This window comes from Gigantopelta aegis, chromosome 13, assembly GCF_016097555.1.
Source record: "Gigantopelta aegis isolate Gae_Host chromosome 13, Gae_host_genome, whole genome shotgun sequence".
NCBI classification, from domain to species: Eukaryota; Metazoa; Mollusca; class Gastropoda; order Neomphalida; family Peltospiridae; genus Gigantopelta; species Gigantopelta aegis.
In genome coordinates, this window is record NC_054711.1 from 33,635,026 (window position 1) to 33,707,114 (window position 72,089).

General features: G+C 39.3%; 2 protein-coding genes across 3 annotated transcripts in view; one reads left to right on the plus strand and one right to left on the minus strand.

Annotated features, from left to right (window-relative positions):
* Positions 1-14,396: 14,396 nt before the first annotated feature.
* On the minus strand, positions 14,397-47,856 carry LOC121387694. Of its 2 annotated transcripts, XM_041518885.1 has the most exons (3): positions 46,155-47,856; positions 33,318-33,366; positions 14,397-14,684 (listed from the first exon to the last, which is right to left on the minus strand). In XM_041518885.1, exons 1-2 carry the CDS (start codon positions 47,026-47,028, stop codon positions 33,362-33,364), a joined length of 879 nt encoding a protein of 292 aa, XP_041374819.1. In that variant the 5' UTR covers positions 47,029-47,856; the 3' UTR covers positions 14,397-14,684; positions 33,318-33,361. The 2 variants fall into 2 exon arrangements, with proteins under 2 accessions (XP_041374819.1, XP_041374818.1); XM_041518884.1 differs by lacking the exon at positions 33,318-33,366.
* A 4,229-nt stretch (positions 47,857-52,085) lies between these two features.
* Positions 52,086-72,089, plus strand: part of LOC121387274 (chitin synthase chs-2-like) — a 45,850-nt gene continuing 25,846 nt past the window's right edge. The window contains exons 1-4 of the mRNA XM_041518299.1: positions 52,086-52,236; positions 65,082-65,280; positions 66,883-67,025; positions 70,267-70,433. Coding sequence (XP_041374233.1) covers positions 52,194-52,236; positions 65,082-65,280; positions 66,883-67,025; positions 70,267-70,433 — 552 coding nt within the window. The 5' untranslated portion in view covers positions 52,086-52,193. The remainder of the gene's footprint in view (positions 52,237-65,081; positions 65,281-66,882; positions 67,026-70,266; positions 70,434-72,089) is intronic.

A 72,089-nucleotide genomic window follows, 5' to 3' on the forward strand; every position in this document is an offset into this window, starting at 1 on the left:
CATCTTTCTGTCATGTTGGTAACTTGGTGAGTAAACCTTTTTGCAATATAGCATTTTCATACATTGGGAAACATATACACCTTTATAATAACATGCGGGCGGTACGTAATCCACTGGTAAAGCGCTTGCGTGATGCCCGGTCGGTGTGAGATCGATCCCCGTCGGTGGGCCGATTAGACTATTTCTCGTTTCAGCTAGTGCACCACGACTGGTATATTAAAGGCCGTGGTATGTGCGATACTACCTGTGGGATTGTGCATATAAAAGATCGCTTGCTAATAATGGAAAGATGTTGCAGGTTTCCTCTTTAAGACTATATGTCGGATGATTTGTAATTCAGCGTGCTCTAGTGGTGTCGTTAACAAAAACATTTAACTTTGCATGAAAAGAAGGTATTTCTTCGACCATTTTTATACGCCCATCTATCATATTATGGTATGGCGTTGTTCGTCCGTCCGTCTGTTAACTGTTTCTTGTCCGGACCATATCTTGCATACAGATGCATACAATACCATCAAACCTCACATGTAGGAACAACTTGGGATGGAGGTGTGCCGCATAGGTCACTGTAACCTACTTTTCACGGTCTACTGCACATAATTGTAAATCCTTGTCCGGACCATATCTTGCATACAGATTCATACAGGACCATCAAACCTTACCTCACCGGTAGAAAGTCAACAACAATGTAGCTCATTATTGACATCACAGTGCAATTAGGTCTCATTGTTTCAGTACGGCTGGACTAGTTTGTTTTGTTTAATGACACCACTAGAGCGCATTGATTACTTAATGATCGACTATTGGAGTCAAACATTCGGTAATTCTAATATTTATTTATCGGAGGAAATCCGCTACATTTTTCCTAATGCAGCAAGGGATCTTTTATATACATTTCCCCACAGACAGGAAAGCACACACCACGGCCTTTGACCAGTTGTGGTGCACGGGGTGGAACGAGAAAAAACCCAGTCAGATGAATGGATTAACCGTGGTAGTTCCTCATAAAGACGACTAAACAAAGCATTGATCATAAAGCAAATGTGTCTTAAGCCTTGTAAACCATGATCACAATTTAGTCATCCCAAATGAAACCAAAATTGGTGACATTATTGAAAGTAATGCTAATACTGGCGGACTGAAAGGAAAATGATCGACATGCTTGTTGTTAGTAACATTCATGATGCTAGCGATTGCGACTGTAACGAATTATTTGATAGACCAGCCTCCACCCTAAAGGTATTACATTTTATATTTTCATTTCATTTATATTTATTTACGTGCTTATATCCACGTCGCATTCCAGTTTTTTCATTGGCCGCTGGTAATGCAAAACAATAATAATAATAATAATAATAAATAATGATAAAAATTTACAAAAACTGTGTCCGATAATACGATCGACCCTAATTTTGACTGTCGACTCCAAAAATTATTATGGCTATTTTTTTTTCTGATGCACTGTGATTAAAAATAATAATTGAAAAAACCAAACAAACAGGGGAAGAAAAAAGATCAACCTAGCCTGATTTTGTTTACATGTTACCGGAAGCACACTGTTTTGTTTACATGTTACCGGAAGCACACTGTTTTGTTTATATGTTACCAGAAGCACACTGTTTTGTTTACATGTTACCGGAAGCACACTGTTTTGTTTATATGTTACCAGAAGCACACTGTTTTGTTTACATGTTACCGGAAGAACACTGTTTTGTTTACATGTTGCCGGAAGAACACTGTTTTGTTTACATGTTGCCGGAAGCACACTGTTTTGTTTACATGTTGCCGGAAGAACACTGTTTTGTTTACATGTTGCCGGAAGCACACTGTTTTGTTTACATGTTACCGGAAGAACACTGTTTTGTTTACATGTTGCCGGAAGCACACTGTTTTGTTTACATGTTACCGGAAGAACACTGTTTTGTTTTGCCTAATAGCAAATGTGATTCAGTTAAACAAAGACGTTTAATATTGTCGTTTACAGAAATGTTTTGCAACATCAATTTAGTTCCACCTCGTAATCCTGTCAAAATATGGAACATTGCCGTTCTTCGCCTTGTCTGTGCTAATTAGTTTATTTTACTCGTTTTGAAAACAAAAAAAACCCGTTGCCTTTACATAGGCTGCCCCAACTAGAAAAACGGCTATGGCTGTTTTATATGCATTTTCCTGTAGACATGACAGTGCATATCGCGGATTTTAATAAACAAGACGTGGGGCAGAGGCACTCGTTGAGCCTGGGAGGATAGGAGGATGGGTGTAGGGTGGAGGGGCTTATTTTGCGACCCATCACACGTCAGGCGAGAGCTATCCCCCTCCGCCCCCCCCCCCCCCCCCCTAAAAACAAGAGTAAAAAACCCTCAACCTTCCCCCGTGAAGCCATTCTTCCAACACTGGGATTCCATTAACATACCTTCACGTACCTATATGAAACCGTCGCCCTCCAAAGAGATCATAGGACACGCTATGAATAGAACTGACATTATATGTATAGCTATGCTACTAAAGGCTTGCAAAACACTTCCTTGTTAAGTTTCAAAACATTTTCTTATAAGTTTGCATTACATATTCTTCGTGTAATATAAAGTTTGCGAGACCAGATAATTAGCCGTGACTTGGTGGTATGCTACAGTTGCTAACAGGTACTGTTGTAATCATTAAAGGGACATTCCTGAGTTTGCTGCAATTTTTAAGATGTTATGGACTAACAGAAACTTTTTAACGATTGTAATTACATATCAAACATATTTTTCTGCATAAAATATCAGTGACTTTTTTTTCGTACGTACGAAATTATTTGAAGACAAAATCCACTTTGGGCTTCTTACAAATGTTAAGATGACCAGAAACACATTGAATATACAGACACTGATATTCTAAACAAGAAAATATATTTAATATGTAAATGTAATCGTAGAAATATTTTATTAGTCGGAAACATCTTACAATGCAGCAAACTCAGGAATGTCCCTTTAACATGTAATTATATAAGTATATGGAAGCTTTTATATTTGTAATTCTACCTTTGTGTTTCCGATTTCGCATATCTAATCATGTCTTACCAATTGAAAAGGTCAGGTGGTCTAATGTTCCAAAAGAAGATAGAACATGTACATTATGTAATATTACTAAAGCCATACTATGTTATTAGACCAAATGTAATTAAATTAAGAGAACTGTTCAACTGTAAACATGTCAGCATCCTTAAAAAACACCTTTGTGAACTTATTAATATTATAAATAACCACTTTACCTCCTGAAAACCCATTTTATATAGCTTAATCCTACTTATTTGTTGTTATAAACACTTGTCACTTAACGTATGCGTATATATGTATATATAATTTATATAATGTACTCCTCTGATGCCACCGGATGATGGCTTTGAATAAAATAAAGTTCTGTTCTGTTCTGTGTTAATCTGCCTTTCTACCTTCATTCTTTAATCTGTACGTTTCAAATACGTTTAATCAAATAGCTAGGGGGCAGTAACCAAAAAGAGAAGAATCGGGAACACAGTCATAAAACGTGGAGCAAAGAACCTCTAATATAGAGGGTTTTGTGTATTTTATGGTACATTCAAGACATTTTGCACAAGGATTCTGTATACCACAACGGTTATTTTAAGATCGGGATCCATCTTGAAGGACACCTTGGCGACCATTTTGAATATTGCCATATAGGAAACCCATTTTGCTCTATTGTAGGTGTCATATAGCCTTATATCAGATGAATTAATGCAGTTTAAGTTAGTAAACGTATTTTAATATGTTTTACAAATGTATACCTGAACTTTCAACGTCAACAAACTTCAAGATGACCGACAAACCTCAAAATGCCACCATATTTCATATTTTGTCATACATACTACGTATTGTAACCGTTTTGTTTTGCTAACAAATGGATTAGTTCTGTTTAAGGTTGGAAACCTATGTTAATTTGATACGAGTTATATTCAATGTAAACATCATCATTAATAACTTCAAAGACAGTAAAAACAATTCAAACTGGCTGTCAATATCCAGATTTATGTACAGCATGTGACACAATAATAAAATAATTCTTCTTCTTCTTCATCATATAAAAGATCCTTTACTGCTAATGAAAACAAATGTAGCGGATTTCCTGCCATGATTATGTGTCAGAATTACCAAATGTTTGACATCCAATAACCGGTGAGTAATTAATCAATGGGGTCTAGTGGTGTCGTTAAACTTTAATTCGTCTCTGAAATTTTGTTACATGAATTAAAATTGCATTTGTGTTTACCTTCCAGGCGAACAGTTGCATTAAAAAAAAAAACCCCCAGCAAAGCACAAACTATGGACAAATCCAAGTATATGTACTCTGCAACTGTCACTATTCAAGACGTACCACTTGACAGCTTAGGATTAACAACTTCAACTGGATTTCAACGTTCGAGATAGACGTAAATGTGAGTTGGATTTCAGCCAACAAGACCCAGACGATATTTCTTCTAACGTATTCTGTGAAAGGGGGAATAACTTTGAGCGACAATGGAAGTGTTCGTGGAAAGTGAGATAGGAGGAATCTGTGGCAGTCATTTCACAACTGTCGCGTTGGGTTGGCATGCAAGAGGAAATTACGTGATGGTGTTAGCAAAAAGAAGTGACTGTGATACTCAACAATCAAAGGATACTTACATTCATAGTTACAAACACTGAACTGACAACCCAAGACATAAATGTAAAGTAATTCATAAGCAATTGCCAACATTTTCAGCTCACTGTACCCCATTATTGTGTATTTGACATATATCTGGGAAAAGTATATTTTTAAATTCTGAAGTCAAATACTGTTTATACTGTTATACTGATACATTTCTGTAATATATTCCAGTGTCATTCACAACAAAAAATACAGTTATATGACATAATTAATCAAGTTAATGTTATTAACCACAAAGAAATATATTCCAGCACATCGTAATGCCTTGTACATAACACAAACTGTATTCAGTGAACACGATTCAGTTTAATAGGCACAATAGTTGGCACGGCGTAACGTGTCGCTTTCCATACTGAATATGCAGTAACTATTATTATTGCTGTTTGTACCGTGAATACATTTCTATTGAAAACCGTAGCCATATGGTTATTTTCAAAACGAGCATTGTTAAATGAACGTGTATGTGACGTGTTGTGTACACGATTATCGTGCTAACTGTACAACTGATATGCGTTCCGTGGTTACGCCTTAGACCCCGACGCTAACTGGTTTATCCAGTCCCTATCATTGTTAACCTGTTGTGGAAAAGACATGGGGAAAATTTAAAATAACTGAGTAGTTAAAGCCCAGAAATAGTCTGTGTTTAATTTGCACTGTAGGCCGATTCGTAACATACTGTTAAAGTGTTTGTTTTTCTGAGCTTAAGTTTCGGTGGTTTTGCTAAACAAACACATAAATTATAAATCCGTACTATATGATATTTTCACTGTGTTCTTATATGCGTTGAATGCACTAATCCACACATTACACGAAACTTAAATAACCTCGACGAACAAATGTGAGTAGTTGCAACGTCTCTTTAACTGGCAAATAAGCAGTCAGTTAACTTAGCTCCAACGTTCAGCTGGATACACCTGAGGCATTTCAACACAGCTCAATGCCTCCTCACGTGTACATTTCAATCGTGTTGGTGTATGCTATGTGTTTCTTGATACTGCTACTGTTGTTGTGTTGTAGATCAAAGTTGTTAGACATTTCAGCACACATGCGAAGACTCTGAATACATCCAAGTATGGCATCTACTTTTGGTGAATGAATGAATCGATGTATTTGTTTGATGCATTGGATGAAGTATAGAGAGCGTAAAAGAGTGAGTGGATTGTTTGGTTTGAGTGCATGGGTGTCTGTCTGGGTGCAAGAGTGGGTGCGTGGTTTGGGAGTGAATTTTGACTGTGAATGACTGACAGATTTCTTTTTCAAATCATTATTGTACGATTACACATAGGTTGTCCTTTGTCTTAATTTAAATAGCCTAATGGTTTGCAGTTACTTGTTATTGTTATTAGTAAGTGATAACAACTGTGTATATAACAGCAAAAAGAGGCGGTAATCAGATTCATTCCAGCTCCCAGCCAGTTATCGGAGGCTCACCAAACTCGATGAAAATGGTTAGTTACCTTTAATCCTAATAAAGCTAATGTATGATTGTTTTCTCTAATCAAAGTAATCAGGGACCGTTCCTTGTATTTGGTAACATAACTTTCAACTTATCAAAACAAATAAACATCAATTAGCTTTAGCAGATGATGAATGCAAAATGGTCGAGTCACTTTCAAAATGTGTGCAAATCCAATTCAGGAATGATCTCGGTATTAAAGAAATACAGACTTTTATTGTTAAATCGTCAAACTTTAAATAGAATATATAGTACTGTTATTCATCCTGTTCTCCCCGTCGGTAGGCCCACTGGGCTATTTCTCGTTCCAGCCACTGCATCACGACTGGTATATCAAAGGCCGTGGTATGTACTACCCTGTCTGTTGGATGGTGCATATAAAAGATCCCTTGCTGCTAATCGAAAAGAGTAGTCCATGAAGTGGCGACAACAGGTTTCTTCTCTCAATATCTGTGTGGTCCTTAACCATATGTCTGACGCCATATAACAGTAAATAAAATGTGTTGACTGCGTCGTTATATAAAACATTTCTTTCTTTTTTTCCCATCCTGTTCTAGAATGTGTTTCATGGGTCTAGGATGGTTGTTCGTAGTTAAGCGCAAATAATTTAGAAACGGTACAACTAGAAGCTGCAAAGGTAATCACTGACATGCCTAAATGTGCCTCACGTGTATTGAAACTGGTTTGAGAACACACATAGTGAAAGGAGAAAAGCTAAATAAATAAATAAATAAATGCTGGGTATAATGTTTAATATAACGAAAGGTATGACACCTAATTTCTTAACTAATTGTATTCCACAAAGAATGGAACAGAGAGTTCTTTATATGTTAATAATTCGGAAGGACAAATCCATATATTTTACATGTTTATTAAAATCATCATTTATTTACTCAGCTATAGACCTATGGAATAAGTTACACCCTGAAATTAGAAACTTTGAATATTGTCTGTGTTAGATAAAGGTCCATTTATTATTCCTGTAGAAAGAGACTTATGATATGCATAGCAATCTACAGAAACCATAAAAGCTGTATTCGGTGAAAATTTATATTTTCACTGTCTTTTAGTTACAGTAAAAATATAGAAATCATATTTACCGTGTGAACAAATTCATGATTAATTGATCGTCCTTGTAAAGTATTACGTTTTAATTATTGAGGTCAGTGTCGCTTCTTCGTGTTTAAATTGATGATTACCAATGAAGCTGATCGTATTTGAAGAAACAATGTAATTAAACAGATATTGAATACGAAGCTAAATAATGATGACACAATGTCCGATTCGTTTTGTTTCTCTGGGTTTTTTTTTTTGGAGGATCGTTTTGTCAGGTATATTTGCAGAACAGTATTATTAAATAATTATTAATTTAAAAATAAAATAAAGATAATTTTTATTCACATTTCTTTTAAAAAGTCTATGGTCAAGTATATTTTCTGGAAAAGTTCCAACGGAACAAATATATCATGGCGTTACATGTTTTCGATAGGATAATCGAAAGATATTAAAAAGCGAAAGATATTGTCAACAATTAGGAAAGATGTATGTAATAAATAGACTATTCTATGGTGTTGTTTTCGAATACGAATTTTATGTCAATTCGTGATGTTTGAAAACCACATTTTCACACATCACTAGTATTCGAGAAACACCATGAAATAGCCTCTATATATCACATACAAGAATTCAACATAGATGCTGATTTGTACGGGTCTGGTCGTGTATCTGTGGATACCAGTTGGAAAACAATGTCAATTTTTTCTTTCAATGCAACATATATGAAATGCAGAGACAGGCTTCTTTATAATTACCAGATGCTGCACTTGGCTAGGGTTTTTAGTCACTTAACACAGAAGTAAAGGTAAAGCATAATTTAAATTACCATTTGGATTCACTGTAACTGTTTGATTGCACACCAAGTATTATGTGTGTCTCTTCTTGCATCGCTGTTTCCTTTCTCATATTTATTTGTATATATATATATATATATATATATATATATATATATATATATATATACACACGCACGCACATCGTGTTTCTCTCCTCCAGTTACCTATTGCTGTTTAAATATAAGGCCAAACAGAATAAATTTCTGGTCTCTGGTCAGCGCAAATGTCGATTTTGACCCTCGCGGTTCAACATAATTATTTTAATTCCACGCGGTATGACGTTGATTTTTGGTGTGCCATCGCGCATGGACTAGGATGTGCATTCTGCTTTCAGTGTAAATATGTCCCTTATTTTTGGCCTGACCTAAATATACGGTTATGTAAAGTGTATAGCAGAGGGCCTCGTAACTTAGTAATCTTGTGATCAATTATTTTGTTCTTTGTGCAATAAATATGTTTTCAATCAAATCAAAGGTTGTGGTTTTGTGCTGTCCTGTTTATGGAAGAGACCATGCAAGAGAATCCCATCCATGTTTCGGTACGAGACGTTAGGTGACGTCAGCGGATAGCCTCTCGCCCCCCTCTACCCTTTTTCTCCACCAAGTGTCGTAATAGCCATTTATTTCCACAGCCATACGGACTCCCAGTTTTGTTGGTGGTGGGGTGCAGGCTGATTTTTGGCCAAATTAAAAGAAAATGCCCGACTCTGGATAACAAAATGTGTTCATATTACCATTAGTACCAAACATGTATATAGGGTTGGAAACGAATCACTGCGCATTTAAACATGGATTACAACTAATTTTTAGGATGTAATGATGGAAATAAATGGTAAAAAGGTATCAGGTTAGCACATTTTGTCCAAATATCTCTATCATTTCAACCCGAATTTGAGGTTTTGCCCCATGCCCACCCCCGTCTCATAAGCTTATCCCGGTGAACGTGTGGGTATGTTGTACACATATAATACTATACGAGTTTTCGCTAGGTAACAATATCGGGAAATGAGTGAACTTCCCATGTTGGTATTTCACAGAACAAAAATGAGATATAGCAAAGACAGTTATGGTATTTTATTTACTACCCATCTTCAACGTGAACATGAAATGAGATATAGCAAAGACAGTTATGGTATTTTATTTACTACCCATCTTCAACGTGAACATAAAATGAGATATAGCAAAGACAGTTATGGTATTTTATTTACTACCCATCTTCAACGTTAACATAAAATATATATAGCAAAGACAGTTATGGTATTTTATTTACTACCCACCTTCAACGTGAACATAAAATGAGATATAGCAAAGACAGTTATGGTATTTTATTTACTACCCATCTTCAACGTGAACATAAAATCTGACAATTATTTTCAACATAACTCAACGAGAAATTCCCATGGTATCATGTCCGTCAGTTAGATACATGATATGGAAAATTAACTCGTTTTGTAAAAATTATATAAAAGTTTGTTTTGTTTAAGGACACCACTAGAACACATTGCTTAATTAATCATCGGCTATTGGATATCAAACAGTTAGTAGTTCTGATTCGTAGTCTTCAGACGAAACCAGCTACCAAGGGATCCTTTATGTGCACTTTCTCAGACAGGATAGCACATACCACGGCTTGTTATTACACGAGTTGTGGAGCACTGGCTGGAACGAGAAATAGCCCAAAGGACCCATCCACGGGGACCATAATATAAATAATACATGTTAGTGTTCCTTTGAATACCGAAGGTGCCCTTTTTAAACGTTTCATCACCTCATTCAATAATGGATTTGTCCTCTTTTTAACTCTGTCTAGTTCTTGTTTAAGTGAAAGGAACTGCAGTTACGATTTACCAATATTTCTTTGTTTTGTGAGAGAGAGAGAGAGAGAGAGAGAGAGAGAGAGAGAGAGAGAGAGAGAGAGAGAGAGAGAGAGAGAGAGAGAGAGAGAGAGAGAGAGAGAGCAAATAAGCTCATGTTTATCTGTATAATTGTATTTGCAATTTAATTGCCTTCTTCCACACACACCCCATACACACATATCTTTTTGCTAAAACACATTTGGTGTAAGAACTGTAAATTCGGTTGTAAATTTTATACTGGTTAGAGAAAACAATTAGCTCCCTTGGACTAGCTCAATTTCCGTTGCTGATAAAGTTGACGTTTTTTAAATAAAACGAAATTTAATATAACAAACCAGATAAATAGAATATAGGCGAGGGTGTTACATGATATTTAAGAGATTTAATAATTATTTTTTTAATTTGAATTTTGAATTTGAATTTTATTTTATTTATAAAAATGAGCAACCGTCATTTTTTGCTAAAATCGCAGTTTCATTTTCGGATACCATGTACCGGCTGCAACCTCTATTAAAATAAATAAAATTGTATTAATTTATTGGCAATGGCTAATAATATTTGCACAAGCAATCAATGTCACAGTTTACTACCAATGCGATCCGCAGCTGTTTTACTGCGTATTTGACTATGAACCTTGCACGTTGACACGGAATTGTCTCATTTGGTGCAATGCAACCTAGACTGATAGTAAATCTTTTTTCATAATGTGTTCAACTGGGTACTTTTTTTTGGCTGTCAGGTTCGTATATGTTCTGACACACCTTACTCAAACTGTTACCGTTTGTTTCAGCAGTGCAGCCATAACCCATGGAGTCAAAACCGCCCACGTATCTGGGTGTTTGGTGATACCTCATCTGACAATGCTATATTGTCCTGCTGTCGTCACAACAGAAGTAAATAAAAGGTAACATTAAATTATAATGATTGCTTTGAAAACAGACGTCACAACAAGTTGATATGTGAATTAAATGTAGTACAAGGGTGGATCTATGGTTGGGGTATTGGGATCCGGTCCCTGCTGGAGATGGCAGGTCCATTTCTTCCCAGCCCACTTTCATTAAAGCCCTGAAATTTTCGACTTTTGAGTGTGCTGTTGTTTTTTTGTTTTTGTTTTTTGTTTGTTTGTGAGGTTTTTTGTTGTTGCTTTTTTGTATATTTTTTTTTTTTTGGGGGGGGGGGGGGGTTGGTGTTGTTTGGTTTTTGTGTGTTTTTGTTTTTTGTGTGTGTGGGGTTTTTTTTTTGTGGGGTTTTTTTTTTTTGGGGGGGGGGGGGGTCCCCTCGCGTGAATACTGGGATGTTTAAAATTCCATTGACGTAGTGAATATTAGAAGTTCAGAATCCTCGCCTTTCCCCGTCTTCCGTCCGTGAGTGTGGTCAATGACTAGCACCCATATTTTCTAAGCTATCTTAGCGCTACGATATTGTAAAACCGCCATGGTATATGGCAAGTGTCGTAGTGGTGACATAGTCTACAACGGTTTTATGATACCGTAGCGCTAATATAGCTTCGAAAATCAGTAACCAGTGGCTTGTAACTGGAAGCGCTTGGAAGGGCCTACTAAAGTTACGGTAGTCAGAAAGCTATACTAAAACGTTGGGTGTGTCACACAAACGACTCGTAATTTAACTCTCACCTAGGGCAAGAGTAAATTTCCAGATTTACGACACAATTTAGTTCTACCCCAGACCAGTCTAAGCATGGACGTAACATTAGTTTGTGTGATTAAAAATGATTCTAACTCTAATGTTAACTGGATAATTATATATATATATATATATATATAACACATATGCACTGATCTTAATTGAATACGCGATCGGCAAGTTTAACGACACCTCACAGATGCAGATCGAACTGGGCGGGGTGGGGTGGGGTGGGGGGGGGGTTCACAGGGGTTTCATGTTAAGTTAAGAAAATTAAGTTGCTGTGACCCTAAATGATGTTCATTCATGTTGCACAGTAGCTACATAACATTATATTGCATTAAAACAATTGTATGTTATTCAAGGAAGGAAATGTTTTATTTAACGACGCACTCAACACATTTTATTTACGGTTATATGGCGTCGGATTGAGCAAACACCTAAATTAGGAATCCCCTTAAAATTATGCTAAATTTACTTTTATTTTCTTGTATATTTCATAACAAATAATAGACTCTCGTTGATGTAGACGAAAATATTGGTCTATTATAAGGTAGTACTAAACCAAATAACTTCCGGCTGGGTTAAAGTTCGAGGTGCACCCAACTTTTGATAGAGACCTGAACACCACAAGTCCTGTGATTGGTGATATATGTGACTGTTGATTGTAAAAAAAAAGTTTCATCTGGGCAAAAAATGTATGCAGTTTTATTTCATCTAGTACCACTGTGTCAAGTAGCCTGTAAAAAAAGTACTCGAATTTTGTGCGGAACTAGGGTAGTCATAGACCCGCAGCGTGACACCCAATTCTTTCTGATTCATTTTAACGGTGAGGGGTGGTAGTATTTATAAACGTGGCATTTATTTCGATTGATACTCTGCAGAGTTTTAGCCAGATATGTTACTATTGTCGTCTAAATTACTTTGTTTAGTACTTGTTATATGGTCAAACGGGTTGTGTTCAGACATTTTGGCGGCCATATTGAATGCATGCAAATTAGACATATTTCACCAAAGTATACTCGGGTGCATTTTTAATATGTTGTTTTAGATAACTCTCTACAGTGTATTATGATAAACTTTGTGGTGGATTAGGCTTCCAGATCCTCTACATTGACTAGACTAATTGATTCTGCGTCGACCCACTGCGCCCCAGGCGAGCAATCTACCACTGGACTATATCGACCCGTCTGTTTTCAGTACGTCTTACAAGCATTTTTTATGGATTTCACTACGTGGCAACAAGGGAATCCCCTTTCTAGTTACAGTCTTTCTAGTTACAGTCGTGTTCCTCTAGCTTTGCGTATGGTTTACGCCTAAGCTGCCTGTGTTTCGGGTTATACTACTAAACGTTTCCTACGACTGTCGAAGTGTTGTTGTGGCGAACACGCAACACAAAATATGTACGATTGCTTCGAGTTACAAGATTCCTCGAACTGTATGAAAACATAACCCAGCGGCACTATGATATACATGTACTTCAAGAATCCACACATTGGAAATATGCAATAAAATACTAAACTCTGCCTCTGATTGATTATTCTCTCTCTCTCTCTCTCTCTCTCTCTCTCTCTCTCTCTCTCTCTCTCTCTCTCTCTCTCTCTCTCTCTCTCTCTCTCTCTCTCTCTCTCTCTATATATATATGTGTGTGTGTGTGTGTGTGTGTTGTTTTGTTTAACGACACCACTAGAGCACATTGATTTATTAATCATCGGCTATTGGATGTCAAAAATTTGGTAATTTTGACATATAGTCATAGAGAGGAAACCTGCTACATTTTTGCATTAGTAGCAAGGGATCTTTTATGAGCACCATCCCACAAACAGGATGTCTACAGTGGACGTTCGTCTATCTTGTGAGAAAATAGTTAGTAGTTAATGGCAAAACCTAGCTAGTAACTCATGTTTCACTGGTTTCGAGACAACAAGAACATTCGGTTCTGCCTTGATGTCAAAGTAAAAATAACAAACAACATTTTTTTTTTTTTAAACATTTTAAACGAATGTCAAGCCTCAGAAACAGTGTATATAGATATAAAGATATAAAGTGTATACAGATACACTAAAGCAATTAACCGTGATCACATTATACTAACCTCCAAAACTAACTCCCGACAAAAACAGAAACAAACATTCCTGCCCGTCCCCCCCCCCCCCCCACCCCCCATCTCCGCCAAACAAAAACTCCAAACAAGCAAACGAAAACACATACACACTCAGCAAAACGCACCAATAAACAAAACAAAGAAAAACAAAGCAAACAAAGCAAAAACAAAAATAACTATTAATACAACAACACATATCTTACATGTTTAGCAAAACAACATATGCTATTGCAGATTACAAAAACGTTTTAAGAATTCTTCTTATTAAAAATCTTTGAAACATACTAGTAACTGTGTGCTACATTCACCACTTCCATAAAATAAAAGTCAAAACAAAACATACGAACGAACAAACAAACATTTTCCCGTTAATAGGACGCTTCACGATCCTTCGAGGATATATACAAAACACGCAATACATACATAACACACAATACCTACAAAGTCACACAATACACATATAAACACACAACGCATACATAGACTCACAATACACATATAAACAAACAACGCATGCATAGACACACAATACATACATAGACACACAATACATACATAGACACACAATACACATATAAAGACACAACGCATACATAGACACACAATACACATACAAACACACAACGCATACATAGACACACAATACACATATAGACACACAATACATACATAGACACACAATACACATACAAACACACAACGCATACATAGACACACAATACACATATAGACACACAATACATACATAGACACACAATACACATACAAACACACAACGCATACATAGACACACAATACACATATAAAAAACCCCAGCATACATAGACACACAATACATACATAGACACACAATACATACATAGACACACAAGATGCACACACATTATCTAAATAGAGAAAAACAATGAACACTGTGATTGCTCGATTAAACCATTGTCTGTTGTCCGCTATCTACATCCGTCCAGAAGATACTGCCCCTACTTTGTTGTGCTGGAACCTTCGTGTTGCCAAGCGACCACCGTGGAGAAGTTCGTATCACAGGATCTGAAAAGATATATAAAGTTTGTTTTGTTTAACGACACCAGTAGAGCACATTGATTAATCAATGATCGGCTATTGGACGTCAAATATTTGGTAAATCTGAAACGTAGTCATCAGGTGAAACCCGCTACACTTTTCCTAATGCAGCAAAGGATCTTTTATATGCATTTTCCCACAAACAGGAAAGCACATACCACGACATTTGAAAAGTTGTGTTGCACTGGTTGGAACGAGAAAACCTAATCAGTTCAATGGATCCACCGAGGTCGTTTGATCATGTGACGTAAGGACCTCAAGTGAGCACTCAACGGACTGAGCTAAATCTCGCCCGAAAAGATATAAAGTCCAGAATGAAAAATACATACATGTACACACACACGCACACACAGACATACACACACACACACACACACACACACACACACACACACAGACATACACACACAGACATACACACACGCACACACAGACATACACACACAGACATGCATGCATATACCTACCTACATATATATATATATATATATATATATATATATATATATATATATATATATATATATATATATATATATATATAATGGGGCGATTACATAACAAAAGTAATCGATTACGATTACGATTACTTAAGAATGTCATGATTACGATTACGATTACAAGGAAAATGAAAGTAATCGATTATGATTGCGATTACACTGCCCAGTAATCATGATTACAATAATGATTACATTTTCACAAATATGAACTATTTTTGAGGTGATGTTACCAACATGAAATTATTCATTTGATTTCACTAATTAAGAACAAATAATGGATAATTGTAGATTATTTATTACATCATATATTATATTTAAAACATGTAATTGTATTTTCAAAACCCCTCGGTGGACTAGTTCAACTTATAGTTTTTCTCTTACAACCAGTGTACCATGACTGGTATATCAAAGGTCGTGGTATGTGCTATCTTGCTGCCAATGGAAAACATGTAGCGGGTTTCATCTGATGAGTATGTGTCAAATTTACCAAATGTTTGACATCCAGTAGTCCATAATTAATTAATCAATGTACTATAGTAGTGTCGTTAAACAAAACAAACTTTACTTATTACATGAATATTTAAAACATATTATTATATTTAACGACAAAACGTAGTTACATATGTGTTAATCTCCAAGCTGCTAAAAGAAACCATGCCCCTTTAATCGCCGAACTGCTCTAGTTCAGTGTCACATAAAACAAGACTTATAGTTTACAGTTATCAAAGGTCAGAGCTGTCAACTATGATCATTTGACAATACATCAAAAGTGTTAAATGCGATCGGTTGTATTGTGGCAGACTCTTTGCTTTTGTTAGTCTTAATGACTGCAGACGGACAGCGCACAAAATTAATCTCTTGTCTGTAAGCTTGACTGGGCAGCCAAATCCACACACAGCAATAAGCTATTTAACATATATAGTCCCTCCCTCCAAAGCATCACTACAATCGTTACAATTTTAGTAACATAACCCACAAATTAAAAAAGAAAGACTAAAAGAATAGGATATTTTTCTGGTTCAGAAAATATTTTGTTCCAGCACTTTCTTGCCACGTGACTTCTGGAGAATCAATTATTTTAGTCAACTTGTAAATTACCTGATTCACTTGACAGGTAAAAAGCCATAAAAATAAAATACAGGACAAAACGTCACAGGAAAAAAGTCACAACTTTTAATAAAAAAAAACAATATATTAGGCAATGTGTAACTGACTCCTAGTTTCTTTCGATATTAGTTTGGTCGTTTCCAAGTCAAATTATAGTTCTACTATAGTCAGCTCTATTGTCTACACTGATTGCTCAGTGCTGAACCCAACTACTAGCACTGTTACTCGAGTCGTTACCAAGCATATCAAAAAGTTTTGGTTAATAGGCACGTTTTCATAAGCTCATGTACGTCATATTCAATTTACTTATTGATTTCCTTCTTCATTTCCTTTGAAGTTTTATAGCTTACCACAGGTGTACATAGCATATGGTACATAATATAACCATTTACAGACATAATGGAAGGTGTTGTTATAAAACAGTTAAGGAGAATATGACAATATGTGTACAGAACTCTATTTAAAGCTAAGTAACCATAGATTCACGCCTTCTTATTATTTTGTATAACTATTTTCCAAACTTACATACTTTGTTTACATTGCTAGTAGGTAATAACTTTATTACTTTAAAGATACATGTATATTGAAGGATGCTATAATAATGACTAATATATAATCATAAAAAAGGTGCAAGTTCATACAGTTTGAAACTTTAATCCTAGTGTAATAATCACGGAAGTAATCATAAATTACGATTACATTAGCAATGTAATCGATTACGATTACGATTACATGGTATTCTCAAACAGAGTAATCGATTACGATTACGATTACATGGAAATATGTAATTGATTGTAATCGATTACGATTACTCCATGTCTTATATATATATATATATATATATATATATATATATATATATATATATATATATATATATATATATATATATATATATATACGAATGGAGATGGATGGATGAATGAATGGATAGATGAATGATGTATGGATTGGTGAATGAATGAGTAATCAATCAATAGGTGGATTGATGACTGGATGGATAATGGGATGGATGGATGGATGGATGATGGGATTGATGACTGGATGGATGATGAGATGGATGGATGGATGGATGATGGGATGGATGGATGGATGAATTAACAGACTGAGGGTGAATGAATAATGGACATAGTTAATGGAGAATATAATACTTTAAAACTATACAGCAATAGTTTATTGACAATAACTTGAAACGAAAAGAAAAAAAAAAGAAGAAAAAAAAAAAAAAAATAAAGGGAAAAAAAAGGAAAAAGAAAGAAGAAACTTCAGAATACGATAAAAAGGTAAACGACGTTGACAAGCTAAAGAGTAAGTAATCATTGTGAGTAAAAACGAATATTGATCTTTGAAACCAGTGCGCGGAGGTAAAAAGAAAATAATGAAAAAAACCCACCTGTTTCTAAGTAACCTATTTACTTACACTTATAAGGAAGTTGTGAAACAAAAGAAGAACACATTTTGAACTAAACAGTGAAAAATCGAAATATATCGAGCGCTTCATGAACAACGTCTCACTTAAAAAATGGAGTAAATTAATAAATGACAAAATATGAAACATGGAAATTCAATATATGAAAAATAAAATCATCTTATTATGCTGTTTACTGATGATGACATTTTAACTTTTGTGGATATAATAACGACATTTTTATCGGAAATTTGCTCCATATACTTCTCATGTAAAATTACACTGACTTGAGGAAAACGTTCAAATGTACCACCATCTGTTATTTGTCAAGCTCATGTCATCGATAGAATTTCACGATGTACTTCTGTTTAATGTACCACTATCTGTTATTTGTCAAACTCATGTCATCGATAGAATTTCATGATGTACTTCTGTTTAATGTACCACCATCTGTTATTTGTCAAGCTCAGGTCATCGATAGAATTTCATGATGTACTTCTGTTTAATGTACCACCATCTGTTATTTGTCAAGCTCATGTCATCGATAGAATTTCACGATGTACTTCTGTTTAATGTACCACCATCTGTTATTTGTCAAACTCATGTCATCGATAGAATTTCACGATGTACGTCTGTTTAATGTATCAACGTTTCTATACCACGTATCTGTACAAGAGCACATTAATATATTAATCATCGGCTATTAGATGTCAAACATTTGGTAATTTTGCCATACAGTCTTAGAGAGGAAACCCGCTACATTTTTCCATTAGTAGCAAAGGATATTTTATATGGACCATCCAACAGACAGGATAGTACATATCACTGCCTTTGATATACCAGTCGAGGTGTACTGGCTAGAGCCATAAATATATATTTGACAGTTACTGAGGGAATTACCACCACCCTCTCCATTCCCCGCCTTTTGAGAAAGGTTCAGGGCCTCCTCGTTTGTAGACTGGGCCCACCGACGGTGATCGATCCCAGACTAACCGCGCATCACGCGAGCGTTTTACTACTGGGCTATGTCCCGTCCCGTTTCTACAGCACGTATCTGTAATAGGAATGTAAAGTGATGGTGCCCTGCGGCTATTGGATGTCTAACTATTTCTACAGCACGTATCTGTAATAGGAATGTAAAGTGATGGTGCCCTGCGGCTATTGGATGTCTAAATATTTCTACAGCACGTATCTGTAATAGGAATGTAAAGTGATGGTGCCCTGCGGCTATTGGATGTCTAAATATTTCTACAGCACGTATCTGTAATAGGAATGTAAAGTGATGGTGCCCTGCGGCTATTGGATGTCTAACTATTTCTACAGCACGTATCTGTAATAGGAATGTAAAGTGATGGTGCCCTGCGGCTATTGGATGTCTAAATATTTCTACACCACGTATCTGTAATAGGAATGTAAAGTGATGGTGCCCTGCGGCTATTGGATGTCTAAATATTTCCTAATGCAGCAAGGGATCTTTTATATTCACTTTCCCACAGACAGGAAAGCACATACCGCGACCTTTGACCAGTTGTGGTGCACTAGTTGGAATGCGGAAAACTCAGTCAGTTGAATTTATCCACCACGGTGTTTCGATCCTACGACGTAAGCTCCTCAAGCGAGCACTCAACCGACTAAGTTAAATCCCTCCCTCAGAGGCAATACAAACACGTGAATTCTGGGTCACATTCCACAAATTAACTATCAGGTGCTATTTTTTTGTTGACTGATTGTTTATTGGTACGAAAGTAATACCTTTGTCTTTTCAGTTACATAAACATAAATTTATTTAATTACTTGTTTGGAAAACATAATTATGTAATTAATTTTAACACCATGGTGAGAACAGATAAACAATATTTCAACACAATCAAGAAAACGGCCATCGGGTTTGACAGAGAGAGAGAGAGAGAGAGAGAGAGAGAGAGAGAGAGAGAGAGAGAGAGAGAGAGAGAGGTGGTGTGTGTGTGTGTGTGTGTGTGTGTGTGTGTGTGTGTGTGTGTTCTCGATTAAAGTCAAGGAAAGGTCTGCACAATCGACCAGTCAAATGTCTATAGATAGGTTGATTTCATCAGTCAACGGGTGGGTGTTGTCGGAGGCAAAATTTGACATGTCAGACTTTCTACCGACGTGGATTCCATCGTACGATAGCCGCTACTCCGACAAGAATCGAAACACAATTGCGACATCGGCTGTTTCGATCCTATTTCATAGTACGACATATATTGTGCAAAGGAATCGCACAAATGTGTGTCCGGCTTATCAGTCGGCAATAACCGATCACGCCGACGCGACGGTTTAGTTAGCAAGTGTAATCTACCTTAATCTTAATCTATCTTAATTTGACATTGCTGAAATGCTGAGTTTGAACTTTAAAGTTTTGGACGAAATACGGCTTGTGTAATTTGTTTATTAAAAAGTACTAAACACACACTAGTGTTTGTGCGAGTTACAGGTACACGTGTCTAAGGAATAAATACACCTGCTAAATTTGGCCCAGTATTTCTGTCTATTGCGCGCCTTGCCGAAGTTAAAATTTATTTTGTTTAACAACACCACTAGAGCACATTGATTTACTGATCATCGGTTGTTGGACGTCAAACGTTTAGTAATTTTTATCATATAGTCTTAGAAAGAAACGCGCTACATTGTTGTAGCCCACGTCTGTCATGGAAACGCGCTACATTGTAGCCCACGTCTGTCATGGAAACGCGCTACATTGTTGTAGCCCACGTCTGTCATGGAAACGCGCTACATTGTTGTAGCCCACGTCTGTCATGGAAACGCGCTACATTGTTGTAGCCCACGTCTGTCATGGAAACGCGCTACATTGTAGCCCACGTCTGTCATGGAAACGCGCTACATTGTTGTAGCCCACGTCTGTCATGGAAACGCGCTACATTGTAGCCCACGTCTGTCATGGAAACGCGCTACATTGTTGTAGCCCACGTCTGTCATGGAAACGCGCTACATTGTAGCCCACGTCTGTCATGGAAACGCGCTACATTGTTGTAGCCCACGTCTGTCATGGAAACGCGCTACATTGTAGCCCACGTCTGTCATGGACGCAGGTGTCGACTTACGCGGCTCCTCCGTCCATGACAGGTAACTTTTTCCATTTGTGGCAAGGGATCTTTTATATGAATCATACCAAACAGGATAGCACATACCACGATCTTTGATGCCAGTTATGGTGCACTGGCTGGAACGACAAATATGAGCTGTCTATGAACAATAACAAACGCAGACATTGAAATAAACAAACCTTTGTCATCTCTATCAGACATGTCTCGACCACAAGAAAGCCAGTCTTCTTTTTCAAACACATCATGAGAACGCGCACTCATTTTGCTAACAGGCGTTGAATTCAGAGATCTGCTTATCTCCATGTTTGTATTTACTTCAGAGCTTTCCATTCCGTTTGCGTTACTATGGTTACTACCACATTCCTTCATTCTAACCAAAGTTCTACGTTTTCCCGTATTCAGCCAGTTAGACCACAATGCCTTGGAATTTCGAAAATAAGTTCCTCTGTTGATATGTTTAGAAGGTGGGGCACTGTGAGATGTATTCTTGCATGGACTAATCCCCACAGGAGCTGTTTCTAAACTACCGTGAGCACCAGTTCCTCTGTTTGCTCGACACGACTCACACCCACACGACTTTCTATCCTGCCCAGAATTAGTACAGACATCATTTCTTCTGTTTAAATGTTTCCATGATGACACATAATAATATATATCTTTGCGCAGACTATCTCTGGTAAACTCTGACATATTAGTAGCCCCTAACTCTCCGTTTAGCTGACATATATCACATCTGCAAGACCCAATATCTTGTTCGGAATGCACATTTGAGTTACTGTGAAAGTGTCTCGAAATAGTGTTATTAAAAACGTTTGAGCAGTTGCTGTATCTACTACTTGTATTACTTTGTGGAATGTGCTTACAATTATTTGTATGAATATCGTTTGGGATGTTCGAAGAACTATTGCCTTTATTTGAATCTGTGGCGCCTCTGTGCATATCCTCATGGCAGCACAAGCCCGAAAACGTCAGCTGTATTATTCCGCATGTTGGTATCTTATTGCTGAGTGCATCACGTTTTAGCACACCCCACGCCCTCCGCCCTCGAGATTCTGTCTGCGGTGTGTTCACAATAAACTGTTCCCTTCTGTGACGAGATATAGTAGAACTGTCGGCATGTGAGTCAGAGCTCTCAGCTGCTGCATTAGAAGCGATATCAGCGTCAACAGGATATTCTTCAACGGACTGACAGGTTCTAAAGCCAGTTACGTCGTTTGTGTCTGATGCGAGACTTGAATCATTAATATCACTTGTCTCAAAGCTATGAATGGAGTTACGAATCGTCTTTGAACCGTGGGTACTTTCTTGGCCATAAACATTGCTTGGTTCACGAATCAAGTTTGACTCGTGGATATTTGAATAATAAACGTGATTGGAGTCAGGTTTTGAGTTCCAGTTATCAACATGATTTGCCGCATTGTTTGGACTTGAGTCAAGAGTGCAGTTTAAATCAGGAATGACATGTAATTTACAAATATAGCTAGAATCGCGGACGCACTTGGAATGAAATATGTCACGAATAAACTGTTCCCTAGGTAATCCAGCGAGCTGGAGGTCCAGACTGGAATGAAGCCCTGCTTTAGGTGTTACAAGCTTACTCTTTTTATCAAAACCCAGCACGTAAGCATCTGCAGAGCGAGACTTTGACAAAGCCTTCGCCTTTTGATCTTTCTCTTCACTGTGAACTTCTCTGATAACGCTCAGCTTGGTTTTCGCAGATTTCAAAAAGGAAAATATATTAGACACTACGCCAACTGTTTTCTTAATCTGATGCTTTTTGCCATCTGCTTGGGCAGATTTTGATGCAGAATCATTTACCAAATCATCGGACGAATCTGCCTCGTATGCATTATTCGTAAACGAGAAAATAAAATCAGTGCCGTGTTCGTTGGTGTCAGCTACGTTTAACTTTAGTTCGGACAGACGTCTTGCTTTGTATCCCGGACCCGTATTGAAATCAGGGTAATCAAGCCTCAGAGATCGCTTCAAGTAATCCAAGGGCATGGAGTAAGTATTGCAGAGGCTCGACGATATCCGTGGGCGTTTGATGTCTAGATTTAGTAATGCGTAGTCCAAGCAGGCTGTCCGTTTCTTCACCACCCTGCGATGGTGACGCCAGAACGAGAATGCTAGAAACAACACCATCGCAAACGCCACTAAGACCGATGGAAGCCATAAAGAATACAAGACATTCCGTGCACTGTTAGAACTGTGTGCGCTGGTGCTGTTCATAACTCTCTGTCCAGGGCATGTCTTTGTGAGGAATCACATCTCAGACTGAACTAGATTTCTGTAATCATCATAAAGCACAATGACGGCATGCTGCCACCAAAAATCGTTATCGTGTTAAAATAGTAAAACTGAGATAATGTAATAGTGTAGCTATGAAGAGCTTTTATCGCAGCAGCTACATGCAATTATTCTTTTCCTGTTAGTCGGTAGAGAGATATTATAATGGTATTAATAATGGCTTACACAAACAAAATTCGTTTTTCTTTTGGTATTTGCAAAATTGCGTTAGTGGTCGTAGCTGGTGCAAAGCTCCTTCTTAGTTCAGTGGTTATCACACATAAGATCCTTAGTTCGAACCCTCGGAGGAAATATCAAAATATATTCTGGTTGTAATTGAAGCACAGTGATATAATTACAATACTGTCATAGCTTATGACAACCCACTTGACATGAACCTTGAAAATAACAATGAAACATCACCGAACAAGTCATATGTTATATACACTGATGAGAAAAACCTACCAATCCGTCACTAACCTTGAGCCATATGTTATACACAGTAATCCGAAATGAAGTAACAAGTAATCATCGAATTAAGAGTTATACGTTGTGCACAGTGCATAAATAAGGTACTACGTTATCACCACATTATAGATAGTTTAGTTTCACACACATCTGAGCTATATATTACTGACAGTGCATAAATAAGGTACTACGTTATCACCACATTATAGATAGTTTAGTTTCACACACATCTGAACTATATATTACTGACAGTGCATAAATAAGGTACTACGTTATCACCACATTATAGATAGTTTAGTTTCACACACATCTGAACTATATATTACTGACAGTGCATAAATAAGGTACTACGTTATCACCACATTATAGATAGTAATATATAGCTCAGATGTGTGTGAAACTAAATATTACTGACAGTGCATAAATAAGGTACTACGTTATCACCACATTATAGATAGTTTAGTTTCACACACATCTGAGCTATATATTACTGACAGTGCATAAATAAGGTACCATTAATCAACGAATTACAGCAATATGTTATAAACAGTGCACAAATAAAGCAACACGTTATCAACAAATTAGAGTTATGAGTTATAGACAGTTTAGTTATTACCACAAGTTTAGCTATATGTTATAGACAGTTTAGTTATTACCACAAGTTTAGCTATATGTTATAGACCGTTCAGTTATTACCACAAGTTTAGCTATATGTTATAGACAGTTCAGTTATTACCACAAGTTTAGCTATATGTTATAGACCGTTCAGTTATTACCACAAGTGTAGCTATATGTTACAGACAGTTCAGTTATTACCACAAGTTTAGCTGTATGTTACAGACCGTTCATTTATTACCACAAGTGTAGCTATATGTTATAGACCGTTCAGTTATTACCACAAGTGTAGCTATATGTTATAGACAGTTCATTTATTACCACAAGTGTAGCTATATGTTATAGACCGTTCAGTTATTACCACAAGTTTAGCTATATGTTATAGACAGTTCATTTATTACCACAAGTGTAGCTATATGTTATAGACCGTTCAGTTATTACCACAAGTGTAGCTATATGTTACAGACAGTTCAGTTATTACCACAAGTTTAGCTGTATGTTACAGACCGTTCATTTATTACCACAAGTGTAGCTATATGTTATAGACCGTTCAGTTATTACCACAAGTGTAGCTATATGTTATAGACCGTTCACAAATAAAGCAACAAGTTATCACCAAAGATTAGAGCTATGAGTTATAGACAGTGCAGAAATAGAGCACCACTAATGACCAGACACTGAGAAGCAAGTCATTAGTAAATAACAGGAGTATGGCATAAACACATCCCAGAAACTCGGCATGTCAACACGAAACTAGAAGCACTTATTTCAATTTATCAAAGGTAAAATATGTTGTCACCTACAGTCATTAGAATCAAACACAACTCCCAGAAATAAAATTAATCCATGTTTGCACAATCCGTTAATCGACATTTGAGAATACATTTTCCGAAGATGCGCATTATTTTTTAAACGGTCAATGTTAGCGGAACGGCTCCCAGCCTTTGTGTGTGTAAGTCAGTTTGGAGATGAGTCCCGCTGTCTGTAATCTCCTCAAGGTACTGCAGCTGACTACCTCACATCACTCCACATTCTGTGCTCTCCCTTTAAAAATGTCACGCTTATTAAAACAAAAAGCGCAACACCGCTGTTATTGACGTTTGTCTTAGATTCTGAATCAAGAAATGTCATTGATCATACTGTCGTGGAAAACACCAGCCAGATTGGCGCTGGTTCGCTGGTGTGGTCGATCATAATCCGTGCACCCAGGGGATACTTTCCCGGTACAACAAGGCTATACCAATAATATACAACATGACATATACTGTGTTGCTCCAGGGAAAGTGTATATCGAGACTGATAGCGACTACCTTTATTACATGCTAGATATTTCATAGATTTGAAGAACCATCGCGATGCGGTGTCTCGAACAAACATTATTTCCGATCCTTGCTCAATAGTAGCAATTGTGACAATATCGGGTGTTTTCTCTAAAACTACAAACAATGTGTACGACATAGGAACTGATTAAAACAATAAGCTGTATATCAGTATTTCAGTCCACGGATCTCCAGCTCAGTTGCCCAATATAGAGAAATGCAATTCACAATGTCTTTTCAACTGACTATCCAGAATTTCACCAAACGTCTTATATTTCAGTTTAACCATTAAGGTATTGATTCATAGTGCGTATGTGTGTTATTTTGTTGTTGTTTTTGTTTGTTTTGTTTCTAAGCGCTCGCCTGATGCTCGGTCGGCGTGGGATCGATCCCCTTCGGTGGACCCATTGGGCTATTTCTCGTTCCAAACAGTGCACCACAACTAGTATATCAAACACTGTCGTATGTGATATCCTGTCTGTGGGATTGCTACTAATGGAAACATGTAGCGGGTTTCCTCTCTAAGACTATATGTCTGACATGCAATAACCGATGATTACTAAATCAATGTGTTCTAGTGGTGTCGTTAAACAAAACAAACTTCTTTAAGACTGTATGTCAAAATTACTAAATCAATGTGATCTAGTGGTGTCGTTAAACAAAACAAACTTCTTTAAGACTGTATGTCAAAATTACTAAATCAATGTGCTCTAGTGGTGTCGTTAAACACACGAAAGTAGGGGGGGGGGGGGGGTTGTCGTAACTTGAAAACAGTTCAGTTCCTGTAGGAATTTTAATAAGTATAATGGATATTTGCTTCTCCGTCTTCAGAAATCGAAAAATATATCTTTTTATAAAATTAATAAATCTTCTAAGAACCAAGTCAATAATGGCGACTGCTGACGTCAAAAGACAACATAAAAGAGCACTATCCGCGAGCTTCCAGAGAATAATGATGGCATTATATGTGTTCGTGTTTACATCCAATTACCCAACAAAACCGTGTTATGGGTGCGTGACTCGCTGGCGAATTGAATGATGATAATACCAGTATACACTGAGCGACAAAAGACATGCAAGAAACACAAATAACGTGTACACAATTCCACATACCGTAAATTAGTATCCAGTTTAATATTCTTAAAACAGAAACTATTACTTTTTTAAACGTCTGTTAGCCAGCAATCAAAGCATTTCAATATCCTTCCGTCTAATTCAGACCACAGCCTAAAACAACAGATTTTATTATCATGTTGCGAAGCGGAACGGAACGGAAATATGTTTAACGTGCACATTCAGAGCAAGCCGTTGTAGCGCACGCCTGTCGTGGGCGCAAGTTCTTGCGAAGCAAGCCCTTTCGTCCAAGACAGGGGGGGGGGGGGGGCGGGGAAGGCGGGGAAGGCGGGATTCCCGTTTACGACTTAAGCACTGAAGTACCGCAGAAGACTGGTTGTCGGTAGCGAGGTAAGGCAAGGCGGAAGGCGGAAAAATTAGGCCGAAAAGTTGAAAGTAATTTGTTTGCCTTACGTCCGAAAGTATTATGGTGATTGAACGCTAATTTTGAACGGTTCAGCCGAAGATAAAGGGTGTCGGATTTTTTAATTTATCTTAAACGTACCGACCTATAGGAACCTAAGTTGTTGGAGTACCGGGTAGCCCTGAAAAGGGCTGTCAGGGTTGCGGTTTGGCGTCGAAGTTGGTGAAGCTGTTGAAGACAGTTTTACGGCGCTCAGGTAGTGACGATCTAAGACCCTGCGCAAAGCCTTGTGGAGAATCTCGTACAGTTTTACGGCGCTCAGGTAGTGGCGATCGAAGACCCTGCGCAAAGCCTTGTGGAGAATCTCGTACAGTTTTACGGCGCTCAGGTAGTGGCGATCGAAGACCCTGCGCAAAGCCTTGTGGAGAATCTCGTACAGTTTTACGGCGCTCAGGTAGTGGCGATCGAAGACCCTGCGCAAAGCCTTGTGGAGAATCTCGTACAGTTTTACGGCTCTTAGGTAGTGCTGATCGAAAACCCTGCGCAAAGCCTTGTGGAGAATCTCGTACAGTTTTACGGCGCTCAGGTAGTGGCGATCGAAGACCCTGCGCAAAGCCTTGTGGAGAATCTGGTTGGGTGCTCCTCTTTTGATGTGAACCTGTCTAAATTGGCCGCTGTGATGGGTGGTGGCCAAGTATCTGTAGGGGCTGTTCTCCCGTCTGCGGATGTCGCAGGTGCCCCTTCCTCCATCGTATGGTAGCCCGAATGGCGGTTCAGTGAGGGCGGTACCTGGAAGCTGGTCGTGTAATAAAACACTTGCGTTGATCTCAATGCAAATACAGCGTTATCACGGGTCTGAATTCAACTATGAAACTCTTGACAATACCTCGTTTTTTCACAGGTATGAAAGTCTACCAACGGTACCGTGACAATATTTATTTTCTTCTGATATTCGTTACGACTACAGACGGCCAGGCAGCCAGTCGTATCTAGCTTGATTCCATGGGCAGTCATCCCCCACACTGTCACAGACACAACCACAAATAACAAATAACGTTGAAAGTAGTCCTTCAAGATAATCCTTGGTTTATTTCCCCTTAAAATAGCTTAAAATATAAACACTTTGATAAATATTCACAAAAGCTGATTTTAATCTAATGATACCAAAATAAACACATCTAGACCAAGATACTTGTAATAATAAATGGGTGTGTCTCCCGAGGGTATGACCCCACATGGATGATTACCCGGCATGCACTGCAGGTTCCGTGTACTCCGGGCTCGGGTGATACCGAGTCAAGTAGTCCCATACTGAAATGGAAATACTGCGGCTTCACCATTCATCTCATCATCATCCATGTTTGTAATGTCCAATAAATAGAAAAAATGTCTTTGTTTCTGTGTTAAATGTTTCTGGAGGTGTTTTTTTTGTTGTTGTTTTTTGTTGTTGTTGTTGTTGTTGTTGTTCTTGGGGGATTTTTTTATCGTTCTAGGCTTGGTACCTTCCACTGGCGTAGGCAGGATTTTATATGGGGATTGGGGGGTGGGGTGGGGTGGGGGGACCCACACTATGTATATGCATGTGTATGTATGATTTTTATAAAATTTAATAGTTTTTTTTTAAATGATGGGGGTGGGGGCGTGTTCCCGTGGGCCCCTCCCTACGCTATTGCAGGGACGGCGCATGGCAGTAACACGTTTCAAAGAGGCACTTTTGTGGGTTATATTTGTTGTATCTGTAAAAATGTCCTTCTCAATTGAATTTGAAAGACGAGTCTGACAACTTCGAGCAGTACCACTATATTTTACGCTGCCGCTCCTGCTCTGGTACCCTCCCCGCATCCTCCCCCTCACCCTTTTGAGCTCTAGCTTAGCTCGTGCTCGTCGTGGTTTCTTGCGCAATCGTAGAACATGTGCCGGTGGGGACACAGGCTTGGAACAGATATGTTTTAAAAAAAAAAGGTGTCATATTTATCGACCACCTTAAATAATTGTCGTAACCCCCAAGGATTAAGTGGTCACTGCAGATCCTATCCCATCGTGATGGTCATTTCCATTACGCACGGGTTCTGTTTAAGAACCACTTCCATGCAAACCCTCTGGTTGTCGGTCTGTTTAAATTTCGGAAAAACTGCTGCTTTGATACATCCAAACACTAAACAATGGTTCACCATATTTTACATTTGAGAACTATCTCCAAAAGAATATTCCATCCATACAATTCAATTCAACAGAATAAAATTTTCGCGTTTTAAAAATACACGTGTTCCACCTTCCCACTAAAATGTCTGAAAGGCCGCGAATCACGCTTTCATGTTATGCCGGTTAGCGCATCACGGGGTCACGTGACTTAGCTCTTGGAGTCGACAAGTGTTTTGGCAAGCGATGGAAAAAACGCGACTCTGTATTGTCAATATATTAAAAACGGGTACATTTAAAAAAAAAAAAATTATTGATACTTCATATATATTGTAAAAGGTATACGTAGATACCAAACAATAGTGAATTACGTTTTTGATAAATGTGGACCTTTAAAATTAAAATCTTCTTGATCGTCCATATTAAAATGTACAGAAAAATTTGTTAATTTAGCACACAAAAAAAAAACCTCTGTCATTTCGGTATTCAAAAATCTCCTTTAAAATTCATAACTGCTGCTAAATGTTTTTGCTAAAGTTAGCACATAAATTCCATGTTAAACATCACCCAATAAAACTGTACAAGTTACTAGTATGCAGTTTTGTACTCACTATACTCGCCCCTTCTCTACCCCTTCTCGTTTTCTTCCTCTTTGTCAATCTGTGTCTATGTCAGTCTCTGTCTGTGTCAATATGTCTATGTCAGTCTTTGTCTTTGTCAATATGTCTATGTCAATCTTCATCTATGTCAATCTGTGTCTATGTCAGTCTTTGTCTATGTCAACATGTCTATGTCAATCTTCATCTGTGTCAATCTGTGTCTATGTTAGTCTTTGTCTATGTCATTATGTCTATGTCAATCTTCATCTATGTCAATATGTGTCCATGTCAGTCTTTGTCTATGTCAATATGTCTATGCCAATCGTCATCTATGTCAATCTGTGTCTATGTCAGTCTTTGTCTGTGTCAATATGTCTATGTCAGTCTTCATCTATGTCAATCTGTGTCTATGTCAGTCTTTGTTTGTGTCAATCTGTCTATGTCAATCTGTGTCTATATCAGTCTTTGTCTATGTCAATCTGTGTCTATGTCAGTCTTTGTCTATGTCAATAGGTCTATGTCAGTCTGTGTCTATGTCAATCTGTGTCTGTGTCAGTCTTTGTCTATGTCAATATGTCTATGCCAATCTTCATTTATGTCAATCTGATTGAAATCAGCTCTACTGGTCTAATACGAGTGGAGCTGATTTTAATCAGATTGAAGTCTAAGTATCTTGTATTTTAATATGCATCTGCTTGTAATTGTAGGGAGAGGTGTTAATATAGGCTAAGCCTGTTGACCAGCTCCATTTTGTTTTGATGACTTTTTTCGATGACTTATTTCTACACACACGACCGTCTGTCACAGTTCGCCGTTACAAAATAACACAAAATGGATTTGCGTGGTGACATTTATCATTTGCATATAACAAAGTTTAAATCATATTTTCAGAATATTGTCACAGTGCTATAATTTTAACTTTATAACAATACAGTTTATGTATTTATTTGTACACATACATTAATTAGAATTGGTTAATTGGTAACCTGACATCTACCGTAACCTGTTAAAACGACTGGAATAAAAACCTAGCTTTATCATCAAGAGGTAAAACGTACACTATAATTAAACAAAACCTTAGATTATAAAACTATCTTATTATATTACCACAAACATCCTGGGCTATAGTACTCAAGTATAGAACATATAACCCCTACTTACCAGTGGAAATAGGACGCTGGAATAACACCCCATTAGAAAGTCGAACGTGCACATTGTGTAACAATAATATTGAAGACGAATTTCACTATTTATTGACATGTACTTATTTCACTAACATTCACTTAAGCCATATTATTATTTAAAAAACCCAAGTAGACTGGAATTTAAACAATTAATGTGTTCTGAAGAAATTATGTAAATGAATAAAAGAAATTATTGTTAAATGCAGTAAATCCTAAACAACACTAGTCTATATATATAAATTATTTACAATGGCTATTACTGCCCAATTATACATATATCTACATGTATGTGTGCGCGCGCATGTGTGTGTGTGTGCGAGAGAGAGAGAGAGAGAGAGAGAGAGAGAGAGAGAGAGAGAGAGAGAGAGAGAGAGAGAGAGAGAGAGAGAGAGAGCGTGTGCTTTATTAAGATTACATCACTCTTTACTCCATTTGTATTATATTATTGTCTTTATTATTCAATTGTATTTGTATTATACTATTGTTTTTATTACTTTATTGCATTTGTATTACTACTATTGTACTATTGTCTCCTGTAAACCCTATCTTGTCACTACAGTTTATATATCATGTTCCTCATATGCCGCTGTGTAACGGCCTGAGCGTAATAAAGTTCTGTTCTGTTCTGTGGTATCTACTGAGTTAGCAACCTGCCAATCAGACCGATTGGTGTCAAGCACTAATGGGATATGTTACGAGCAATCAAAGACACAACGTTTTTTAATTATTGTCACGTCTTAACGAGTACACCAGGACAACTATATATTTTATGGATTAGTGTTTAGTATGTATGTTATAAATAGGGATAATTGACCCATGAAAGAGAGACCTAAAGGCAGACCCAATGAGAGACTCAAGGGAAGACCCAAGGAGGACAGCTCTGCTGTACACTTGAGGTTCTCAGTCGCAATGTCAACTCTATCGGGAGACCTGTGTGTCATTCACGCAAGAGCTGATCCTAACCCTTGAGGTTCTCAGTCGCAATGTCAACTCTATCGGGAGACCTGTGTGTCATTCACGCAAGAGCTGATCCTAACCCTTGAGGTTCTCAGTCGCAATGTCAACTCTATCGGGAGACCTGTGTGTCATTCACCCAAGAGCTGATCCTAATCCTTGAGGTTCTCAGTCGCAATGTCAACTCTATCGGGAAACCTGTGTGTCATTCACCCAAGAGCTGATCCTAACCCTTGAGGTTCTCAGTCGCAATGTGAACTCTATCGGAGGACCTGTGTGTCATTCACCCAAGAGCTGATCCTAACCCTTGAGGTTCTCGGTCGCAATGTCAACACTATCGAGGGACCTGCGTGTCATTCACCCAAGAGCTGATCCTAACCCTTGAGGTTCTCAGTCGCAATGTCAACTCTATCGGGGGACCTGTGTGTCATTCACCCAATGGCTGAGACCTCTATTATCTGTGTTACCACGTTGTTAAACAATGTTTCATTTGGAAGGGCAAACAGAAACACCACCAACATGTGACTACTGTTCCTTCAACTTTCATTCGTCAGCAAAATAAGAAAAGGAAAACAACTAAAGTGTTAATTGGTGAAGATCGGAAAGCAAAATCTACCCAATTCTACAGCCAATGGAGTACACCAAGATAGATGACAGATCTGAGAGTGCTGATGGCCACAACGTATTTCAATTCTATATCATCTAATCTATGAGTATATCTAGTATCTAGATCTACCCCAACCTATTGAAATGTACCTGGCTCTACATCGAAGCGACTACAACACAATCTACACGACTTTACAGCCAAGTACAACTGAACCAAGTATACTTGAGTGGAGCACAGTCTTGTAAAAAAATACTTTTTCTAATCAAGATTTGACAGAAATAAAACTTATAGAACAGATGGACAAACAGAAATGCCTGGATATTCGTGTCAACGAAAACGGAAAATCCGGACGACTAGCTTACCATGGAATTCTTCAAAACGGAATAGGGAGAGACCCTAATATAGGCATCGCCTGTTGGTCAATCCCTAACTTTATAACAAATGTCAATAAATATTGTTTACAACCCACCCCCACCGCACCCCCCCCAAAACCCCCCCCCCAAAAAAAAAAAAAAAAAAAAAAAAAACCCACACACAACAAAACACAACGAACTTTCGAAGCGACACGGTTATCACAACGGCAAGTGGTAATAGGCAAAAACACATTATGAATGTCATGCAAATCTGTCCATCACAAATGCTCTGTTTGAAATGTTCTTTTGTAAATGCTTACTGTACGGTTTACAATACATGGTCAAATAATTTTTGTATTATTTCATACTATCTTTAAGGCCTAGGTGCTGGTGTAGCCAGGAGTTTATATCGGAGGTGGTCAATCAAGCTGTCTATGATTTTGTTATGTTTCTAAATTGGCAGAATCAAGGCTTAAAACAAATAAAATGCGTACTTACTGCTAATGGTGAACTCCAACGATTCACTTCGGTACATTAACAATTCAACCTAAATGGCAATCATTTATTATATGTTAGACTAATTAACTATATTCTAAAATATTGGCTTCGTAGAATAAAAGGACATAGATTAAATATGGAAATAGCTGAAAATGATCCACTAATGACAAAAATACAAAACAATACTGATAACATATTTATATACAATATTTATATTACACATATTCAGTGCTCTTTAGAAAACATTTATCACAAATGGTCCCAAAACCTCAACACAACAATCACCGAAACCATGTTATCACAATGCTTTAAACTTATACGAAAAACTACCATGGACACTAAGACGCATAATTTTCAATTTAAACTTATACTTTTACTTACTTGAATAAATGTGGCATACAATCAGGTAATCTATGCACTTATTCTTCACTCGTTATCATACAAGACAATTGTGGATAAACCTTAAAGACTGGTTTGAGATCAAAACAGATACTACCTTGAATCTAGATATCTGTTTTATACTACTTGGAGGTCTAAACTTAAATATTTTATTAAACCATCTATTTTAATAGTGATACGGTACATTAATAGTTATAAATATAAAAATCATTCTCTAAATGTTATTGAAGTTGAGAATATAATAATGTATTACACAAATATTGAAAAATTCATATCGTCAGAAAAAGAAGACCCAGTTCACAAGTAAATGGGATCATTTACAATCTTAATCATTTAAAGGCGTTATTTTCTTTATTTTTGCAAACCCATTGTAGTTCGTCAAATAACCCAAGTACTAGTATACTTATCTTACACCGTTGAAATACTCATCATTGGGATACAAACTATTATTTCCTCCTCTTTATCCTTCCTCTCCCTTGTTTCTGTTCCCCTGTCATAATTCGTAATATTGTGCTCTTCTTCATGAATTGTCCATTGCAAAACGTCATTGAACTATGACATATTGGTGTGTATATTATGTAAATATATAAGTATATGTCACATAATGTGTATGTACTGTTTATGTATAAGAGAGAGAGAGAGAGAGAGAGAGAGAGAGAGAGAGAGAGAGAGAGAGAGAGAGAGAGAGAGAGAGAGAGAGAGAGAGAGAGAGAGAGAGAGAGAGAGAGAGAGAGAGAGAGAGAGAGAGAGAGAGAGAGAGAGAGAGAGAGAGAGAGAGAGAGAGAGACAGACAGACAGACAGACAGACAGACAGATGGTAATATATAGCAAACATTGCCGAAAGCGGGTTTCACCATTCGTGTGAATATCCATGTATAATTCCTCAGGATATGTATTGTTGGTGGCACCATATACAATAACAGCAAGGTTTCTTTCAATTCAACATCCTTGCGGACAAGACAGCACCTAGCATACGACTTTCATATTCCAGTCATGAAGTGATGAAAACGTCTACAGCACGGTGTCATCTAACTATGTACAAATTCAACACTAGGCAAGGTCAAATCCAGGTGAAATGTTTGTACCTAGCAATTTCAATGCTGAACACGAATGCAGCTGAATATTTGCTCTACGGCCACGTTTTATATTCAGAACTAATGTATTCAAAATGGCTACCAAATGTCATAATTTTTCATAACTTTTTTTTAGTTTTTAGAGCATATACACAGTGTAATATATCAAGATATGGTTTGGGGAGGTGAGGGAGGGGAAGACGAATATGGCAGTTTTAAATAGCATAGACTTCATGTCTGAGGCTCTTTGTTGATTAATGCAGGGAACAATTTGGTATTTCACAGGTTTTTTTTAGCAGTTTGAATACGCACTTCGTGTACTCGATGCATTTAATACCAAAAACGTGTGCGGGACGTAGCCCAGTTGTAAAGCGCTCGCTTGATGCGCGATCGGTCTAGGATCGATCCCTGTTGAGTTATTTTTCGTTCCACCCAGTGCACCAAGACTAGTATGTCAAAGGCCACGGTATGCACTAGCTTGTATGTGGGATGGTGCATATAAAAGGTCCCTTGCTACTAATGGAAAAATGTAGCGGATTACAATTCTGTCAAAATTACCAAATATTTGACATCCATTAGCTAATGATTAATAAATCAATATGTTCTAATGGTGTCGTTAAATAAAACATAAGTCAACATCTATGCTATTGAAAAAAGGCTGACTTAATCCTATGAACACTAGAAGGTACGCTGTAGAGATAATAACAACAATAGCAACATGTTTACAAATATCATCCAAAACGAAAACTGTAGAGATAATAACAACAATAGCAACATGTTTACAAATATCATCCAAAACGAAAACTGTAGAGAGAACAACAACAATAGCAACATGTTTACAAATATCATCCAAAACGAAAACTGTAGAGATAACAACAACAATAGCAACATGTTTACAAATATCATCCAAAACGAAAACTGTAGAGATAACAACAACAATAGCAACATGTTTACAAATATCATCCAAAACGAAAACTGTAGAGATAACAACAACAATAGCAACATGTTTACAAATATCATCCAAAACGAAAACTGTAGAGAGAATAACAACAATAGCAACATGTTTACAAATATCATCCAAAACGAAAACTGGTCGCTACGTAATCAGCAGAGTGGGTGGGATGTAGCCCAGTGGTAAAGCGCTCGCTAGATGCGCGGTTGGTCTGGGATCGATCCCCGTCGGTGGGTCCATTGGACTATTTCTCATTCCAGCCAGTGCACCACGACTGGCATATCAAAGGCCGTGGTATGTACTACACTGTCTATGGGATGGTGCATATAAAAGATTCCTTGCTGCTAAACGAAAAGAGTAGCCCATGAAGTGGCAACAGCGGATTTCCTCTTTCAATATCTGTGTGGTTCTTAACCATATATCTGACGCCATATAACCGTACATAAAATGTGTTGAGTGCATCGTTAAATAAAACATTGACTTCCTTCCGTCCTTCCTAATGAGCAGAAATCCATTAGTAGCAAGGGATCTTTTATATGCACCATCCTACAGACAGGATAGCACATACCACGGCCTTTGATATACCAGTCGTGGTGCACTGGCTGGAACGAGAAATAACCCAATGGGCCCACCGACGGGGATCGATCCCAAACCGACTGTGCATCAAGCGAGTGCTTTACCACTGTGCTACGTCCCGCCCCTCTGATCAGCTGAGTTCACAAATGACTTTATTAACTCGGGACATAGCCCAGGCCTACTATTTAAAAGACCGTCTTCCTCCCTGACTTTATTAACTCGGGACGTAGCCCAGGCCTACTATTTAAATGACCGTCTTCCCCCCTGACTTTATTAACTCGGGACGTAGCCCAGGCCTGCTATTTAAATGACCGTCTTCCCCCCTGACTTTATTAACTCGGGACGTAGCCCAGGCCTACTATTTAAATGACCGTCTTCCCCCCTGACTTTATTAACTCGGGACGTAGCCCAGGCCTACTATTTAAATGACCGTCTTCCCCCCTGACTTTATTAACTCGGGACGTAGCCCAGGCCTGCTATTTAAATGACCGTCTTCCCCCCTGACTTTATTAACTCGGGACGTAGCCCAGGCCTGCTATTTAAATGACCGTCTTCTCCCCTGACTTTATTAACTCGGGACGTAGCCCAGGCCTACTATTTAAATGACCGTCTTCCCACCTGACTTTATTAACTCGGGACGTAGCCCAGGCCTACTATTTAAATGACCGTCTCCACCCCCCACCCCCCGACTTTATTAACTCGGGACGTAGCCCAGGCCTACTATTTAAATGACCGTCTTCTCCCCTGACTTTATTAACTCGGGACGTAGCCAAGGCCTGCTATTTAAATGACGGTCTTCCTCCCTGACTTTATTAACTCGGGACGTAGCCAAGGCCTACTATTTAAATGACCGTCTTCCCCCCTGACTTTATTAACTCGGGACGTAGCCCAGGCCTGCTATTTAAATGACCGTCTTCCTCCCTGACTTTATTAACTCGGGACGTAGCCCAGGCCTGCTATTTAAATGACCGTCTTCCCCCCTGACTTTATTAACTCGGGACGTAGCCCAGGCCTACTATTTAAATGACGGTCTTCCTCCCTGGCTTTATTAACTCGGGACGTAGCCCAGGCCTACTATTTAAATGACCGTCTTCCTCCCTGACTTTATTAACTCGGGACGTAGCCCAGGCCTACTATTTAAATGACCGTCTTCCCCCCTGACTTTATTAACTCGGGACGTAGCCCAGGCCTGCTATTTAAATGACCGTCTTCCTCCCTGACTTTATTAACTCGGGACGTAGCCCAGGCCTACTATTTAAATGACCGTCTCCACCCCCCACCCCCCGACTTTATTAACTCGGGACGTAGCCCAGGCCTACTATTTAAATGACCGTCTTCTCCCCTGACTTTATTAACTCGGGACGTAGCCAAGGCCTGCTATTTAAATGACGGTCTTCCTCCCTGACTTTATTAACTCGGGACGTAGCCAAGGCCTACTATTTAAATGACCGTCTTCCCCCCTGACTTTATTAACTCGGGACGTAGCCCAGGCCTGCTATTTAAATGACCGTCTTCCTCCCTGACTTTATTAACTCGGGACGTAGCCCAGGCCTGCTATTTAAATGACCGTCTTCCCCCCTGACTTTATTAACTCGGGACGTAGCCCAGGCCTACTATTTAAATGACGGTCTTCCTCCCTGGCTTTATTAACTCGGGACGTAGCCCAGGCCTACTATTTAAATGACCGTCTTCCTCCCTGACTTTATTAACTCGGGACGTAGCCCAGGCCTACTATTTAAATGACCGTCTTCCCCCCTGACTTTATTAACTCGGGACGTAGCCCAGGCCTGCTATTTAAATGACCGTCTTCCTCCCTGACTTTATTAACTCGGGACGTAGCCCAGGCCTACTATTTAAATGACGGTCTTCCTCCCTGGCTTTATTAACTCGGGACGTAGCCCAGGCCTACTATTTAAATGACCGTCTTCCCCCCTGACTTTATTAACTCGGGACGTAGCCCAGGCCTACTATTTAAATGACCCTCTTCCCCCCTGACTTTGTTAACTCGGGACGTAGCCCAGGCCTACTATTTAAATGACCGTCTTCCTCCCTGACTTTATTAACTCGGGACGTAGCCCAGGCCTACTATTTAAATGACCCTCTTCCCCCCTGACTTTATTAACTCGGGACGTAGCCCAGGCCTACTATTTAAATGACCCTCTTCCCCCCTGACTTTATTAACTCGGGACGTAGCCCAGGCCTACTATTTAAATGACCGTCTTCCTCCCTGACTTTATTAACTCGGGACGTACTCTAGTGGTGTCGTCAAACAAACCAAAAGTTCTTTGATGTATTTTTCTGGTTTGTTCACATATGTATTTCATATATGCTAGTCAAAGGAAGAATGTATGTTACTCTGTTGCATTAAATTGTCCTTGGCGGTTATTCAAGTATACTTATTTGTCATTTTAGTCATCCTTACCATAAGCGTACGAGACAGGGGGCAGGGGGTGGGGAAACTGCCCCCCCCCCCCCCAACCAGGGCTGGAGCAAAACTTCAAATTCGGGCAAAAAGTATACTGATATTCGGACAAAATGTGCTAACCTGAGACCTTTTTACCATGTATTTCCATCATTCTACATTCAAAATTAGTGAATCATTTGCAACCCTATATAGCTGTTTAGTAGTAATGCTAATATGGTTAAATGATTTTTTTTTTCCAGATTCGGGCAGTTTCGGGCAAAACTACAAAACTGGGAGCCGTTACGCCTATAATCTTTACTTGACCCTCTCTCTTGGTTCATATATTGTATGCGTTAATGGTCATTCAATGAGTTAGCATTTTCTATCATTATCTCACACTGCCATGTTCTCAAATGGGTCAGTCAACCAGAACTCATTTGGCTACTGCTCTTTCAATAGCTACAGTGTAACTTGTACTGCTCTTTCAATAGCTACAGTGTAACTTGTACTGCTCTTTCAATAGCTACAGTTTAACTTGTACTGCTTTTTCAAAAGTCTTCTTGCTGGTACACTGCATATAGGCAAACAGAAATGAGAGCCCGTACGCCTACAGGTATGTATGTATACAAATGAAATATACATATACATCAAACATACATTTAAATAAACATAGATAGAATCAGACAAACTAACATGTATGATTTTAGTGTTAGTATTCACTGGACACACACTGGAAGGACGGGGCGTTTCTCAACCATATAGGCCTAGATATCCAGATCGTTTGAAAGAGGTGTCGAAATTCTGTATTAAATTAAGCGTTACACTTTACGATTAACAATGTCATCTTGATCGACGTGGTTGATCGACTGTTGTTATTTTCCAGTGGATGAAAGACAAAAAATAAAAGAGCATTGATTTTTCCGTTACTAGACTATTAACTCCCTACATGACAGAAAACGACCGACCCGCTGAGATAGCATTATTGTGTTTCTGGAATGAAGAGTTAGTCATGCGGAACAACTCGTGTCATTGATAGGAGATTACCGACTGGCAGTGAAAGGAAATAAACACAGGTACAATCACTTTTTATTTGACTGCCTTTGGGTTTCAGGCATTTTACTTGTAACACTCAGCCTAAAGATGGGATGGAAAAAACATCATAAATAAATAAATAAATAAACAAATACAATTTTTAAAATTTAAAGGGGTGGGTGGAGTGGGAGCCCACATCTATCCCTGTGTAGGCTAGGCTGAGGCCTGGTTGCCATACAGTTCGTGTGATGTCGCAGATCGCCGCAAACCAGTGGCAGTTTTCACGAGGAAGTCGATCTACGATTCTATGCGTTGGTCTGTATCGATCATAGATTTGATTTATGCAAACAAGGTTTTACTGGTTAACAGAGAGGAATAGTTTATACGTACTTTCTCACAGTTAAAAGTATTTTGTTTAACGACACAACTAGAACACGTTGATTAATTAATAATCGGCTATTGGATGTCAACCATTTGGTAATTCTGACATGTAGACCTCAGAGGAAACCCGCTACATATTTCCTAATGCAGAAAGGCATCTTTTATATGCACTTTCCCACAGACAGGACAGGACAGCACATACCACACAAGCGACGTTAAAATAGCCTGCATATCACGACCGATAAAACACTGTTTCTAGTACATTGGTTGAAAACCCAAATGGGACTCAATCCACAAACGAGCTAGCCGTGAACCTTTGATTAAAGACAGGGAAGGGACGGGGTGGTGGTAATCCCCTCAGTAACTGTCACAAATAGGCGTATGGCTCTAGCCAGTACACCTCGACTGGTATATAAAGTCTGTGGGATGGTGCATATAAAATACTGATTGCTTCTAACGGAAATATGTAGCGGGTTTCCTATCTAAGACTATATGTCAAAATTACCAAATGTTTTACATCCAATAGTCGTTGATTAGTAAATCATTGTGTTCTAGTGGTGTCGTTAAACAAAACAAATTTTAAAATATATTTCTGGAGCGGGGAGTCATTGGCATGGACTTCTTCCTGGGTGCGATACATCGTTGGGTCGAATCCTAACGTGTCGGACTTGATTATTTCCATTTGAAAACATGACTGATGTATCAAATTCGTAAAATGTATTTTTATATTTGTAGAAAATTCCATTCATAATTGAAATAATAAGATTAATAATAAGTCAAGGAGAATGACACTGAACGTTATTAATCAAGTAATTATCTTAATTGGACTTGGAACAAGTTATTAACATACAAACTTCAATACTTACTTTCAATAAAATTATTCATTGTCTGAACAGTTTGAAGTAAACGTGTGACGGTTTGCAGAAACATCTACATCTAATTAATCATACAAAAGCTAATACTACTTTGATTCCTAACGTAATTCGTGGTATTTTATTGATTGCAACGGTTTCCTGGCAACGTCAAAATGAAAAGAGATTAGCAAAGAGAACGTTCGTGATGAGGGAATAGAACTGAAAAGAATCACAGACAGCTCTTCATAAGATCAATTAACATTCTCTGATCATAATCCGCCATCATGTTACTGTGATTTACACAAACATCATCATCATTATCATCATCATCATCATCAGTCATCATCATCATCATCATCACCACCATAACCACTACCACAACCATAACCATCAACCTAACCCACCATCATCATCATTAGCATAATCATTATTATAATCATTATCATAATCATTATTATAATTACCATAATAACCACCATAACCACCACAATCACAATCACAATCCTCATCATCACCATCACCACCACCATAACCACTACCACAACCATAACCATCAACCTAACCCACCATCATCATCATTATCATAATCATTATTATAATCATTATCATAATCATTATTATAATCACCATAATAACCACCATAACCACCACAATCACAATCACAATCCTCATCATCATCATCACCACCACCACCACCACCACTACCACACACCACAACCATCACCGTCATCGTTATCCTAATCATTACCATCATCACAACCATTACCACCACCACAGTCATCAACACGACCACCACCATCATCATCACCACTACTACCACCACCACCACCACCACCACCATCACCATCACCACCATTACCACAACTACCACTATCGCCATCACCATTTACTATCATCATCACCACCACCATCATCACCATCACTACCACTACCACCACCACCATCACCACCATTACCACTATCGCCATCACCACCACCACAATCACCACCACTACCACCACCACTACCACCACCACCATTACCACAACTACCACTATCGCCATCACCATTAGCACCATCATCACCACCACCATTATCACCATCACCATCACTGCCACCACCACCACCACCACCACCACCACCATTACCACTATCGCCATCACCATTACCACCATCACCAACACAACCACCATCACCATTAACACAACTACCACCATCACCATCACCACCACTACCACCACCACCATCGCCACCATTACCACAACTACCACTATCGCCATCACCATTACCACCATCACCACCACCATCATCACCACCACTCACCACCACCATCACCACCACCATTACCACCACCACCACCACTATCACCACCACAACCATCACCACCATCACCATCACATTACCACCACTACCACCATCACCATTACCACCACTACCACCATCACCACCACCACCATTACCACCACTACCACCATCAGTACCATCACCACCACCATCACCATTACCATCACCACCACCACCATTACCACCACTACCACCATCACTACCATCACCACCACCATCACCATTACCATCACCACCACCACCATTACCATTACCACCACTACCACCACCACCATTACCACCACTACCACCATTATCACCACCACCGATTTTGATCACCACCATCACCATTACCATCACCATCACTACCATCACCATCCCCACCACTACCACCATCACCACCACCATTACCACCACTACCACCATCACCATTACCACCATCACCATCACCACTATCACCACCACTACCACCATCACTACTATCAGCACCATCAACACCACCACCACTACCACCATCACCACCACCACCACCACCACAGCCACCATCACATTACCACCACTACCACCACCACCACTGCCACCATCACCATTACCATCACCACCACCACCACCACTGCCACCACTACCACTACTACCACCACCACCACCACTACCACCACCACCACCATCACCATTGCCACCACTACGACGACGACGACGACGATCACCACCACTACCAACATCACCATTACCATCACCACCATCATTACCACCACCACCATCACCATTACCACCACTACGACGACGACGACGACGACGACCACCACCACCACCACCACCACCACCATTACCATAACCACCATTACCACCATCACCACCAATATCACCACCAATATCACCATCACTATCACCACCACTACCACCATCACTACCATCACCACCACCACCACCACCACTACCATCACCATTACCACCACTACCATCACCTACATCACCATCACCACCACTACTACCATCACCACCACCACCATCACCATCACCATCACCACCACCACCACAACCATCACCACCACTACTACCATCACCACCACTACCACCATCACCATCACCATCACCACACCACCACCACCACCACTATCACCATTACCATCACCACCATTACCAACCCTTCACCATTACCACCATTACCATCACCACCACCACCACCACCACCACCACCACCACCATCACCATTACCACCACCACCATCATCACCATTACCACCACCAACACCACAATTACCAGCACTACTATCATCACCACCACCATCATTACCACAATGCCCACCATTCACCACTGCCACCACCATCACCACCATCACCATATTTTCTTTCACTGACCAAAAATTTAGGTCACATGACATAAGTAAGACTCGCCTCATGCATTTCACACTATATTTTCTATAAACATAATGTTTGAGTCATTTGTTTTAGTATAGTAAATACAAATAACTTATATCTCTCTATACAAACTTTGTATATTTATTTATGAATTAGAGTTTAGAAACGCTTTTTGAATGTGACAGAATGAAGCTAGTATCTTACAAAGAATAACAATATAATTATTTAACCATTTAAGACATTCATATTATTTTTACAAATATTTCGTTGCCTCAAAAGTCTTAATAATGTCAAGAACGGCGACAATTCACGGTTTCATTCTTGGTCATTCTCAAACATCAGTTGGCTATACTTGCAAAACAATGACATAAAATGTGTTGTTTCCCATGTTAACATTCACTAGTGGACCGCTATTCTACTATTCTATTTCTCAAAGTATTACAAACATGGCAACATTCTTGCATGTTGTATGAAAAAAATTGTTTTGCTTAACGACACCACCAGAGCACATTGATTTATCAGTCATCGGTTATAGGATGTCAAACATATGGTCATTTTGACACAGTCACACAGTGCCAAAAAGTGAAGGAGGGGGGCACACACACACACACACACACATATATATATATATATATATATATATATATATATATATATATATATATATATATGTGTGTGTGTGTGTGTGTGTGTGTGTGTATACACATCGCTATTGCTAAAACGTGGGGGTACATGATCTCCCCCCCCCCCCCCCCCCGCTTCCGACGCCAGTGCAGTCGTGGTACATGTTGTAAGAAAACAGCTCACCTAATCGTTGACGGTGATATTTCGCGAATTTATTTCAACTGTACTCTGTGGTCGTGTTTGTATTTTACATTGTTAAATTAACGTTTAATATAGTGAGGCGAGTCGGCAGTGTTGAAGTCTCAGATCAATAACGTCTTAACTACAGAACGTGGATGCACTTCTTTTTTTTTTTTAAATGGGTCAAATCTTACTTCACTGAATCTGTGAAATATGTTTCATCGATTTTAACCGAACCACGACTTGAACCAAAACTGCAATTAAGTCCATTTGAATGAGAACGTTTTCAAAGTTTGTTTTGTTCAACAACACCACTAGATTAATTAACCATCGGCTATTGGATGTCAAACATTTGGTAATTCTGACAGGTATTCAACAGAGGAAACCCGCTACATTTTCCCTAATGAGCAAGGGATCTTTTATATACACTTTCCCACAGATAGGAAACCACATACCACGGCCTCTGACCAGTTGTGATGCACTGGTTGGAACGAGAAAAAGAAGGTGTTTTAACGCATTTATAATGGTTCCGCGTTTTGTTGGCATTGTTGTTTGGTAGAGGGTTAATGACTACTCTATCCTTGGTAATAATGCAGGGGTGTTTGGTAGAGGATTAATGACAACTCTATCCTTGGTAATAATACAGGGGTGTTTGGTAGAGGGTTAATGACAACTCTATCCTTGGTGTTAATGCAGGGGTGTTTGCTAGTTGTAGTGTTGAAGTAGTTTCATGTTATGTTTGCCTTTCTGCATTTTAAATAATTACATTTCTCCATATTAAATATAGCTATTTTGTAACATGTATGATCGTATCAATGACCTCACCATTATTATGGAATTGGGCGGTAGCTGGTATCCTTGTCTCCAAATGTAGCATACGTTTTCTTTTAAAAGTAAATTTCTACAAGCTTAATTTATTAGGTTGGAGTTGTTTTTTCCCAATACTGACACTCATAGAATTTTTTTTAATTCGTTTTAGTTGTATCAGTATTATAGCAGAAATGAAATGTTTGCTTCCTTGGTCTTTTAGGGAATCAGTGGATCAACTAAACCGTTGCTTGTAAGTAACCCTGTTTGATTGATTATGAGTGAAACGCGTTTTGAACCAACATAGGATAGACCACTACTATGATAACTCTTAAAGCCACCCGAAGGCTTGATTCTAGCGTGCCTGGTCACATGCGCCCTAAATAATAGCCATTGGACACAAACACTCAAAACCAGCCAACATATTACTTCTTCCCTAGTGAATTTACGTAGCACGCACCAAAAACCTATTTCTCCTATGGACTGCCACTGTAATGGCGGTAATAGGGTAGAAGTTTGTTTTCTTTAATGACACCACTAGAGCACATTGATTTAATAATTATAATCATTGGCTATGTCAAACATAGGGTAATTCTGGTATATAGTCTTAGAGAGAAAACCCGCTACATGTTCCCATTAGTAGCATGGGATCTTTAACATGCACCATCCTACAGATAGGGTAGCACACTTCACGGCCTTTGATTTACCAATCGTGGTGCACCGACGGTGATCGATCCCAAACTGACCGCGCATCAAGCGAACGTTTCACCGCTGGAACACCCCCCACCCCCCACCCCCCCCCCCCCCCCCCCCCCCCCCCCTCCCCCCCCCCCCCCCCCCCCCCCCCCCCCACACACACGTAATATGTAAACCGATAGGACAAAAAACAACTCACTTTTCTTCTCTGGTGCTCGATGAACTTTGGCTCTCTCTATGTAGCGCAATGGTTTGTGGAACGCGTCTTGTACAATGTGTTCGTCTCCTTGAGAAGGAAAGGACCGTGCCAGTCTGGAATCGGGAGAAAATCTCGCGGAGGCTTCCAGATCAGAGGTCCGTCTATAACCGCAGCAAGGACAGATGTCCAGCTGCTGCATTTCAATCTCGTCGTGGTCCGCTACGTATGCTGTGTTGGAATACCCAGCTGCACTCAGTTTATTTGTGAACCCGAAAGCACCATCCTCGTCCTGACAGTCATATTTATTTTGTATTTCCGGATTAGTCTTGTACTGAGAACAGACGTCACGGTCAAGCTGAAACTCCGTGACATCATTACATTTCCTGTTATATGTGTCGTTAGAATTGTCGCCAATGCACTTTTGGCTAGGAGTGTTAAAAAAAGCACTCGGTTCATTACACTTCCGGTAATGGATGTCGTTATTATCAAATTCCTTCAAGCCATTAGACTTAGAGATATCCCTATGAATAGTATGTTCTCCCCTTTGCACAGAGTTATCGTTCGTGTCTTCGCACACGTGTGCCTCTCCTTCTGGATTCTGCCTGCCCGAGGCATTGGCCAGTGACGCGAGTTCGTGAAAAGGGAGAGTATGTGTAGCGCACAGACAGACGGCGATTCTGGGTCGTTTGACATTTAGATCTAAACTGGCGTACTCCAAAGCAAGCTTTTGCTTCCGTAAGAATTTCCGATGGTAGCTGAGAAAGGACAAACCGAGGAAAATTACCATCAATAAACCAATAAGAACACCAGGAAGCCACAGCAAGTCGTTTGTCTCCATGACGCGTGTATCAAAATCTGTTGTATTGTTGGTCATAGCAACCACCCTTGAGAACAGTCATAGCAATCAATGTAAAGATCCGCGAAAACAAACAACCTCAAGAACGGTATTTTAAACAGTGTTGAGATGTATCAAGCAGCTAATATTAATAAAGAGAAAAGCAAACAACGCGAGAGGTGGATATTTAAACAATCATCTAAGCGTCATTGACAACAACGATTTTGCCATGCTCTTTGAAACGTGACGGTCTATTTGTCGTCACCCTCGTTTGTTTATGATGTCACCGATCGTTTCATTGGTTCGTCATTATTTCTCCTACACCAATGGCGAACAATACATTATCTAGACATAATTTGTCTTGTCGCCCGAGTGAGAACCTTTGTAATAAACTGCCACTGGAGTCGTGCCTTTCTTTAGGGTGTAAATACTGCCATGAACCGAAATGAATAGATCCAAAGTGAATACAACGAAACAAATACTAAGTATTTATTTCCCATGAATTGGCGAGTGTTCTTGACTTTGAATGTCTGTACTACTTGCCGCCACCTGTAATGCTAATCATAAGATCCAAATAGATTGCATGTATGGCCTGAATCCTGAAAGAAAAGTGGGACAATGCAGAGCGCTCGACATCAATATGTACGTTGCTTGTCATTAGTTACGAGACACAGATCCATTCAATACTTTATCAATACAGCCTGCACGAACGTTTCCCGTGGCGCGCTTTAAATTGCGGAAACTTGAAAACAACAGCGCTGTGACATATTAGAATTAATATTTCATAAATCTGATACCACCATTTAAATTTCGTTGACTGGTCCCAAGTTGGGCATCAAAAGAAAGGAATGTCAAAAGAAAGGAATGTGTTTAGTTGTTGTTGTTATTGTTGTTGTTTGTTTGGGGTTTTTGTGGGGTTTTTTTGTTGTTGTTGTTTGGGGGGGGGGGGGGGGGGGGGGGGGGGGGTAGTTTTATTTTTATTTATTTATTCATTTTTTACATTTTACTCATGACACATTGCTTAATCAGGTGATAGGTGTCAAACATGGAAGGATACTCTGCGTGTTTTATTTCATTTTAAGTTTGATTTTAGCTTCATTTTATATCTGGGTTTTATCGCCTGGACGTAGCCCAGTGGAAAATCGCTCGCCTGATGCCTTTTGGTGGGCCCATGGTATGTACTGTGTGTTAGAACACTATAGCGGGCTTCCTCTGTCAGAATTACCAAATGTTTGACATACAATAACCGATGATTGATTAATCAATGTGTTCTAGTGGTGTCGTTAAACAAAAAAAATGTTTAGTTTTTTACACGATTTGAGGACACAAAACTGCCTGTTTATGTAATTAGTCTTCGTGGAATAGGTAAATAGTGATTACATGTTCTGAATTTCAGAATGACGATCCACAATTTTTTTGGGAGTAATTTAATAAAGTAATTTTCAAAATTTAAAGTTTGTTTAAAAATAAAATATGTTTTGCCTTTAGATATAGACTCGATGTTGTTATGCCATGTTTGTAAGTGCTGGTCTAATTGCCTTCGTTTAACACGTTCAGTTTGTATTTTTATGGATGGGAAATGTTTCGACATTTAAATATCGGACATGCCTAGGTTGTTCAACAACCATATTAAGCGTTCTAGTCAGTTATAGCTGTGCCCGTTTACGGATTAAAAAAAAAACCGTTGTTCTTGTTTAACGACACCACTAAAACAAATTGATTTATTATTCATCGGCTATTCGATGTCAAATATTTGGTAATTTTGACAAGTACTTGTTAGAGGAAACCCGCTAAAAAAAATTCCTAATGCAACAAAAAAAAGAGTAAACTAGAACACATTGATTTTTTATCTTATCATCGGCTATTGGACGTCAAACATATGGTCATTCTGATACTGTTTTGTAGAGGAAACCCGCTGTCGCCACATAGGCTACTCTTTTACGACAGGCAGCAAAGGATCTTTTATTTGCGCTTCCCACAGGCAGGACAGCACAAACCATGGCCTTTGTTGAACCAGTTATGGATCACTGGTCGGTGCAAGTGGTTTACACCTACCCATTGAGCCTTGCGGAGCACTCACTCAGGGTTTGGAGTCAGTATCTGGATTAAAAATCCCATGCCTCGAATGGGATCCGAACCCAGTACCTACCAGCCTGTAGACCGATGGCCTAACCACGACGCCACCGAGGCCGGTGCAACAAAGGCTCTTTTATATCCGCTTTCCCACAGACAGGAAAGCACATATCACAGTCTTTGACCAGCTGTGATGCACTGGATGGAACCAGAAAAAAAACAAATCAGTTGAATGGATCCACCGAGGTGGTTCGATCCTGTGACGCTGGCACCTCAAGCGAGCACTCAACCGACTGAGCTAAATCCAGCCCTGAGTGGATCAAATGACACAGATATCAAAACTGGCTATCACTGGATTAATAAAGAGAGTTAATTTGTTAAACACTTTACAAAAACCAAAAGTGTCACCATTTTATGAATTATCGAAGTGGATGTAGCAATTTACGTGTGCCACTAGTTGTGGTCGAGAGCACTCTTAGATTTACGTCTAACTTTACTCATAACTTACACTTCTTTGTGAAATGCTCTTCAGTCGTAGATTTACGTGCAAAACGTAACTTACGATTTTTGGTGAAATTGGGTCCAGTCTTCTATCATATATTTGCATGATACTTATCTCCAAGATTAAACGTTTTCTTATAGTCATTTGCATTTGCATTTAATATTATTATTTTTCTTCTTTTTGTTTCACTATTTACTTTTAGGTTTCCTTTTTTTGCAATATTCCAAAAAGGCATTTAGATTTCGTTTTTCAAATCGTGAGCATTAGTTGCTAGTAGTGCAGTATCGTCGGCATATAGGAGACAAAGCAAGTTGATTCCGGTGTCTAGTAAGCAATCGTGTTCATCTATAGCGGTGGCTACCCCTGAACAATTAGAATTTAGTGGGGGGGTTTTAGGTTTACCATTGGGTTATGAAAACCTACACGTTACGCGCGGGTTAACCCATGGATTATTTGCATTGCACGTATAACGTGCAGGGGTTTCAATAAGCCCAGGCTAACACCAGGTTATACATACACTGTTTGATAAACCTGCTATTGGGCAGCTTTACCGCCGGGTTTGTTCTGATGATGGTGAAGGATTTTGACACAAACTTCGGTTTTTACGTCACTATGTTAGGGATATGTATCTTTGGCATCAGGTGAAACATTTAGATATGTTTTCAGGAGAGAATACATGATTTTTATAGGGAGGGGTGAACCTTTAGATATGTTTTCAGGAGAGAATACATGATGTTTATAGGGAGGAGTGAACCTTTAGATATGTTTTCAGGAGAGAATACATGATGTTTATAGGGAGGAGTGAACCTTTAGATATGTTTTCAGGAGAGAATACATGATGTTTATAGGGAGGGGTGAACCTTTAGATATGTTTTCAGGAGAGAATACATGATTTTTATAGGGAGGGTGAACCTTTATATATGTTTTCAGGAGAAAATACATGATTTTTATAGGGAGGGGTGAACCTTTAGATATGTTTTCAGGAGAGAATACATGACTTTTATAGGGAGGGGGGAACCTTTTTGAAAATGTGCACCTAGACTATTCCAAAGTACACTAACATACATTAGATACAGGTAAATATTTCCCAGAAACACCGACCAGTATATTCAAAAGCGTACGAGAAGGGTGGGTGACCATGCCTCCCTTGCCTACCCCAATCCCCAGTGCTGGAGAAAATCTACTCATTCGGGCAAAAATTATGGAGACATTCGGGAAAACGAGTTAGTCTGAACACATTTCATCGTGTATTTGCACAATTCTGTTTTACTTGTACACAGAATGCATCAAATTGCATTTCTCATTTTAAAACATTTCGGGAAAGGTATTTCTCCCGAAGCTGTTTAGAACTGACGTAAACGCGTTACCAAGAAAGTCTAACCATTTTAGCTAAAACAATGTTTTTTTTAAATAGGGCTATAAAGTCCGACACAATAATTTGAAAATAATACATTACAAAATGATTGTTTATATTTAAAATCATTATGAATGTGTTCGTGATCATAATTGTAACGAATTAAGTATTAATCGTACAGTTGTTCATTGTCAGTAATTATTTAATTTCATCCAAGAATTTAGTACATGAGTGGTGTTTATATATTCTGAATACATGTAGATATGGTGCATGGTGCATGGTGCATGGTGTATGGGAAGGGAAGGGAAGGGAACTATATTAACGTGCCCACATCCTTATGGATTCGGGTTCTGGTATAGCCAGTCCACGATTCCATGGCGGGAGGGGGAAGGGTGTATGGTGTATACATAAGTATAAAAAATAGATATATGGTGAAAAATGCATTAAAACAGTGTTGTATTCACCAACATTTATTGGAAGTTTACTCGTAGAATTTATGAAATTGCAATTCAGGATATCTAGTTTTCAAAAGTTTCTTGCAGCATGCCTCTGACCTCCTAAAACGTCAGCCGATTCTCGCACTCAATATTAGTTAGACTATTAGTTAGACCCTCCGATGTTTATTTAATTCCACCATGCCAGACATTATGAAATTTGAAGAATTAATAGTATTGTAATATTAGGGATTCAAATTAATATCGATAAATAAATATTGGTTTTAAACTAAATATGGGAGAGCGAGTGTGCGTTCAAGAATAAGTGTGAGATACATACATTATTTATCATCTACATTTCAGTCCAACTTAGTTTCGTGCTTATATCCAATTACGTTTCAAGCACGCTGTCCCGAGCACACGCCTCAGATACCTGGGCTGTCTGTCCAGGACAGTGAGTTAGTGGTTAATGGTTAGTGAGAGAAAAGATGGTGTAGTGGTCTTACACCTACCCATTGAGTCGTTAAGACTCGCTCTGGGTGGGAGCCGGTGCCGGGCTGCGAACCCAGTACCAACCAGCCTTATGTCCGATGGCTTAGCCACGACACTACCGAGGCCGGTACATATTTATTATATACAACCTCCTGTTCCTTACGAGTAAAGAGAGATAACTCTATTTTATTTTTACCTGAATACCTGGAGCGGTTAGCGGGACGATCAATAGCGACAGGTTTAAAAATAGGTCACCTGTGGTACACAAACGGCGTCATGCGAGCGTTTAACACCTGATCTTCACATTTATAGCTAGTTTTCTACAGTAACAGACTTCCAAATTGAAAACATGGACCACATATCTACACCCGTTTGGCTTTTTATCTTTACAGGTAAGTAAGATGTTATACGTACAGGTAACAACACAGTTGTTATGTTACAGGCGAATTGAAACATTTCTTCTACCATTTACGACCTTTAATATAGACAGGCGGAAGTAGCTGAAATAGGGGAGGGGTTGTTATTCAGCCAGTATGCACAGGGGGTGGAGCTGAGATTCAGGTATTTGGGTGGAGCTGAGATCAAGTATATGTTGTGTGGATATATTCGCATGCAACAAATTTCAAATGTTAACTAGTTTAAACATAATTTCTATATAGGAAGGCATTTTAAAATACTCCAGCCCTCGCCCACCACACCTTCCTGTTAACTTTATATCTTGTCAATACGAATACCACTAATGTTTACCGTTACAGTGTTAAGGTAATTTACTAAATACCGTTCCATTGTTATATGATGTATTTCGAACCTCGACAACAAAACAATGGTCGAATCAGCTGTGATCAGTCAGGCATGACAAAACATTCAGTGTTTAAACATATAGTCTCGATTGCCAGCAATAATAATCAGTTTCTTATCAACATTTTATGCGGACGGGTAGATTCCTTGCTCCATTGTGCAGTTTGTTTAATCAGCAAAACAGCGAACATGTATGATTTCAAGGTATATAACTATTAACAGTAATAACAAGGGACTGAATTTACCTCCTTGAGCCTTTGACAGCTGGCATGTCGCGTGAAGCGCGGAACTTGGGTGATACGAACAGAGGCCAGCTGAAAACACAGGGTGCTTACCTGACATTCCTTTTAATCATTAGGTCAACTAGAAAGGCTTACCTTTCTCGGTGGTGTCGTGGTTAAGCCATTGGACATACGGCTGGTAGGTACTGGGTTCGCAGCGCGGTACCGGTCCACACACAGAGCGAGTTTTAACGACTCGATGGGTAGGTGTAAGACCACTACACCCTCTTCTTTCTCACGGGCTACTAACAACTGACCCTCTGCTCTCGACAGACAGCCTGGATAGCTGAGTAGTGTGTCCAGGACAGCGTGCTTGAACCGTAATTGGATATAAGCATGAAAATCAGTTGAATTGAAATGAATGAATATAAAGGCTTAAGAAGTTCGGTGACCCCACAGCTACACGCCGGGATAGGGGGTGGGGGTCCATGCCTATTGTCGGTAGTTTTTGTGCAAGTTGAACCATTTAATTTCATAAGTTACATGTCATAGTGAAGGGGTCCGCTCACTGCAGCAACGTCAAATTAAGATTCAACCTTAATTGTGTGTCTGTGTGGTGTGAGGTAATACTTGCACCGGTGACGCCAATTAATCTGACTTAAGATAATCTTCAAGTCAATTCTTTATTAACCTAGAGCATTCACAGCTCATCAGGTGACCTACATATATCACAATTTACAGTATTATGGAAGGTGTTATAAAATAGATACATACGGAGAATGTAAGAAAATGTGCAGAGAACTCATTTTAAGAACACACAGTGTTAAAACTATACACCTATAGATTATCTTCTAAACATTTTGTATAACTATTTTCTTAACTTGCACAATTTCTTTACACTAAGGTAAATAATAAACATAAATGGAAGTATTCTATAATATTTCTTAATATATATACAACTCTATAATCATTATAAAATAAGTAAGATACTATAGCATGGCACTCGACAATCTCACCTAAATGACTCAAAACATAATCTATTACACATATTATGTTACAGTAAACAATGTTGAAACAAGTTTAAAGTTTGTGTTGTTTAACGACACCATTAGATCACATTGGTTTATTAATCATCGGCTATTGGATGTCCAACATTTGATAACTCTGACATTTAGTCTTGGAAAGGAAACTCGCTATATATTTTTTATTAGTAGCAAGGGATCTTTTATATGCACCATCCCACAGACTTGATAGCACATACCGCAGCCTTTAATATACCAGTCATGGTGCACTGGCTGCAACGAGATATAGACCAATCTCTGGGGGATCGATCCTAGACTACCGCTTAGCGCTTTACCACTGGGCTACATCCCGCCCTAATACTGAAAGAAAAAAAATGAGGGCACTGGATGTACACACACTGTACACACACTGTACACACACACACTGGATGTACACACACTGTACACACACTGTACACACACACACTGGATGTACACACACTGTACACACACTGTACACACACTGAAAACACACTGGATGTACACACACTGTACACACACACACTGGATGTACACACACTGTACACACTGTACACACACTGTACACACACTGGATGTACACACACTGTACACACACACACTGGATGTACACACACTGTACACACACACACTGGATGTACACACACTGTACACACACTGTACACACACTGTACACACACACTGGATGTACACACACTGTACACACACACTGGATGTACACACACTGTACACACACACACTGGATGTACACACACTGTACACACACACACTGGATGTACACACACTGTACACACACACACTGGATGTACACACACTGTACACACACACACTGGATGTACACACACTGTACACACACACACTGGATGTACACACACTGTACACACACACACTGGATGTACACACACTGTACACACACACACTGGATGTACACACACTGTACACACAATGTACACACACTGTACACACACACACTGGATGTACACACACTGTACACACACACACTGTACACACACTGTACACACACACACTGGATGTACACACACTGTACACACACTGGATGTACACACACTGTACACACACTGTACACACACACACTGTACACACACTGTACACACACCCACTGGATGTACACACACACACTGTACACACACTGTACACACACACACTGGATGTCCACACACTGTACACACACACTGGATGTACACACACTGTACACACACACACTGGATGTACACACACTGTACACACACACACTGGATGTACACACACTGGATGTACACACACTGGATGTACACACACTGTACACACACACTGGATGTACACACACTGGATGTACACACACTGTACACACACACTGGATATACACACACTGGATGTACACACACTGTACACACAATGTACACACACTGGATGTACACACACTGTACACACACACTGGATATACACACACTGGATGTACACACACTGGATGTACACACACTGGATGTACACACACTGTACACACAATGTACACACACTGGATGTACACACACTGTACACACACTGTACACACACTGTACACACACACTGTACACACACTGTACACACACTGTACACACACACTGTACACACACTGTACACACACTGTACACACACACTGTACACACACACTGGATATACACACACTGGATGTACACACACTGGATGTACACACACTGTACACACACACACTGGATATACACACACTGAATGTATACACACTGGATGTACACACACTGTACACACACACACACACTGGATGTACACACACTGTACACACACACACTGGATATACATACACTGGATATATACACATACACTGGATATATACACATACACTGGATATACACACACACACACACTGGATACACACACACACACTGGATACACACACACACACTGGATACACACACACACACACTGGATACACACACACTGAATATACACAGACACTGGGTATACACAGACACTGGATATACACACACACTGGATACACACACACTGGATACACACACACACTGGATACAGACAGACACTGGATATAGACATACACTGGATATACACACACACTGGATATACACACACACTGAATATACACAGACACTGGGTATACACAGACACTGGGTATACACACACACTGGATATACACACACACTGAATACACACACACACTGGATACACACACACACTGGATACAGACAGACACTGGGTATACACAGACACTGGGTATACACACACACTGGATATACACACACACTGGATACACACACACACTGGATACACACACACACTGGATATACACATACACTGGATATACACATACACTGGATATACACACACACTGGATATACACATACACTGGATACATACATACACTAGATATACACACACTGGATATATACATATACTGGATATACACAGACACACTGGATATACACACACTGGATATACACATACACTGGATATACACATACACTGGATATACATACATACACTGGATATACACATATACTGGATATATACATACACTCGATATACACAGACACACCGGATATACACACTGGATATACACATACACTGGATATACACATACACTGGATACATACATATACTGGATATATACATACACTGGATATACATACATACACTGGATATACACATACACTGGATATATACATACACTCGATATACACAGACACACCGGATATACACACTGGATATACACATACACTGGATATACACATACACTGGATACATACATACTCTGGATACATACACACACTGGATATACATACACTGACAGGGGCAGAGCGCAGCGCCCTTCTGTTTATTGCTAGCTAGAACACTGCACTCATATTTACTGGATATACATACACTGATAGGGGCAGAGCGCAGCGCACTTCTGTGTATTGCTAGCTAGAATACTGCACTCATATTTACAACAAGCAAATGTATCTGCTATGTAAATGTAATCATTAAAAAGGCTATCAGTAAAAAACCCAAACATGTCGCAGTGGCAGACCACTGAGGGTAGTCGTTTGAAATGAAAGTATATCGTGTGAGAACAACCCCACCCTTCTCCTCCGGTCAGGACAGCGCCCGTCGTTATGAGATCAATCATGTATCCTCACTTCAAAATGTCGACTCGCCTGTTTACAATTGATGAAGTATGTACACATAGACACGTCAAATCTATAAAATGTTTTTGTGATGTATAGGCGCACACAGGCCGAACAGCCAAGCCTAATAAATGTTGTATAACAATGATATGAATACGTGATGAGTCACAGTATAGTCCACTATGTCAATGCCCAGTGTATTAGCATATATACACGTTTTGTTCAGCGTACTAGTATTTAATAAACACACGTAATGGCGGAAACAGAAGTGTTAAAGGGACATTCCTGAGTTTGCTGCATTGTAAGATGTTTCCGAATAATAAAATATGTCTACGATTAAACTTACATATTAAATATATTTTCTTGTTTAGAATATCAGTGTCTGTATATTCAATGTATTTCTGGTCGTCTTAATATTTGTAAGAAGCCCAAACTGGATTTTGTCTTCAAATAATTTCGTACGTACGAACAAATCTTTTTTAGGAAATAAAATGAAATTTAACCTAGTACAAATATTAGAACGATCAGAAACACGTTTAATACATTTTCGGCTGCTACCATTTTTAACGATTTTGTGAAAAAAAAGGTGAGAAAATAAAATGTATGTATTTGCGGTTTATGTTGAAAACAAAAACGTGTTTACACCCCTGAGCACAAACATGTCAAGAATGCCTTGGTAGTTTATTCCAAGCAACGGGGCGGGGTGTAGTCCAGCAGTAAAGCAGTCGCCTGATACGCGGTCGGGCTGGGTCAGCGAGCCCATCGGGCTATGTTTCGTTCCAGCCAGTGCACCACGAAGAAAAAAAAACTTTTATTCAAAACACCATCGGTGTTACCTTTGACGTGGTTTACAAACATTTCAGGCAGAAAGTATACTGCTTAAAAGGATAATACAACCATATTCGACTAACTAACTAAATAAATTTACAATACATAGTTAATTACTTTCACACATGCACAACATAATATACAGTTAATATAATCAAACTTACAAATAAGTAACTTGCGAAAGATATCAAAAGCGTGGTACGTACTATCCTGTTTGGAATGGTGCATATAACAGATCCCTTGCTACTAACGAAAACATGTAGCGGGTTTCCTCTCTAAAATTATATGTCAAAATTACCAAATGTTTGACATCCAATAGCCGATGGTTAATAAATCAACGTGCTCTTGTGGTGTCGTTAAATAAACAAACCTCAACTTTATTCAAAGCAACGAAAAGGCAACTGTTAAAGTGACCGACCCTAGTTTTTAAACACGACCACGTATTTGTTAGAACAGTTTTTGATAACTGAAATCAAACAATTAGAGAGGAAACCCGATATATTTTTCCATTAGTAGCAAGGGATCTTTTATATGCACTATCCCATAAACAGGATAGCACATACCACAGCCTTTGGGGTTTTTTAAGGAGGATCGCTCTCATCAATATACATGTATGTTAAGGGATGACAAATCTCCCTTCTCGACATAATCGCTGAGGAATCACATCCCTGAACATGGTTAGGTGTCTAGACTAAAGATTAATTCACATAACACACACACTAGATAATTATTGGTATCCAATTGATTCTTCGTTTATTCCTCACCTAATGTTAGTTTTGTTTTTGCTTTTTATTCTAGTAAAATAGATTTATTTTCCATATAATAAAAGGTAGGAAGGAAGGACATGTTTTATTTAACGACGCTCTCAACACATTTTATTTAAGGTTATATGGCGTCGGACATACGATTAAGGACCACACATATATAGAGAAAACCCGCTGTTGCCACTTCATGGGCTACACTTTTCGATTAGCAGCAGGGGTCTTTTACATGTATCGTTGTTTAAAAACGTATTAAACTCATTTTCGCTCGTTAGATACATTTAGAAACAACTCGTTGTGAAATAAATGGTATCTAACGGCCACTCGTGTATTCGACTAAAATACACGTGATGTCACTGTATTGTCTCAACGCTCCATTTAGTAATGGAGCGGTAATTCAATAACTCTCCATTACTAGTTATTACAGATCACCCAAATGTAGGAATGGACAGGTTTTACTTAAGTAATCGATACTTGAAAATATTTAATTAACTAAAACAACACTACAAAGCCGTAACCAAAAAAGGTTTACTCCAAAAATATCTGTAGACGCTGTCAGGAGGTTAATCCGTACAGTCATTTTGTTATAACGTCACACAAAAATATCTGTAGACCTGTCAGGAGGTTAATCCGTACAGTCATTTTGTTATAACGTCACACAAAAATATCTGTAGACGCTGTCAGGAGGTTAATCCGTACAGTCATTTTGTTATAACGTCACACAAAAATATCCATGTCGTAGTTTAGTTCCATTTATAGTCGTGTTCCAGTTCAACGTCGATATAGCTTAAAATCCGAGAGGTATCCATTGCTTTTTTATTCCTGTTTGACAATCCTTGAATAAAGTTGTGGCCAACGATTTTCACAATAGTATATCTGTACAATAAAGCATGCGAAGGCTGTACTAGTTAATTCCGAGTGTGAAAAACAGTATGAAATTAAACAAAAACTAAACCAATCAATTCAATATAGACTAGATTAATTCCTATTCAAGATTCGGTTTATTCAATCAAAATAATATTGCTAGAAAACAGCTAAAAAGGAGTTCCGTTGATTAAATATTTGGTGTAGTGGCTTCTCAGTAGACTCGAGTATAGAATATTAGGTCAAATTGGATCCTAAATATGGGACAAAAAATATCATCAAAGTTGACAGGGCCAAACGAAACACATCCCCGTTTGACCGAGCAGTCCATACCGCAACCTTTGATGTACCTGGGTGGGGCGGATAATACCGAATCTGTCGATGGGGATCGATCCTACGACGGACCCATCACGTGTCAGTGGATATTTCTATCAGAGCTACCTACACTCCAGCCGGGGGAGGGGCGGGAGAAGGGGGCAGGGAGTAATTACAGTATTAGAGATGCTTTAATACAGGCGTTTGCCTATCAGTCTTTTTAACCACTTTATTTTTTTAACTGTACAAACATTTTAACCAAATCATAAAAATATAAATTACTTACTTGTTTTATGCATCTCGTATTGTTCGTTATTCTATACAGGTTCACGGAAACCGTACACACACTGTTCGACATTCCATTTGTAACATGTTTGCAAATTCACAGGATAGAATCTGTTTGTCATCAGACGGTGTTTCGTCGTCATTGAAAGATTCAAAATGCGATATTGTGTAACCATTATCATCGAATGATATGTCTGAGCATTTCACTAATGCATCGTCACCATGTAACAAGTTCAGTATTTAGTATCTTCAATCGTATCCAAGTTGAAAGTACAGTCTTTGTATCTAGATTGAGGTAAAACAAATTTAACAAATAAACAGTAACCAAAACTTGTCGACTCATCGTCAGCCATGCCGCCACAAACATATCTTAACAAAATGGCGTTTTATTTGCATGTGTCTTGACTTCACCCATGCACGTGATCGCTACACTGCACATGAAAAGTGTTTTCACTACATGTTTCTTAAGTAATGAAGACAACCCATCCATGTGATAGGTACATTACACATGAAAGTCCGTGCTAATGTTACCGTAAAATGAAGATGACAAATGAGGCTACGAGGTAGCAGAATTAATTGTTTTAATTAATACACAAAATCCTACTTAATTAACCTATATCACCAGAAATCACTAGTATTAAACTGCATACTTACATATATTGACATAAAGTCATTATTTATTAGTGTATTTTAAGTTGGGGAATATCCTCGTAATTTCCATTCCTGCAAAATAATGGGATAGGTGTAAGACTTCTACAAGCTCTTCTCTCTCACTAACCACTAACAACTAACAATCTGTCCTGGACAGATAGCTGAGGTGTGCCAAGGACAGCGTACTTAAACATTAATTGGATATATACTACTCAAAAGAATTTAAGGGTCAGACGATATTTTCGACATTATTTTCTGAATGTCAATTATATTAGCTAGACCATAATGTCACGCATGGTATCGTTCCATTTTGACGAAAGTGGGTCTAAGCAACCCATAAATGAATTAAAATCCACTGTCATTGACACTGTCGACTAGTTCTAATGGCGAAAACATGCTTACATTTGCACGTAAATTAGGGCGAAAGCGAAAGGTCTGCTAAGTGCCCATAACTTGCTTTTTCACAAAGCGCTTCATTTGCACGCTTTGCATGTGTATTCCATGTTCCCAATGCTGAATTTCCGTATAATTGGAGCTTGCGTTCGTGTACGGTGCACACTCCAAATTCGACAATGGTACGACTTCAACTGACTATCGAAGATCGAGGAAGGGCTATTGCTTGGCTTCAGGATGGCAATACGAAAAGAAATGTTGCTTTGAGACTTGGTGTCAGTCAGAGTGTCGTTGGCCGACTGTGGCAACGGTACCAAGCAACGAATTCTGTTCGAAATCGTCCACGTTCGGGAAGACCCCGAAGCACTACAAATAGAGAGGACCGCTACATCACCAATATGGCTCTACGTCAACGCACAACCACTGTACGCCGATTACGTGACAATCTGCGGACTGCGACTGGAACTCGAGTGTCTGATCAAACCATACCCAATCATCTGAGAGCCAATAATCTACGCTGCCGTCGCCAGGCTGTTCGACCACCACTCCTACCACGTCACAGAACGGCCAGACGTCACTGGTGCACGCTTCATCTGCGGTGGCAACGTGTTCAGTGGGGTCGAGTGATGTTCACTGATGAGTCCAGGTTTAGTCTCCAGTTCAACGACGGTCGGGTTCGTGTCTACAGACGTCCTGGGGAGCGCTTCGCTGACGTTAACGTTAGACAACGTCACCGGTTCGGTGGTGGCAGCGTCATGGTGTGGGGCGGCATCTCTATCCACCACAGGACACCCCTCTATGTGGTGGATGGCAATCTGATTGGAATCCGCTATCTGAATGAGATTATCCGGCCGTTGGTTCTCCCAGGCCTTCAGCAGATTGGCGGCGGGGCAGTTCTGCAGGATGACAATGCCAGACCCCACCGCGCCAGGGTGGTAACGGACTTTCTCAGACAACAAGGTATCGCCAGGATGGATTGGCCAGCATATTCGCCTGACTTGGCCCCAATAGAGCACGCCTGGGACGAATTAGGCAGGAGAGTTCGGGATAACCATGCCCCTCCGGCCAACCTTCATGATCTGGGTCAACTTCTTATGGCAGAGTGGCAGGCCATTCCCCAAGAGTTCTTCAGACGTCTGATCAACAGCATGAGGCAACGATGTGTCGAGTGTATTCGCGCCAGGGGTGGATTCACACACTATTAAACGAATGTTCTAATGTGTAAAATCCATGTTTGACAACCTTCAACTTTGACAGCATGTCATGTGACTTTCTTGTATACAGTGACGTTTATTTGTGTTTTTTTGTAAATATGGAACAATAAATAAAAATGTTGGTGTAGTTTACATCATCAATCTAATACACTCTGAAACTTATTTGGTTATAAATTTTTGACCCTTAAATTCTTTTGAGTAGTATATATAACATTAATTAATTAATCATCGGCTATTGGATTTCAAACATATGGTAATTCTGACACGTAGACATCAGAGAAAACACGCTCCCCACAGACAGGAACGCACATACCACGGCCTTTGACCAGTTGTGGTGCACTGGTTGGAACGAGAAAAAAACAATCACTTGAATGGATCCACCGAGTAAAGCAAATTTTAAAACTAGAAATGCAATGCAGTCATTCATAATCGTTACCTTTGTTTGTTTTTTCGGAATTGTTTTTAATGCAAATGCACGTGACAATATGCCAAAATGGCAAAACGCGTAGTTTTCACTTGAAAGTCGACTTCCTGTGGCAATCAACCGGCCTCGGTGGCGTAGTGGTTAGGCCATCGGTCTACAGGCTGGTAGGTACTGGGTTCGGATCCCAGTCGAGGCATGGAATTTTAATCCAGATACCGACTCCAAACCCTGAGTGAGTGCCCCGCAAGGCTCAATGGGTAGGTGTAAACCACTTGCACCGACCAGTGATCCATAACTGGTTCAACAAAGGCCATGGTTTGTGCTATCCTGCCTGTGGGAAGCGCAAATAACAGATCCCTTGCTGCTAATCGGAAAGAGTAGCCCATGTAGTGGCGACAGCGGGTTTCCTCTCAAAATCTGTGTGGAGCTTAACCATGTCTGACGCCATATAACCGTAAATAAAATGTGTTGAGTGCGTCGTTAAATATAACCTTTCTTTCTTTCATGTGGCAATCCGAGATTCTCGTACAACATTCTCCTTTACATAATAACACAATAAGGAATCATATATCATTATTTTACCTAACTTTAACCATATCAAATCCACGATGCCTAGACTTTCTGAAAATCAACGAAAGCAATAGGTCTTGTAGCAGCAGGAATTTGTGCCAGAGAGAAAGCCAGACGATTTAATTGTTACCATACAAAAATTACACGACTGGATGTAAGGTATAGACAGAATGGAGTTACCCGGGATCAACCGAGACCAGGTGCACAATGCTTTACAACACCAGCCCAAGACCGTCATATACGGCTGCTTCATATTTACAGGACCGTTTCCGAACATCAACACGTGCAGCTGCAGGAGTCGATGGTAGACGAGGACCAACAGCTCCCATCACGGTACGACGTCAATTTCGAGCCGCCGGACTACGTGCAAGACGACCGTACGTGGACCAATTTTGACTCAAAGGCACCGTCAGCAGCGAATGCAGTGGGCACAGCAACATCACAACTGGCGTAGATTGCAATGGAGGCAAGTCCTTTTTACAGATGAAAGCAAGTTCCATCTTTATCAAGCTGACGATCGACAACGCGTCTGGAGACGACGTGCGGAACGTTTTGCAGATTGCTGTTTTAGAATCCAACAGATGGGGAGGGGGCAGCATAATGGTTTGGGGAGGTTTCAGGCTACCATCACCGGACTCCCCTGTACATTTGGAGAGAACGCGTTACTGCTGTGAATTACAGAGATCACGTTCTGCGGCTAATAGTTAGTTATTCCCCATTTTCGTGCCTATCCAGAATTGCAGAGTTTGCAGCAAGACAATGCTCGTCCTCACACTGCACGTGTATACATGCAGTTTTTGTAACGTAGTCACATCAACATCATGCAATGGCCTGCAATGCCACCTGATATGGCACCCATTGAACACGTGTGGGACGAAATTGGGAGGCGATTGTCCAGAGGGCAGTAGTTACAGACTGTGCACAATGAGAAGACACTTTGGTGCGAGAATGGAACAGAATTCCACAGACATTCTTCCAAAACCTTATCAGACGATGCACGCTTTGCATAGCCGCACGTGGAGGACGCGATATTGACATTTAGAGACATCTTTGTAATCTGATCTTACATTAATAAAATTCCATTCAAACAATTTTACAACTTTTTTCATTTTTGCATTTGCTATGCTATCATTATTATAATTTGAAATATTTTCATCGATTTTAATTTCCTTGATTTGATTGATTTCAACTTATTTTCGTGCTTATATCCAATTAAGGTTCAAGCACGCTGTCCTGGGCACACACCTCAGCTATCTGGGCTGCCTGTCCAGGACAGTGGGTTAGTTGTTAGTTTGTTAGTGGTTAGTGAGAGAGAAGAGGGTGTAGTGGCCTTACACCTACCCATTGAGCCCTTAAGAACTCGCTCTGGGTTGGAGCCGGTACCGGGCTGCGAACCCTGTATCTACCAGCCTGTAGTCCGATGGCTTAACCACTACGCCACCTTGACAAGAAAGTATGAAACGGTGCGTTTTCATAGTCTTTGAGTATATAACTAAATCGACCGGCCTCGGTGGTGTCGTGGTTAAGCCATCGGACATAAGGTTGGTAGTTACAGGGCTCGCAGCCCGGTACCGGCTCCCACTCAGAGCGAGTTTTAACGACTGAATGGGTAGGTGTAAGACCACTACACCCTTGCACTAACAGCTAACCCATTGTCCTGGACAGACAGCCCAGATAGCTGAGGTATGTGCCCAGGACAGCGTGCTAAATGGAATATCAAAATCTCTATGTTGTAGGTTTGACTGGCCTGAGTGGTGGCCAGCAGTCCGGGCCCCAGATGTTCATGGGCTGTCTGATTAGCGGGGCTATAGACAACTGCATGACGTCACACCTCCCCCAAATCCACATAGGAGGACGACTCGCCGACCAGACAAAAAGAAAACTATTTATGGAATCACTGAAACTAAACAAGGAGGAAATAGAGGATATTTGTAGGTTCGTATCTGTCTCTAACATCTATCTGCCTCTTTGTCCGTCTATCCATCCATTCATCCATCCATCCACTCATCCATCGATCCATCCATACGACCATCCATCCATCCATCGATCCATCCATCCACTCATCCGTCCACTCATCGATCCCTCCATCCGACCGACCATCCATCCATCCATCCGACCATCCGTTCATCCGCCCATACATCTATCTGTTCATCCATCCATCCAATCATCCGCCCATCCATCCATCTATCCATCCATCCATCCACCCATTCACTCATCCATCGATCCATCCATCCGCCCATCCATCTATCCATCTATCCATCCACTCATTCATCCATCCATCCATCCATCCATCCGCCCATTCATCCATGTGTGTGTGTGTGTGTGTGTGTGTGTGTGTGTGCTACGATAATGCTACCTACCTACTTATTGTATATTGTATAATATATCTGTCCTGTCTGTTTGCCTATCATTCGCGTCTATCCGCTTGTCTATCTGGTTGATCAAATACCGTGGTATGTGCTGGAAGTGTGTGTATGTATGTGTGTGTGTGTGTGTGTGTGTGTGTGTGTGTGTGTTTGTGTATGTGTGTGTCTGTGTGTAGGTGTGTGTGTCTGCGTGTGTGTGTGTGTATGTGTGTGTGTGTGTGTGTCAGTGTATGTGTGTCAGTGTGTGTGTGTGTGTGTGTCAGTGTGTGTGTGTGTGTGTACACTCTATATAACATGCCTTGTTGTTTATGTTGTGTGTGTATGTGTGTGTGTGTGTGTGTGTGTGTGTGTGTGTGTGTGTGTGTGTACACTGTATATATAACATGCCTTGTTGTTTATGTTATTCTAGGTTCCAACTGTCAGGACCAAGTTGGCCAACTCGACGGTTTCATTGTAATTTCCCCAATTCTCGACTTACAGCTGGTGCGCCCAGATTAACAACTAATAGGTTATACTACGATAATCCAGTTGTAGGGTGTATACCACCAAATCAAATCCCATAGACGACAATAGTAACATATGTGGCTACAACTCCTACCTGCATCGTATCAATCGACATAAACACCACAGATATAAGTACTACCACCCCTCACCGTTAAAGTGAATCGGAAAAAAATGGGGGTGAAGCTGCTCATTTCAGAGATAACGGGTAGTGTCTATGACTACCCTAGTTCCGCACAAAATTTGAGTATTTTGTTTCACAGGTACCCCCATACATGTTTCAAGCACAAGGCTACTTGACATAGTGGTACCAGATGAAACACAATTGCACACTTTTTTACCCAGATGATACTGGGGTTTTTTTTGTTTTTTTTTACAACCAACTCACTCACATTTATCACCAATCACAGGACGTGTGGTGTTAACTTCTCTATCAAACGTCGGGTGCACCTTGACCTTTGACCCAGCTGGTAGTTATTTGGTTTAGTACTACCTGTAAGACCGTTGAGACTAGCAACTCGACAGTCGAAGAAGTCGTGACAGCAAAACGTTGGCCAACTATGTGCTGGCAGTTGGTAGTCTAAGCCTAGCATTCGACACTAAACATTGTAGTTAATAATGTGCTGAGATGCCGATAAACACGTGCTTGTTTTCTGTGTGTCTGTGCCAGGTATAGGAGGTCGTACGAGGAGTTTCTGGTCTGTGTGTCCACACTGAAGAGGAACTGCTGGCTAAACAGCGAAGTTCAGAATCTCTTCATCGAACGGGAACAAATCAGCAGGGTGCTCAACTACATCTGTCAGAACTACACATGTAAGTGCATCAGTATGTTTAGATGACCCCTACCCTCCCCTTAGAGAAACCAAAACACACAGTGAGAGAGAGAGAGAGAGAGAGAGAGAGAGAGAGAGAGAGAGAGAGAGAGAGAGAGAGAGAGATATCAACTACATCTGTCAGAACTACACAAGTAATTACATCACAGGGGTAAAAAATGCAACTACTAGTCCGACTGGCGATCCGTCGGGTTTTTTTTACTGACTATAAATTTATTTTTTATTATTATCATTATGTACATTGAATCCGCATCTTCGATATCAACCATGCCAGTATTCCAAACCATTTAAACACACGGTTCAGAATTATGACGAAATAGTGTTCAGTCCACAACAATACATGTACCTCATTGCCAGCCTGTAGTCCGATGGCTTAACCACTGCGCCACCGATGCCGGTCTATGAGGGATCTTGGGTCGTAGTTCTAATTGAACCACCTCCTCAAAACCAGTTAGTTTCTCCCATCACAACTATCCTAATCATGTTCGTTGTACATAATAATGAAATTCAAGACAAGTGCACATGTTTAGCTGCACATTCATCAAACCACCAAACACTGAAATGGAATATATATTTGTGTGCCTCAAATTATCTGAATAGTATTGCAATTAAAAAATCAAATTGCTGCATAAGTGTATGTCATAATTATATTTCTATAGCACTGCTAATGGAAATATTTAATAACTCCATTATTGAAAGGAAAAAGAAGTCAGACTACACTAATAAACAAAGCAACATAAAATTGAAAGAAAACATGATTGGTTTATTGGTTAATTATTGTAACATACGTTTGTACATTTACATGTACCAATTACAGTAAAGTACTCTTATAACGAACAGCAAGGGACCAGGAACGTCGGTTCGTTATAGCAGTAGTTCGTTGTAAACATTTGCAGAAGTTAGCCGTACTTGTACTCCACCGGTAAACTTCTAACATTCTTCAAACACCGGGGTTTTGCTGATTTCCCTATGACAAGTAGTTTCAGTTTTTCTGTCCCTGTCATGTTTGCTGCGACAAGAAGAGTTATTCGGTCTTTTGATTTTTTACCACCGTGGCACTTTTCACCTTTCAGCTGTAGTGTTCTTTGAGAAACCAGTTTATAAAAAAGCCCCGTTTCATCTGCATTGAAGATGTCGTCGGGATGAAAATTCAGCTAAATAGTGTAGTAGTTGAGAAGTCAACCAGTTATCAACAACTTCAGGGTCAACTGCAGAACTTTCGTCATGCATCGCTTTTGAAAGAATACCTTTCCTTTGTTTGAAGCGTTCAATCCATGCAGTGTTGGACTTAAAATTGTGTTGGCCAAGCTTATCGGCAAGTTCATTAGCTTCCTGCATGAGAATCGGTCCACTGAGGGCGATGTTACTGTTGCGTGCCGACTTGAACCACTCGAAGAGGGCGTCGTCGATATCTTGAAATTCGAAGTGCGAATTCTTTTTCTTGCCGTGCTGTACTCGGATGACTGACATTGTGTTAATATTGCTTCCCTCTGCTTCAGAATGGTACTAACAGTGGACTTAGGAATATCGAATTCGGCTGCTATATCTTCAGAATGGTACTAGAAGTGGACTTTGGAATATCGAATTCGGCTGCTATATCTTTCTTTGATTTTCGGCCGGATTCAGTAGCTGTTATAATTTGGAATTTCGTATCTAGATCAGGCGCTTTTCTCTTACATCATGATTTGCTGTCCGTCATGATTGCGCATCTACCGAATACTGTCCAACATTTCATAATATTTGTGTTACCTTCCTTCTGAACAAATTATCCGATTATTTCACGCTCATTAAAAAACCAACCAAACAATGACTGTATAGTGAGTTGCGTGTGTCAGTCTTATTGTTGGATACCGGCACTTACACAAGCACACAATAGCAGTGAAGTGAGAACACACGGTTAAATTAATCCCTTAATTGAAACCAATCTACTATATAAAGTCAAGCGGTCGTTATCTGATTGGACTGATTGATAAGATGCAAGTGAGTTGCACGTATCAGTCTTACTGTTGGATAACGACAAAATGCCCAGAACGCGATAGGTACTTGAATGAATGAATGTTTAACGACACCCCAGCACGAAAAATACATCGGCTATTGGGTGTTAAACTATGGTAATGCAAACAAATAAGGTGATGATCAACATCAATAAAACAAAATTCAAGTTTTAAATAAAAACAGTGTAAAGAACTGTGCAAAAATACAAATATCACAGATAGATAATGACCTTTTCTCAAAATTTCAATTTGTGCTGTATTGGCCATTCTCAAAGAGAATGTTACACCCTTGCACCACGGTGAGGTTACAGCACGCGCAGGGGCGATAGGTACTTAAACAAGCGAACAATAGCAGTGAAGTGAGAACATACCGTTCAATACAGTACTCTCTTAATTGATGGCAATCGACTACGTAAATACACGCGGACATTATCTGACTGATCTTATCAGTATAGTCGTTTTTGATGCACTGCTGTTAATGCTACTGATTGATAAGATGCAAATAAGGTACAACAAATTATGATCGGTTCGCTGTATATGCACTAATTTACACTGAAATTCACAATTTTTGACCAAAAAATTGGTTCGTTTTAACAGTTAATTCGCTATATATAGTTCGTTCTATACATTAAAATTTATTAATACTATATGGGGGGGGGGGGGGGGGGGATCGGGACTTTACAATCAGTTCGTTCTAACCGGTTGTTTGTTGTAAGCGTGTTCGTTGTAAAAGCGTGTTCGTTGCAATTTTTCACTCGCCTAAGCGTTTTGAGGTGAGCAATTTTTCACTCGCCATGGGTTTTCAAAAGCCAAGGACTGAGACTACTGCACCGTGCCGTCATGCTACTACACATATAGTCGCCGTCAGTCTCGATTTGCCAGGTGTCATAATGCAAATAGTCAGTAGTTATCGATTCCATATTTATAGTCTGTTTTAACATTCCAAGTGGTTTGATGAAATTAATATCAAACTTGTACGTTTTCAACTATAAAAGTCAACGTTTGTACGTTAAATACATTTTAAAACAACTCATAAGATAAATGGTATATAACGGCCACTCATGTATTTTTCTCTATTTAACTAAGAAGCAAAAATAAGGTTGTACATAAATTTAACAAGTATTTAGTTTTTGTTAAAATCAATACCTACAAGTACCATCAATAGCAATTATCTTAATGTAAGCTGAATATCGTCGCCATTAACTAACTTTTTTACTCACTTTTCAGACTGGAATTTCATTTGCACATCTGGACAGTTCTTCACGGTTAGCAACTGTGAGCGGGATTATGTACGGAACAGAACGGAACAACGCCGGCGCCAAAATGTTATGACGACTCGAGGACCAATCACGAACGATGATTCCTATGAGAGAATTCGAGACGAATGCGTGTACGTATTTGTACTAGTGTTATCAATCAGTCAATCAATGAGTTTACATACTTAAATACGTTCGATCAGTTCTAAACTTAGCACTCACTATTACTAGTAGACTACTACCACTACTGCCACTACCACTGCTACTGCTACTACTAATAGCACTACTAGAACTACTACTACTACTGCCACTACCACTGCTACTGCTACTACTAATAACACTACTAGAACTACTACTACCACTACTGCCACTACCACTGCTACTTCTACTACTAATAGCACTACTAGAACTACTACTACTACTACACATATTGCTGCTACTACTACTAAATCTTCTACTACTACTACTACTACTACTAGATCTACTACTACTGCTGCTGCCGCTGCTGCTACTACTACTTCAACCACTTCTATTACAACTACTACTTCTAGTACTATTCTACTATTACAACAACTACTACTACTATTACAATTACTACTACTACTACTACTACTACTACTACTAGATCTACTACTACTGCTGCTGCTGCTGCTGCTACTACTACTACAACCACTACTATTACAACAACAACAACTACTACTACTACTACTACTACTAGATCTACTACTACTGCTGCTGCCGCTGCTGCTACTACTACTACAACCACTACTACTACAACTACTACTTCCAGTACTATTCTAGTATTACAACAACAACTACTACTACTACTACTGCTGCTGCTACTACGTCTACTACTACCACGACTAATACTACTGTTACTACTACTACTACTACTGCTGCTGCTATTACTTCTACTACTACTACTACTACTACTAGATCTACTACTACTGCTGCTGCCGCTGCTGCTACTACTACTTCAACCACTTCTATTACAACTACAACTTCCAGTACTATTCTACTATTACAACAACTGCAACCACTACTACTACTACTACTGCTGCTGCTGCTACTACGTCTACTACTACCACAACTACTACTACTATTACTACTACTACTACTACTACTACTACTACTGCTGCTACTACGTCTACTACCACCACTGCTACTACTACTAATTATCATTATGGTAGTTATAGCAGCAGCACTACCAGTAGTTGGATTAAATATAGTTGTAGTAGTAGTTACTAAGTAGTAGTTGTTGTTGTTGTAGGTGTTAAATATAGTTGTAGTAGTAGTTACTAAGTAGTAGTTGTTGTTGTTGTAGGTGTTAAATATAGTTGTAGTAGTAGTTACTAAGTAGTAGTAGTTGTTGTTGTAGGTGTTAAATATAGTTGTAGTAGTAGTTACTAAGTAGTAGTTGTTGTTGTTGTAGGTGTTAAATATAGTTGTAGTAGTAGTTACTAAGTAGTAGTAGTTGTTGTTGTTGTTGTAGGTGTTAAATATAGTTGTAGTAGTAGTTACTAAGTAGTAGTTGTTGTTGTTGTAGGTGTTAAATATAGTTATAGTAGTAGTTACTAAGTAGTAGTTGTTGTTGTTGTTGTAGGTGTTAAATATAGTTGTAGTAGTAGTTACTAAGTAGTAGTTGTTGTTGTTGTAGGTGTTAAATATAGTTGTAGTAGTAGTTACTAAGTAGTAGTTGTTGTTGTTGTTGTAGGTGTTAATTTTTGCATTTAGTATTTAGTTGTAGTAGTATTAGTAGTGGTAGTAGTTGTAATGGGAGTAATAGTAGTGATG

Coding starts and splice junctions, on each gene's coding strand:
- LOC121387694 (XM_041518884.1), bottom strand. CDS start 47,028: ATGACCAACAATACAACAGATTTTGATACACGCGTCATGGAGACAAAC. Junction 14,685..46,154: donor TCGAGCACCAGAGAAGAAAA/GTGAGTTGTTTT, acceptor ATATCTTTTCAG/ATCCTGTGATACGAACTTCT.